Source organism: Microplitis mediator, chromosome 11, assembly GCF_029852145.1.
Source record: "Microplitis mediator isolate UGA2020A chromosome 11, iyMicMedi2.1, whole genome shotgun sequence".
Classification (NCBI taxonomy): Eukaryota; Metazoa; Arthropoda; class Insecta; order Hymenoptera; family Braconidae; genus Microplitis; species Microplitis mediator.
The window spans coordinates 806,222-867,614 of record NC_079979.1 but is presented as its reverse complement, the minus strand read 5'-3'; the positions used below and the strand labels follow the sequence as shown (position 1 = coordinate 867,614).

The 61,393-nt window shown below is 31.4% G+C and overlaps 2 protein-coding genes and 1 long non-coding RNA gene across 6 annotated transcripts; 2 read left to right on the top strand and 1 right to left on the bottom strand.

The window, feature by feature from the left end:
• The first annotated feature begins 3,446 nt into the window (after nt 1-3,446).
• Nucleotides 3,447-26,625, top strand: LOC130677593 (uncharacterized). Of its 2 annotated transcripts, none has more exons than XM_057484430.1 (24): nt 3,447-3,722; nt 3,803-4,070; nt 4,853-5,066; nt 7,091-7,321; nt 8,510-8,635; nt 8,692-8,894; nt 10,729-10,849; nt 10,914-11,022; nt 12,965-13,108; nt 13,189-13,456; nt 13,537-13,750; nt 13,817-14,047; nt 15,548-15,673; nt 15,741-15,943; nt 16,004-16,124; nt 17,470-17,572; nt 17,767-17,910; nt 19,932-20,181; nt 20,244-20,451; nt 22,448-22,678; nt 23,862-23,987; nt 24,054-24,259; nt 25,166-25,286; nt 26,405-26,625. In XM_057484430.1, exons 1-24 carry the CDS (start codon nt 3,527-3,529, stop codon nt 26,579-26,581), a joined length of 4,341 nt encoding a protein of 1,446 aa, XP_057340413.1. In that variant the 5' UTR covers nt 3,447-3,526; the 3' UTR covers nt 26,582-26,625. The 2 variants fall into 2 exon arrangements, with proteins under 2 accessions (XP_057340413.1, XP_057340412.1); XM_057484429.1 differs by having other exon boundaries at nt 19,911-20,181.
• A 3,644-nt stretch (nt 26,626-30,269) lies between these two features.
• LOC130677459 (myotubularin-related protein 2) lies at nt 30,270-34,317 on the bottom strand. 3 transcript variants are annotated; one of them, XM_057484228.1, is made up of 4 exons: nt 34,139-34,317; nt 33,881-34,076; nt 33,054-33,164; nt 30,270-32,005 (listed from the first exon to the last, which is right to left on the bottom strand). In XM_057484228.1, the coding sequence occupies exons 2-4, from the start codon at nt 33,992-33,994 to the stop codon at nt 30,308-30,310; spliced, it is 1,923 nt and encodes a 640-aa protein (XP_057340211.1). In that variant the 5' UTR covers nt 33,995-34,076; nt 34,139-34,317; the 3' UTR covers nt 30,270-30,307. The 3 variants fall into 3 exon arrangements, with proteins under 3 accessions (XP_057340211.1, XP_057340212.1, XP_057340213.1); XM_057484229.1 differs by having other exon boundaries at nt 33,054-33,161; XM_057484230.1 differs by lacking the exon at nt 33,054-33,164 and having other exon boundaries at nt 34,139-34,316.
• A 20,124-nt stretch (nt 34,318-54,441) lies between these two features.
• Nucleotides 54,442-57,760, top strand: LOC130677460 (uncharacterized). Its single transcript, XR_008991604.1, has 4 exons — nt 54,442-54,499; nt 54,906-55,007; nt 56,636-56,662; nt 57,599-57,760. It is a non-coding gene; the product is annotated as an uncharacterized LOC130677460 (long non-coding RNA).
• Nucleotides 57,761-61,393: the final 3,633 nt, after the last annotated feature.

Sequence of the window (61,393 nt, the reverse complement as noted above, 5' to 3'; positions counted from 1 at the left end):
TAGTACAAATAAATTTTTTTTCAAATAAAAATATGCATTAAACTTCCAAATCAAAAATTAGTATAAGTAACCATTGTAGTAATAATCTGATTAATAATTTTTAAAAATATATTTGTATATTTCTGAATCGAATAAAATAACATCCTGATTCAAAAAATGCGTCATACTCAAACTAAGTCGGTATCATCCTGAGTCAATATTATCGGCCTCAAACCAAGAGAAAAAAATTCTTGGGAGAAATAAATATATATCTCGTTTGAAAGCAAAAAATGCTTCTTTTAAGATTAAAATTTTTGAAAGAAAACTTTTTACTCTCCATTGAAGAGTAATAATTTATTTATTCAAGACTGAAATTTTTTTGAATTGAGAAGTTTAGATGTTTCGAAACAAGAATAATATTTTGAAGAAAATAATTTACTTGAACCAAGTTAATTTTTTTTTCTGTGTATAGTAGACGTACTATTTTTATGAAAGCGTTTGCGGATCTGATCATATGTAGACAATTATGCATGATCATATGTGATTAGACAAAATCTTTTTTCATCGGGTATTAATTAAATTACAATGGCCCTTATTTTATATTTAATAGAATTTCATAAAATCACGTAAGAAATTGAAACTTCATTCAGACAGAAAGTGAATAAGCAACAAGGCTGAGCACCATCATTACTATTCTGCTCCCTCCTTCGCCAAAGACGCGGCTCAAACCACAAAACAAGAAAACTCTGCGATTTACGACATTGTGTTAAATAAATACTGCATAAAAAAATATAAAATATTTGCAGTAATATTTTTTACCTTTTAATATAATGTATTTGCAGGTTATATGAAAAATATACGAATAAAAATAAATATCCGCACACATGTAATTCACAAAAGCGCACACACGTGAACACTTAGTAATACGACGAAGATTGGGCAAGTGCTGTTTCGAGGCTTCAATGCGATATATTCTTGGGCCAATGCTCAGTTTTCAAGGCTTCACAAGTGACGAATGGTCCGAGGCTTGGCCAATCGTCAGCCTTGGCAATTCCTACCTGGGCGAGCGCTGCTACCGGCTGCCCGGGAAAAAATGATCAGACCTGACCATGCCTGTTCATGTATGATTAGGCCTGAAATTAGACATGATCAGGCCTGATCATACCTGTTCATGCCTGGTCATGCCTGTTCATGCCTGGTCATGTCTGTTCATGGCTGTTCATGTCTATTCATGTCTGAAGCGTTAAATACGCTCATGCCTGATCATACCTGTCCATGCCTGGTCATGTCTGTTCATGTCTGAAGCGTTAAATACAGTCATGCCTGGTCATGTCTGTTCATGTCTGAAGCGTTAAATACAGTCATGCCTGATCATACCTGTCCATGCCTGGTCATGTCTGTTCATGCCTGTTCATGTCTGAAGCGTTAAATACGCTCAGGCCTGATCATACCTGTCCATGCCTGTTCATGCCTGGTCATGTATGTTCATGTCTGTTCATGGCTGTTCATGTCTGCTCATAGATCTAAAATTTTGTTGACCAAGAATCTATCACGTATAAGATTTTTATTACCTGAAGTTCATACGAAAATTACTTTTCAATTAAATCTCTTAGGTCAGTGGGTAGCGAGTTACACTTTCGAGCGCAAGGTTCACGGTTCAAATCCTGCACACGCCCGAATTTTTTATTTTTTTTATTTTTATAGCAATAATTATATACATGTATAATTGAATATAGTTATATATAATTATATATAATTATATAGGGCCATTTTTTATATATAATTTCTTTACCCGGATGGGCATGAACAGACATGAACATACCTGATCAGACCTGAACATGCCTGATCAGGCCTGGTCAGGCATGGTCATTTTTCATGTCTGATCAGGCCCGAAGACTCATGCCTGTTCATGTCTGATCAGGTCTGATCATTTTTTCCCGGGTGTCCAGGATCCTTAGAAAATTCGCATCCTTTTAAATATTACATAATTTTATGGAGAATACAGGCAGATATCGACACCGGATCGTAACGAAAATATTTAAAATCGCGAGAATTAAATAAAATCGATAATTTATAAAATAATCGACGACCTGACGCACCTGGGATCTATCAATACCCTAACGACGTCAACCTGGTAATTAAGAATTATTCTGTCCAATAAATAGAAAAGCCAGAATGTAACACAAGTCTTTTTTGTTTTTTTTGTTACTAATCAGTGATCTTTCGGTCTTCTTTGTATACTTGAGTTCGTACAAGAATGATCTTTCTTCCCACCATTTTTTTACAATTAAGTAATTACTCCGTGTGCGCGTGAGTGCAAATTCATGGACTTCATCATAGCCATCCTCGCGGTTTTGCGAATGCCGTAAAAATGCCGTAAATTTACAGTAATAATTTGGTAATAATATGGTTATATTGGCCAGTTTTTTTGCTGTACTTATACTGTAGAGTTACCAGATTATTATAGTAAAATTACTATAAAAATGCCGAACTTTTACCAAAAAAATACCGTAAAAAAACTATAAAAATGCCGAACTTTTACCGAAAAAATGCTATATAAACACCGCAATAATGCGATAATTTTATAATAATAAAATCGTATTTTTTTGGTAATTATACCGTAGATATACTGCGATTTTGCCAGATTTATCCTGATATAATGAAAAATTGTAAAAAATTTGGTTTTATTTTATATTTGCTTCTGCGGTTAAAATCATCGAAAATGTGCAAAGTGTAAAATTTTATATTTTATTCTATTAGTTTACACATTTCTTATTGAAACAAAAGAATGTAAGTGAAAATGAGAATCCGGGAAAATTGAAGTTTTCAATTTTCTTAAGTTTGTTTGTATAGATATGAATACAATTAGTACCAACTTTCGAATAAGCGATTTGGCATAATGGTTAACAGATCAGGCTTTAAATCATTAGGACTCAGGATCGAGCCCACGAGTTGGCGGGTTGTTTTTTTTTTTTTTTTTTCATGACAGTTATTGTACATATAACTTTATAATGTTATATATAATTATATATAATTAAATAAAATTTTATATAATTATATATAATTTTTATTCCGGGTAGAACGGTTTAATGCTGCAAAAATGCCGAAAATATGCTGTATAATTACGGTTTTAATGCTGTTAAAATACCGTATTTTTTCTGTTTTATTACCGTAAATATTCTGAATTTTTTTCGTAAATTTTTGGTAGTAATGCGGCAAAAAAACTGGCCAAAATAACTTGAATAATACCATATTTATGTCGTATTTATACCGTATAATTCCGGTATTATTTCGGTATTTCCAAAACCGCGAGGGCAAGTATTAGAAGAAAAGCCCATTCTATTGCAGACTTAACTATAAATAAATATTAATTTATGTTATCTGTACGATGACCTAATAAGCACGAAAAAAAATATGAACTGTGATGACATCGATAGAATAACATCAGCTTTCAAGTACATCATACATATATTGTGAAATAAGTCGTAGAGACAAAACACACTGCGTTCACAATACAATCATCTTTCGCTAATGACCGCATTTAACAATGAAATTATTAATTTTATTTTGCTTTATAAACTGTGTTTTGTCTTTGGAAGAAAAATCTCCACGGATCATAATTGTTGGTTCAGGCGCAGCAGGTATTGCAGCTGCTTCAAAACTTCTGCAGAATGGATTTAATAATATTACCATTCTTGAAGCAGAAAACCGGATAGGCGGAAGAGTTTATTCGGTTCAAATCGGTAAAATTTTATAGATTTTCTGAATTTCTAAATATTTTAATTATTTTTGAGCTTAATGTTGAGCTTACTTTATATTCTAGGTGAATATTTAGCTGACTTAGGAGGTCAGTGGGTCGTGGGCGAGGTCGGAAATGTTGCATTTGAATTAGCTTGGCCATTAGGACTTTTACAAAAATCTACTGATAATAAAGAATGGAATTCAACGTTAAAAATATTTGGATCATCAGGAGAAGTAATACCTGAAAGTGTAGCAACCCCATTAGCAGAATATCTCTTTAATATTGCAGGCATACATGATGATATCAATAATTTGAAATCTGGCTCGTTCGGAGAATATGCAGAAATGAAGTAAATTTTTTTTTTTTTATTATTCGATGTAGGGGAGGGTGGGGCAGAGCGGCCCCCCTAAGCCGATTTCGAACAAATTTATGGACATTTTGCCAAAATTCTGAAAAATTTTTTTTTTTTTTTTGTGGGGCAGAGCGGCCCCCCTTCAAAAAGTGATAAAAAAAATTTTTTTTTTCGTTTTTTTTTTTTTAAATTGTTTTCATCATTAAGAATGTATTTCTTTCTCTTGACAACTATTTTTGGTTTTATATTACTCGAAAAAAATTTTTTAAAGTGTAATAAATCATTCACTCTCGATTACCTTAATTACTAATTGTTATTTAATAAAAAAAAAAATCAATTCTATAATTTTACTTTATTTCAACAATTTATCAACTAAAAAAAAAAATTTAATTTTTATAAATTTTTAGTGACCAAATTTGCCTCTTACATAAAGAAACGGCTGAAAAATATGAAAAAATAATTTTTTCGGAAGTTTCGGCTGGTCCATTTTGCCCCAGGTGTTATGCGTAGAGCTAGAAATGTGGAATTATAATAATTTTTTTTTAATTTGACGATAAAAATATGAAAAAATCACTTTTTCAAAATCATGGGCTTGTCCATTTTGCCCCAAATGTCATGCGTAGGGGTAAAAATGCGCAAACATATCGGATTTATAGTAATTAGTCAAAAAAAAAAAAAATTTTTCTTTTGGTCGAAATTTCAGGGAAGCCGCTCTGCCCCACCCTCCCCTAATTCATCGATTGTTTGTTTCCAAATAATGAATTTCTTCTTCCTGTTAGACTGAATGAATATTTCGAAAATCATCCGGAAATAACTGCTGATAAACGGAAACCACTGCTTCACTTTTTGGATATGTGTCAAATGTCAGATCATGCTGCTGCAAGTTGGCATGATGTCTCAGCAAAAGGTACAAAGGAGTATGCTTCTTGTGAAGGAGACCAAGCAATCAATTGGAGAAGACGTACCTATTCTACTATTTTAGATATACTTATGGTTTGTTGTTATTTCGTATTCCATAATTAGTATTACTCATAAAATAAGGTATTAAACTTAGTATCGAATGAAAATGTCTGAAGTTATAGAAAGGCATGAATTTAACCCGTCAAAATTAAAAACCCGATGAAAAAAGATTTTATACAATTGTATGTAAAATTATATACAAAAAATGGCCCGATCCAATTGTATATAACTGTATAGAAATTGTATACGATTCTACACAAATTGTATACAAGTGTATATAATTATATACAATTTTATACAAATTATATAAAATTCTATATAATTATACACATTTCTATATAATTGCAATATATAGAATTGTATATAATTATATAGAATTGTATACAATTATATAGAATTGTATACAATTTCTATACAAGTCTATATAATTATATACATTTCTATATAATTGCAATATATAGAATTGTATATAATTATATAGAATTGTATACAATTTGTATAGAATTGTATACAATTGGATCGGGCCATTTTTTCTATCTAATTATATATAGTCTATATATAATTATATATAGTCCATATATAATTGATATATAATTCTATACAATTGTATAATATCTTTTTTCATCGGGAAGGTGATTTGAGCCTCCAAATCCTACACGAGGGTAAGGAGGTTCAAATCATATTTCTAGAATATGAAGATCCATGCATTGAAAAGGTGATTTGAACCTAAACGTGGTAAGTTTGTCCACTTTTACCAAGTTTAGGTTCAAATCATCTTTTTAAAAAAGTAAAATGAGCCTCCAGAGCCTAAATTTTTAGATCGAGTAAGACTCTCATCGGATCGCGGACAATTGGTAAAGAAACAGAAGGGAAAAAGGGGCCACTAATTGGAAATGGCCGCTATGATTGAAAAAAATTTGAAATTTAAAAATTCCAAAAATAATTTCTTAGTAATAAACGTTTGGTTGTAAGTTAAGAAATAATAAAATTAAAAATATTAATAATAATAGCGAAAGTTATACGAGTAGGCGTTCGAATAAAGTAGTACTAAGTCATTCGATATTCAAATTAAATAATTAGAGCCTTTGACTTATTAGTATATGATTAATTAATTATTTTATGTGAACAATAAATACAAACGATGTATTGGAAAACTGAAACTGCCACAGAATTTGAAAAAATCTGCTGAAAACTAATCTGCTGCCACCGGGATTCGAAACCACGACCTCACGAATATGAAGCACAACCACTGCCACGCTGCCACTCGGACGCTCACGATCACTTGGAAATATCTTTATGTATTCAGAACGCAGATATTGTTATAACAATAATATCATGCTAAAGAATTGAGCTCATTCGAAGTTACAGATTAAAAGTATGGTAGGTTTTGGAGGGTTAAAATACCATTTTAAAAAAGTGATTTATTCCTCCCCGGGTCACAATATTGAGCCTCAATCTAGCCTTATTGAACCCAAGTAAGCCTCAATCCAGCCTCACTGAGTAAAAAAAGCATTTTGAGCCTCAAATAATGCTCACAGAGCCTCAATGAGCCTTAATGAGCCTCAAATAATACTAATCGAATTTAAATTACATAGTCGAGAGTAGGTTCATTTGAGGTTTATCGAGGCTTATTGAGGATCTTTGAGCATCATTTGAGGCTCATTGAGGCTCTGTGAGCATTATTTGAGGTTCAAAATGTTTTTTTTACTCAGTGAGGCTGGATTGAGACTAACTTGGGTTCGATGAGGCTAGATTGAGGCTAGATATTGTGACCCGGGTCCATACTCTACTTTTAGGGTATCGAGGACTTAAATAACATATTACATTCAGCAGCAAGTCCAACATCAAAAGAACTGAGGCTTTGGAGGCTCGAACTACTTTTTTAATTTTGACTCGGGAAGTCAATATTTTTCTAACGGTACCAAAGTAAATCAGTGACATTAGTTTTATAATAGAAACAGAACTTGGAAAAAATTTTTCTCATTTTCTTAGTAGCATAAATAATAATCTAAAACATAAGCTAATGAATTTATGCGAGAATATTATATTTGTTATAGAAAAAATATCCGAATCCCGAAGATGAGCTTCCGGTGAAAAATATCACCAAACTAAATACCAAAGTATTTAATATACATTACGATGAAACTCCTATAAAAGTGACAACCACTGATGGAAGAGAACATTTGGCTGATCACGTTATATTTACCCCGTCATTGGGCGTACTTCAAAAAAATTATAACCGATTATTCAGTCCATCGCTGCCTACCAAAAAACTTAATGCAATTAGGGTAATTATTATTTTTATAAATACAGTGGTTTAATTATTTTTTATATACCCGATGAAAAAAGATTTTATACAATTGTATAAAATTATATACAAAAAATGGCCCGATCCAATTGTATACAACTATATAGAAATTGTATACAATTCTATACAAATTGTATACAAGCCTATATAATTATATACAATTCTATATAATTATATACAATTCTATATAATTGCAATGTATAGAATTTTATATAATTATATAGAATTGTAGGGGAGGGTGGGGCAGAGCGGCCCCCCTAAGCCAATTATTATTTTTTGTGGCTTTCAACCATAAGATCACTTTACTTTTGTCCTATTTCGAACAAATTTATGGACATTTTGCCAAAATTCTGAAAAATTTTTTTTTTTTTTGTGGGGCAGAGCGGCCCCCCTTCAAAAAGTGATAAAAAAATTTTTTTTTTTCGTTTTTTTTTTTTTAAATTGTTTTCATCATTAAGAATGTATTTCTTACTCTTGACAACTATTTTTGGTTTTATATTACTCGAAAAAAATTTTTTAAAGCGTAAAAAATCGTTCACTCTCGATTACCTTAATTACTAATTGTTATTTAATAAAAAAAAAAAATCAATTCTATAATTTTACTTTATTTCAAAAATTTATCAACTAATAAAAAAATTTAATTTTTATAAATTTTTAGTGACCAAATTTGCCTCTTACATAAAGAAACGGCTGAAAAATATGAAAAAATAATTTTTTCGGAAGTTTCGGCTGGTCCATTTTGCCCCAGGTGTTATGCGTAGGGCTAGAAATGTGGAATTATAATAATTTTTTTTTAATTTGACGATAAAAATATGAAAAAATCACTTTTTCAAAATTTTGGGCTTGTCCATTTTGCCCCAAATGTCATGCGTAGGGGTAAAAATGCGCAAACATATCGGATTTATAGTAATTAGTCGAAAAAAAAAAAATTTTTTTTTGGTCAAAATTTCAGGGGGGGTGCTCTGCCCCACCCTCCTCTATACAATTTGTGTAGAATTGTATACAATTTCTATACAAATTGTATACAATTGGATCGGGCCATTTTTTCTATCTAATTATTTATAGTCTATATATAATTATATATAGTCCATATATAATTGATATATAATTCTATACAATTGTATAAAATCTTTTTTTATCGGGTATCTATAACTATAATCATTTCCAGAATCTTTCTATGGGGCATGTGGCTAAAATAATTGTTTACTATACTAATCCTTGGTGGTTAAATGAACCAATTCTTGCAAGAGGTATTTACTGGACTGAAGAAGATAGAAAAGAAATTGAAAATGATGTATGATCGTTGCAAATTAAAAATTTTTTAAATTACTCATGAAATTTTTTCTATAGCCTCAGAAAAGATGGATGCTTGGAGTGTCTACAGTAAATCGAGTGGAACACAAACCAAAGTTAGTTATTTTTTGGGTAACTGGATCTTACGTTCATGAAATGGAAGCTCTTCCGGAAACCATATTTCAAGAACAAGTAAAACATCTCATCAGAAGATTTTTCGAAAAAACCTACAGTCTTACTGAGCCTACTTTAATTGTGAGGTACGCTTGATATAATTATGGAACTTCTATTATAAACTAATAAGAATGACCGGATCATGACGGCCCAAATAAGCCACTAAATATTTTTTGTGGCTTCCCAGACAGCATTCAAGTCGGAACGGCTGCTTTACGACGTCCTTTTGACGACGTCCTCAAGAAGTCTTATAATGACTTCTTAAAGCTATCATTTTTAAGAATTCCTAATTAAGAGTTCTTGAAGACTCCATAAATAAGACGTCCGTTTTGTGACGTCTGAATGTATTCTTTTTCAAACTTCTTTATAAATCAAAATTAGGAGCTCCTTCAAGACGTCATGGTAAATTCATACTGAAGTCTTATTTGCGAAGTCAGAAAAAATAAATCTTTTTAAAGACGTCTTAGTGAGTTCGATAGGTAGCTCATTCGACATCTTGAGAACTTCTTGAAGGCTTCTTTGAGATGTTGATGAGACGTCCAAATCATAAATACCCGAGCCAAAATTGAAAAGGTAATTTGAGCCTCCAAGTCCTACACGGGGGTAAGGAGGTTCAAATCATCTTTTTAGAATATGAAGATCCATGCATTAAAAAGGTGATTTGAACCTAAATGTGGTAACTTTGTCTGCTTTTAGCAAGATTAGGTTCAAATCATCTTTTTAAAAAAGTAAAATAAGCCTCCAGAGCATAAATTTATAGATCGAGAAAGACTCTCATCGGATCACGTACAATTGGCAAAAACCAGAAGGGAAAAGGGGGCCACTAATTAGAAATGGCCGCCATGATCGAAAAAAATTTGAAATTTAAAAATTCCAAAAATAATTTCTTAGTAATAAATGTTTTGTTGTAAGTTAAAAAACAATAAAATTTAAAAGTTAATAATAATAGCTAAAGTTATACGAGTAGGCGTTCGAATAGAATAGTACTAAGTCATTCGAAATTCGAATTGAATAATTAGAGCCTTTGACTTATTAGTATATGATTAATTAATTATTTTATGTGAACAATAAATACAAACGATGTATTGGAAAACTGAAACTGCCAAAGAATTTGAAAAAAACTGCTCAAAACTAATCTGCTGCCGCCGGGATTCGAAACCACGACCTTGCGAACATGAAGCACAACCACTGCCGCACTGCTACTCGGACGCTCACGATTAGTTGGAAATATCTTTATGTATTTAGAACGCAGATATTATTATAACAATAATATCATGCTAAAGAATTGAGCTCATTCGAAGTTACATATTAAAAGTATGGTAGGCCATGGAGGGTTAAAACATCTTTTCAAAAAGGTGATTAAGTTCTCCATACGCTACTTTTAGGGCATCGAGGACTTAAATAACAGATTACATTCAGCGGCAAGTCCAACATCAAAAGAACAGAGGCTTTGGAGGCTCAAACGACTGTTTTAATTTTGGCTCGGGTAGGAACTCATTCAGAAATCAAGATGTCATTTTGCTATCTGGGTTATCAGCATCGGGCACAAGCTCTCTTGATCTGTCAGGCAAATTCATCATAATTTTGCTATACTAAAAAAATAAACTTTCTCTCAGTGCCCATCGGCCTCCCCATCCAAATATCATTCATTGAAAATCTTTTAAAAATTTTATTTACTTTGAAAGTTTATTTTCTCAAATTATGATATTTTCTATACTAATTAAAGCGATTCAAACAATACTTAGGAAGTCGTATTCCCGAAATAGGATGGCATCGAGCCTGTATTATTTTCGTGGCAAATGCCGTGAAGACGCCGCATTATCGATTGTAGAGTGATTAATTATTATTATTTTTTTTTTTCAAAAATCTTTGGGTGAGTGTCGATTGTGCTTCAGTTTCCCATAATTAACTTTTTTTCAGAACTACTTGGAATACTAATGAAAACTTCCTTGGGACTTGGAGTTATCGTGGGGTACAAGCCGATGTTGCTAATGCTCAGATTGAAGATTACGAAGAACCAATCATGCAAAATGATAAACCTGTATGTATTTACTATTCATCGTATTTAGCACTTGAAATGAGTTTATCGACGATTTCTTTTTTAGGTACTGCTATTTGCTGGTGAAGGTACAAGTGTTCATTATGGAATGATCCATGGCGCAATCGAAACAGGATGGCGAGAAGCTGATCGTATAATTATGTATCACAGCAAAAGTAAATAATTTTTAAATTTATAAGTGATCTGTTGTTGAGTAAATAAAAAAAAATTTGTATGATTATTTCTGTGTATGAAAAATTGGGAAAACGGATGACCTGCGAGCTAGCCCTGAAACTTCTCGCTGATTTATAGTTCCTTGACTCTGAAAACATTATTGTCAAATTACCCGATCATATTGTACTGTAAGCTTTATTTTTAGCGATTGTAGGAATTAGAAAGTCGCTTCGAATCCTACCTCGATCTTAATCAGTTCATCTGTTCAAAAGTTATAGAATATTTACATACGCTCGGACAAATCAGATCTGGCCAGATCTTTAAATTGTCTCTATCTGACGAGATCTGGACAGATCTGATCAGATATAATAATATGTAGTCAGATCTAAACCTTTTTTCCCGGGGATCCTTATTAAAAAAAATATTGAATTGCAAAAAAAAAATAAGATAAGTTTTAATTCGATCCGAAATTTGATCTAATGTATTAGGAAGTTCCCTTATAGGAATTATACATAATTATGATTGATGAAAAAATTCCGGTGACTGCTGGGCTCGAACCTGCATCCTTCCCATTCAAAGTCTTTGATGCTATCCACTGCGCTGACCCACGTATGCGATCGCGTGAGTTTAAATAACCAGATATGAACAATTTTCAAAAAAATACAATGCATACATGGTTGTGTCTGAGCAGATGTAACAAGATCTGATTATGTTAATTGCTGTATTTAGTTCAGATATAGTTATCTGATCAGATCTTACAAGATATACGCAAATCTGACCAGATACAAACAATTTTCTATAAAAATAAGACGTATATATGATTATATCTGAACAGATTTAACAAGATCAGATTATGTTAAATGTTGTATTTAGTTCAGATATAGTTATATCTGGTCAGATCTTACGAGATATACGCCGATCTAACTAGATATAATCATGTCTGATAGTGTATCTAGCCTAGATCTAATTATATCTGATTAGATCTGACCAGATATAAACGGTGATTGGCCAGATATAATGAGATCTTATCATATCTAAATCCCTACCCTAGCGGATCCGAATTACGGTAAATACAGTGATTTACCGTAATTTACCGTAATTTACGGTGCCTAGCAGAATTACCATAAATTACGGTAATTTACCGTAAGTTACGGTAATCTACGGTAAATTACGGCGCCTAGCAGAATTACCGTAATTTATGGTAATTCTGCTAGGCACCGAAAATTACGGTAAATCACTGTATTTACCGTAATTTGGATCCGCTAGGGTAGCAGACCTGATTTACCGTAAAATTACGGTATTTTTACCGTGAACCTACAGTAAAATGCGGTAAACTACGGTGGGGTCACCGTAAACGACGGTATTTTTACCGTAAATTTACCACAGAACACGGTAAATCCACCGTAATTTGGGTCCGTTAGGGATATTAAATCCGATCAGATATAAATAGATCTGCCAAGATATAATTTTATCTGATCAGATATAATTATATTTGGTCAGATCTAAATTATTTTTCGGTAAAATAGTACAATAATATTTTATGTAGGAAAAAAAAATTTTTTGTTTATTTCGCTACGACGAATTTAGCTATAAATTAAGCAAAATTTCTATGGTAGATTTTTGTAGTCATAATTATTATCCATGTCTTTTTTTTTTTTTTTTTTTTTGGTACTAATCAGTGACGTTTCGGTCTTCTTTGTAAATAAATAATAATTTATGAAATCTACACAGATAACCAAATAAACACGAAATAAATAATATGAACTCTAATGACATTGATAAAATAACATCAGCTTTCAATTACATCATACATATATTGTGAAATAAGTCGTAGAGACAAATCACACTGCAATCACAATACAATCATCTTTCGCTAATGACCGCATTCAACAATGAAATTATTAATTTTATTTTGTTTTATAAACTGTGTTTTGTCTTTGGAAGAAAAATCTCCACGGATTATAGTTGTTGGTTCCGGCGCATCTGGTATCGCAGCCGCTTCAAGACTTCTTCAGAATGGATTTAATGATATTACCATTCTTGAAGCAGAAAACCGGATAGGCGGGAGAGTTTATTCGGTTCAAATCGGTAAAATTTTATAGATTTTCTGAATTTCTAGATATTTCAATTATTTTTGAGCTTAAAGTTGAGCTTTCTTTATATTCTAGGTGAATATTTAGCTGACCTAGGAGGTCAGTGGGTCACGGGCGAGGTCGGAAATGTTGTATTCGAATTAGCTTGGCCATTAGGACTTTTACAAAAATCTGATGATAATAAAGAATGGAATTCGACGCTAAAAATATTTGGATCATCGGGACAAGTAATACCTGAAAATGTGGCAACGTCATTAATTAAATATTTGGAGACCTTAACAAGTTCTATGGATGAAAGTATTCATTTAAAAACTGGCTCGCTGGGAGAATACGTCGAAATAAAGTGAAAATATATTAGATTCTTTTAAATTTTACGATAATTCATTGCTGACCAGATTGCCATTAATCAAATTTATTTTTCAGATTAAATGAGTATTTCAAAAGACATCCAGAAATAACTACTGAACAACAGCAGCCATTATTACGTTTATTAGATTTGATGGAAATGGTACAAGATGCTGGGAAAAGTTGGCATGAAGTTTCTGCTGAGGGTGCATTCAATTATAAGTTTTGTGAAGGTGATCAAGCAATTAATTGGAGGACACGTACATACTCTATGATTTTGGATATACTTACGGTTTGTTACAGTCATTATAATTTAAAACATGAATTTTTATAAGAATGTTATTTTTATAAAGTGTAGAAAAAATATCCAAATCCTGAAGACGAACTTCCAGTGAAAAAAATCACCAAACTAAATACCAAAGTATATAACATACATTATGATGAAACTCCTATAAAAGTTACAACAACTGATGGAAGAGAGCACTTGGCTGATCACGTAATATTTACACCGTCTCTAGGCGTGCTTAAAAAAAACTACAATCATCTATTTAGTCCATCACTCCCTGAGAGAAAACTTAATGCAATTAAAGTAAATATTATTCTAACGAAATAATGCGTTGAAATAATTACACTGGCCCACAAAAAAAATGGTCTGTACCCTAGCAGATCCAAACTACGGTAAATTACCGTAGCTTACCGTAAATTAGGTAAATTGCCGCAGGTTGCCGTAAATTACCGTAATTTACCGTAAATTAGGTAAATTACCATAGTTTGCCGTAAATTACCGCAATTTGCTGTAAATTAGGTAAATTACCATAGTTTGCCGTAAATTACCGCAATTTACCGTAAATTGGGTAAATTACCGTAGTTTGCCGTAAATTACCGTAATTTACGTCATTCGGTAGAATTATCGTAATCCCTAGCGGATCCGAATTACGGTAAATACAGTGATTTATCTTAATTTACCGTAATTTACGGTAATTTTGCTAGGCACCGTAAATTACGGTAATTTACCGTGAATTACGGTAATCTGCGGTAAGTTGCGGTAATCTGCGGTAAGTTGCGGTAATCTACGGCAAATTACCGCAATTTACGGTAATTCTGCTAGGCGCAGTAAATTACGGTAAATTACGGTAATTTGCCGTAGATTACCGTAATTTACTGTAGATTGCCGTAATTTACCGTAGATTATCGTAATTTACGGTAAATTGCCGTCATTTACGGTAAATTGCCGCCATTTACGGTAAATTGCCGTCATTTACGGTAATTCTGCTAGGCACCGTAAATTACGGTAAATCACTGTATTTACCGTAATTCGGATCCGCTAGGGATTGACTTAGCTTACCGTGATTTAGGAAAACTACGGTAAAATACCTATTTTGCGGTAAAGTTGCGGCATTTCACCAGAAAATCTACGGCAATACTGCGGTATTTTTACGTCAAGAGTGCGGCAAAATACCGTAATTTACGGTATTCAGCAGAATTACCGTAAATTACGGTAATCTACCGCAATTTACGGCAATAGACCGTAAATTGCGGCAAATTTGCAGTAAATTATGGTATTTTACGGTAAATTACCGTAACTTACCGTAAAATATGGTAATTTACCGTCTTTTAGATCTACTAGGGTACTTTTGACCGGACCTACGTATCTTTATGGATTTCGACGCGCTGAATCCGAATCGAAGTGAGTTTTGCCCATACACCCTCAAAATTTTAAGTAAATTGCAAAAAATTATAAAAATTGCCAATAATTAACAGTCTAGTAAGAAAAAAATTTATGGACCTATAGACCAAGTACGATTTTTATGTATTTTGGTCCGCTAAATCCAAATCTGAAGTTTATTAAATGATAAGCCTTTTAAAATTTAAGTAAATTTTTCCTTACCAAAACTGCTAATTTTTGGCGATTTTTATGGTTTTTTGCAATTTAGTCAAAATTTTGAGGGTGTACGGCAAAACTGACTTCAGATTCGGATTCTGCGCGTCGAAATACATAAAGATAGATAGGTCCGGTCAAAAGTACAGACCACTTTTTTTTTTGTGTGCTCGTGTTATAAACGTAATTTCAAAAATAAAATTGTTTTAGAATCTTTCTTTCGGAGGTGTCGCTAAAATAATTCTCTATTATGAAAATCCTTGGTGGTTAAACGATCCAATTTATTTACGGTCTATATATTGGACTGAAGAAGATAGAAAAGAACTAGAAAATAATGTATGAATTTCATTATTTTTTATAAAGATATCTTGTTTTTGTGAGATTTAAAAAAATAAACATTTAGCGTCACAGAAAATGGATGCTTGGTGTATCTACAGCGATGAGGGTTGAACATAAACCGAAGTTACTGCTTATTTGGGTGAGTGGACCCTACGTACGTGAAATGGAATTAACTCCAGAAGAATTATTTAAAACACAAGTAAACTATCTCATATGGAGATTTTTTGACAAGGCTTACAACATAACTGCGCCTACTGTAATAAAAAGGTGTGTTTACTATTATTACAATCCTGAAATAATATGTCGATAATTAATTCAACTTTTTAGGACTACTTGGAACACTAATGAAAACTTCCTCGGAACTTATAGTTTTCGCGGGGTACAGGATTATATTGCTGGTGCTCGTATCGAAGATTACGCTGCACCAATCCAATTGGAAGATAAGCCTGTATGTATTTAACATACGTTCACGAGTCAAAATTATAAAGTGATTTGAGCCTCCATATCCTACACGAGGGTAAGGAGGCTCAAATCATCTTTCTAGAACATGAAGATCCATGCATTGAAAAGGTGATTTGAACCTAAACCTGGTAACTTTGTCCGCTTTACCGAGTTTAGGTTAAAGTCATCTTTTCAAAAAGGTAATATAAGCCTCCAGAGCCTAAATTTATAGATCGAGAAAGACTCTCATCGAATTGCGTACAATTGGTAAAGAAACAGAAGGGAAAAGGGGGCCACTAATTGGAAATGGCCGCCATGATTGAAAAAAATTTGAAATTTAAAAATTCAAAAAATAATTTCTTAGTAATAAACGTTTTGTTGTAAGTTAAAAAATTATAAAATTTAAAATATTAATAATAATAGCGAAAGTTATACGAGTAGGCGTTCGAATAGAATAGTTCAAACCCTAGCGGATCCGAATTACGGTAAATACAGTGATTTACCGTAATTTACCGTAATTTACGGCGCCTATCAGAATTACCGTAAATTACGGTAATTTACCGTAATTTACGGTAATTTACCGTAAATTGCGGCAATTTACCTAAATTACGGTAATCTGCGGCAAATTACCGTAATTTACCGTAATTTTACGGCGCCTAGCAGAATTACCGTAAATTACGGCAATTTTCCGTAATTTGCCGTAGATTACCGTAATTTACCGTAGACTACCGTAATTTACGGTAATTCTGCTAGGCACCGTAAATTACGGTAAATCACTGTATTTACCGTAATTCGGATCCTCTAGGGAAGTCATTCGAAATTCGAATTGAATAATTAGAGCCTTTGACTTATTAGTATATGATTAATTAATTATTTTATGTGAACAATAAATACAAACGACGTATTTGAAAACTGAAACTGCCGAAGAATTTACAAAAAAATGCTGAAAACTAATCTGCTGCCGCCGGGATTCGAAACCACGACCTTACGAATATGGAGCACAACCACTGCCACTCTACTACTCGAACGCCCACGATCAAGTGGAAATATCTTTATGTATTTAGAACGCAGATATTATTATAACAATACTATCATGCTAAAGAATTGAGTTCATTCGAAGTTACAGATTAAAAATATGGTAGGCCTTGGAGGGTTAAAACATCTTCTTAAAAAGGTGATTAAGTTCTCCATACGCTACTTTTGAGTCGTCGGGGACTTAAATAACATATTACATTCAGCGGCAAGTCCAACATCAAAAGAACTGAGGCTTTGGAGGCTTAAACTACTGTTTTAATTTTGACTCGGGTTGTATTTACCAGATGGAGTGGGTTGATTGGTGATTTTTATTATAGGTACTACTATTCGCTGGTGAAGGCACGAGTGATCATTACGGTATGGTCAATGGTGCAATTGAGGCAGGATGGCGAGAAGCTGACCGTTTGATTAATTACTACAGTAAATAAAAATAATTATAAATCAATTTGTAAGCTATAAATAATATGTAAATGAACAAGTTAAAAAACAAAAATTTTGATTATTTCGTTTCGATGAAATCAAAGTATGCGTAAATCAACTACTCCAATAGACTTATGTCATAATGAGATTTTTAATTTTATTCTGTTTCATAAACTTTTCATCGTTTTATGCAGATCCATCTCCACGGATTATAATTGTCGGTTCAGGTGCATCTGGTATTGCAGCAGCTTCTAGGCTCCTTGAAAATGGATTTAATAATATCGCTATACTTGAAGCTGAAAACCGAATGGGAGGAAGAGTTTATTCGGTTGAAATCGGTAAAATTGAATTGATGCTACTTTATCTTACCCGGAGAAAAATAGGCTTAAGAAATTTACGAATTTTATTATGCTGTCGACTAAACTTGAAACAAGAAGTTTAGTGGTCAAGTAGTATATTGTGTGACAAGGGATCAAACAAAACGATTTCAGACCAGGTTGAAGTTGGCTGCCCGAGCCGTAGGCGAGAGTTGACATCAACCACAGCCTGAAATTGTTTTTTATCCTGAGTCACACCCTATATTTTTCATGATACCAGCATCGATTCTTGAAGTTCCAGTGTCTCTACAGCCCGTCGAAACAAGCTAATTTCAAGCCGATGCTGAAAACAACTGCTAGCGAATTCGTTATTCAAAAATACCTCCTTACAGCGGGCAGAAACATGCATGTTTCTTCTCAAGGGAAGAAACACAATTGTTTCTGCCTGGTGTCAGTTATATTCAATGTTCATTTGCAGCCTTATTACTCTCATTTGTTTACTTGTCACTTCAGTTTACTCATTTCATTTTTTAAGTGACAGTTTTAATTAACCAAATTAAATTAATAAAAAATAAGTGAAAATAATATTTTTGTCTTATTTACTATTTAATAAGCGACTGTAAATCACATATTTCTCATTCTCTAACAGTTTTCCTTATAATCGGCTTGAAATTTACTTGTTTCTTACTGGCTGCTGACACTGAATCTTCAAGTTCCAATGCAGGTAATCATGAAAAATATAGTGTGTGACTCAGGATAAAACACGATTTCAGATTGCGGGTAATGTCAGCCCTCGCCTGCGGCTCGGGCAGCCAACCTCACCGTAGTCTGAAATCGTCTAGTTTCATCCCTTGTCACACAATATACTATTTTAGTGTAGCATAATATTTTTTTGACGACTCAACTTCCTGATTCTACCCTAGCGGATCCGAATTACGGTAAATACAGTGATTTAGCGTAATTTACTACGTCTAGCAGAATTACGGTAAATTACGGCAATTTACCGTAAATTACGGTAATCTACGGCAAATTACGGTAAATTGCCGTAATTTACGGCGAAATGCCGCAAATTTACGGCAAATTTGCGGTGAAGCTGCGGTAAATTTGCGGCAATGTTGCGGTGAAAGTACGGTAGTTTACGGTAAAAATGCCGCATTTTCGCCGTAAAGTTGTGGTAGCAGTGCAGTACTTTACCGTAGAAGTTTCGTTAAATTGCGGTATTTCACCATATAATTGCGGTAAATTTGCTGTATTTTACTGTAATGTGAAGCTTTTCACTGGAATGTCTGTTGATAATCGGATATTTGACTGTAAACAACTGTCTTTACTTGACATTTCGGTACCGTGACTTTAAGATTTGGTATTGTGGAGTGCTGGATATTATTCAAATCGTAAAGAAATCTGTTCTCATCAGTGTTGACCGAACTTTCAAATTGTAGATCTACATTGATATCATTACAAGTATTCAGATAACTTAGATTTTCTCACATTAAAAGTATATATTAGAATCTATACAATTTAATAATTTTTTAATTTTTCGATCTACTTTGATTTTTTCTAATAAATGTAAAAAATTAATAATTTGATTTACATTCATCAATATAGAATGCCGTATTTTTATTCCAGTATATTAACGCTATTTTTCCCGAAGTAATCTTATTTTGCGGTGTTAGATATTACCCTAGCAGATCCGAATTACGGTAAATTACAGCAATTTACCGTAAATTACTGCAACTTACCGCAATTTCGCCGAAAATCTACGGTAATTTACCGTAAATTACCGTAAGGTACGGTAATTTGCCGCAATTTACGGTAAATTGCGGTAAATCACGGTAATCTACGGTAAATTACCGTAGATTTTCGGCGAAATTACGGTAAATTGCTGTAATTTACTTAATTCGGATCTGCTAGGGTAGTTTGGTCGACAGTATAATAAAAATTTGTAAATTTCTTAAGCCTATTTTTCTCCATGAAAGTATTAGATATTGTGGACTTTACTGTTAATTAATTATATATTAAAGGTGAATATCTAATGGACATAGGAGCCGAATGGGTGCACGGAGAAAAAGATAACGTTGCATTTGAATTAGCCTGGCCGTTAGGACTCCTTGAAAGATTTAGTGAAAATACTGAGTTTAAGTTTGGATTAAAAATTTTTGGATCATCGGGACAAATAATACCTGAAAAAATAGCAAATCCGTTACAAATGCAACTTGATACCTTGAGTGAATCGATTGGTGATAATATTAATTCGTTAAAAACTGGTTCGCTTGGTGAATATGCAGAAAGAAAGTGAGAATAGTATAATTGTTTAAATGTATTGTATACTAATTTATTTTTCTTAATTTGTTTAGATTCAATACATACTTTATGAATCATCCGGAAATAACAACTGATCAACACAAACCATTATTACATCTATTGAATTTGATGGAAATGGTAATGGAAGCAGCAGAAAGTTGGAATGAAGTTTCGGCAACAGGAGAATACGAAGAATGTGAGGGAGACCAAGTTAACAATTGGAAGGAACGTACTTATTGGACAATTTTAGATATACTTATGGTAAATGTTTATTATGTTAAATTTAACCCTTAACGGCCACACGGGGTGATTAGTAACCCCAGACTTAAGGTAATTTGGTAGCCGCATTCCGGAGTCAAAACAATGTCGAAATTTTTTTTTTTTTCTTTGACTTTAATCATTCAATAAAGTCCATAATAATTTACAATAATTAGAAACTATATTTTATAAGCTATAATTAATATGTAGAAAAAAATACTAATAATTTTTTTTCAAATTATATAAATTATTTTGACTGCAACTAGACAGTACCAATAGTTGTTATTTGATGAAAGTTGGTACTTCTGTTTACACTAGTTTCTTTGACAGTTTAATGTGTGTCACATGTATGTGTAATAAATATAACCTTATAATCCCGGTAAATTTTTGAGAGTTCATAATAATACGATAAATGTAACAGACACACACAATTTAAAAAAAAATTATTTATAAATGTAAATAATGTACTAATCTTCGCATCTAATAATTTTTTTATTTATAAAAAACGTTAATTATTTTTTGTTTAATTTTAATAATGGAAATATAAACTCTCACGTAATTTTTAGATATCTTATTAATGATAAGTATTAATTATTATTATTTATTCAACTCTTTAGTTTGTATTTGTTACCAGTCCAGTATTTAACGAACATCATAGAAATATATGTTTATACTTTGAATGTAAACAATAACTTAAATTTCGCGCGTACAGCAGAGCCGCCATTTTTTCCCTAGTATAAATAAGAGGGGCGCAAAATGGGTTACAAAACAAAGACAGAAATCTTTCTGTCACACAAAAAAATTAATTAAAAAAAAACCATGTGGTAAATTGTTTCGAAATTTGGTAGGTAGATATTTTAGATATTATATCATAGACTGAATAGTTTTTTCGCCTAGGTTAACTGTGCCACTTTTTTTACAAATTATTAACTTCCTGTTAAGTTGAATAAAGACAGCCATAAGAGCCCATGTATTTTTACGAAAGTTTAATTGATTATATTTTTTAAACGGTGTGGTAAAAAATTCTGGTTTTTTGTTTTCAAGGGCTTAAAAATATAATCTTTGAAATTATCATAATTAAAGTAAGGGTTAACTGTTGGAGGTTTGACTACCAAATTACCTTAAAAAAAGTGGGATTAGAGGTCATAAACCTTTCAAATAAATACAATAAACGCCATCTGCCGGTGACAGACATGTGTGAGATGTGACTTCACTACATAGAAAGCCAAAGAAATGCACAGTGGCGTTGTGAGCGTTCGTTTTATCGGCCTGGGGTAACTAGTTACCCTAGTGTGGCCGTAACCGCAGTTCAGTCACAATATTTATTTTATTTTTATCTACTGGTAGAGCACTCGGCGCGATACCGAATTGGTCTGGGTTCGATTCCCAGTTCGGGCTATCTATATTTTTCTCAATTTATCTATAAATTGTCTTATTGTGAGGTTTGCATGTTTAGGTTTCCACTATATTTAAATGGTGCTCTACCAAAATACATATTTATTATTCATAAATATGTATTTTTAAGACAATAAAACGCAAAAGAAGTCAATTTCATGATTTGTAATTTTTTTCATTTTTCCTTCCAGTAATTTTGCAAAATAACTATACTTTTTGAAGAATTGGTGGATACTGTTATTTTTTTGTGGTAGTGGTATATATTGTGCGGACAACCCTAAAGTTTTAGTCGTTAATATTGCAAAATGGCGGAGAAGTGAATTTTTTTGCAAAAAAAAAGCCATTTTTTCAGAATTTTGACCTATATGACCAGTTTTTAGAACGCCATCTATAAATTAACCAAGTTAAACCATTAGAAATATTGAAGAACTCGTCAACGAACATGACCCAATTAGTTAAAAGTCTCAAAAACATTTACACATCTTGTCTGGCCGGGTTTTTCAGCGTGGGGTTATGAGTTACCCCATGTGGCCGTTATGAGGCCTAAGGGAGGTGTGGCCATTAAGGGTTAAATTAAAGAAAATTATTAATATTATTTTTACAGAAAAAATATCCAAATCCAGAAGAAGAACTTCCAGTGAAAAGTATGACTCAATTGAATACCAAAGTATATAACATACATTATGATGAAACTCCTATAAAAGTGACAACTACTGATGGTCGGACACATTTGGCCGATCACGTAATCTTCACGCCATCTTTAGGCGTACTTCAAAAAAATTACAATACGTTTTTCAGTCCACCGTTACCTGAGAAAAAACTAAATGCAATTAAAGTAATTATTCTTCTACACGGAAAGAAAATTATGGCAGCGGTTCCCATAATTTTGTGAAATTTTTTCCTATACCATCATAGGAATTACGACCATAAATTATGGGAGCGGTTCCTATAATTATAGGAATGTTTCCCATAATTATAGGAATAGTTCCTATAATTATGGGAATGATACCCATAACACTATAGGAATGGTTCCTATAATTTATAGGAATACTTTCTATAATATTATGGGAATCATTCCTATAATTTATGGGAATGGTTCCTATAATTTATAGGAACCATTCCCATAAATTATAGGAACCATTCCCATAATATTATGGGAATGGTTCCTATAATAGTATGGGAACTATTCCCATAATATTATGAGAATGATTCCCATAATGCAATTGGAATGGTTCGTATACCATTATGGGAATCATTCCCATAATATTATGGGAATAGTTCCCATACTATTATAGGAACCATTCCTATAATAGTATAGGAATGGTTCCCATATTATCATGAAAAAATTAATTTAAAGAATTGTGGTAATCACTTCTACAATACACAAAAATATTATTAAACATAAAAACAAAAATTCAAACATTGAAAAAAAAAAACGAATTTGGCAAAAAAACATTAAAATTTTTAACAAGAATTTTTTGTCAGCACAAAACATTCAAGAAAATTCAAATTTTGGGAAATTTCTACACTATTGTGCAAAAAATAATTTTATGATATTATAGGGATGGTTCCCATAACATTATGGGAATAGTTCCCATAATATTATAGGAATAGTTCCTATACCAATATGGGAACCATTCCTATAATAGTATGGGAATGATTCCCATACCATTATGGGAATGGTTCCCATAATGATATGGGAATGGTTCCCATAATGATATGGGAATGGTTCTCATAATGATATGGGAATGGTTCCCATAATGATATGGGAATGGTTCCCATAATGATATGGGAATGGTTCCCATAATGATATGGGAACTATTCTCATACTATTATGGGGATGGTTCCCATAATATATGGAAACCATTCCTATAGTAGTATAGGTACTATTCCCATACCATTATGGGAACCATTCCCATAATGCATAGGAAAACTTCCCATAATTTTCTTTCCGTGTAGCAATTACAGATTGTGATAGAACTAATTTTTTTAATAATTATAGCAATAAATTTCTTTAGAATCTCTCATTCGGGCGTGTGGCTAAAATAATTGTTTACTACGAAAATCCTTGGTGGTTAGACGACCCAATTTATATGAGGGCTATTTATTGGACTGAAGAAGACAGAAAAGAAATTGAAAATGACGTATGAGCTTTAAAAATTTATCATAATTTAAATATTTATTTTGTTTATTTTATTTTATCTTCTTAGCCCCCTAAAAAATGGATGCTTGGAGTGTCACTAGGAATGCGAGTGGAACATAGACCAAAGCTTCTTCTTTTTTGGGTGACCGGACGTTATGTACGTCATATGGAGCTGACTCCCGAAGTTTTCTTTCAAGAACAAGTGAAAGAACTTATAACTAAATTTTTCGGAAAAGCTTACAATCTTACAGAAGAACCTACTATAATAAAACGGTACGTTTGTTGTAGTAATTAAAATTTTTAATTGAACCCGAGCCAAAATTAAAAAAGTGATTTGAGCCTCCAAGTCATACACGAGGGTAAGGAGGTTCAAATCATCTTTTGAAATAGGTAAAATAAGCCTCCAGAGCCTAAATTTATAGATCGAGAAAGACTCTCATCCGATCGCGTACAATTGGCAAAGAAACAGAAGGGAAAAGGGGGTCACTAATTAGAAATGGTCGCCATGATCGAAATAAATTTGAAAGTTAAAATTCCAAAAATAATTTCTTAGTAATAAACGTTTTGTTGTGAGTTAAAAAATAATAAAATTTGAAATATTAATAACAATAGCGAAAGTTATACGAGTAGACGTTCGAATAGAATAGTACTAAGTCATTCGATATTCTAATTGAATAATTAGAGCCTTTGACTTATTAGTATATGATTAATTAATTATTTTATGTGAACACTAAATATAAACGATGTATTAAAAAACTGAAACTACCGAAGAATTTGAAAAAATCTGCTGAAAACTAATCTGCTGCCGCCGGGATTCGAAACCACGACCTTACGAATATGAAGCAGAACCACTGCCGCGCTGCCACTCGGACGCTCACGATCACTTGGAAATATCTTTATGTATTTAGAACGCAGATATTGTTATATCAATAATATCATGCTTAAGAATTGAGCTCATTCACAGATTTAAAGTATGGTAGGCCTTGGAGGGTTAAAACATCTTTTTAAAAAGGTGATTAAGTCCTCCATGCGCTTCGTTTAGGACATCGAGGACTTAAATAACATATTACGTTCAGCGGCAAGTCCAACATCAAAAGAACTGAGGCTTTGGAGGCTCAAACTACTGTTTCACTTTTGACTCGGGAAGTTCATAACTATTTTTTTTTTCTTTTCTATTAGGAGTCTTTGGGCGACCAATGAAAACTTTCTCGGGACTTACAGTTATCGCGGAGTACAAGCTAATATAGCTGATGCTCACATTGAAGATTATGCAGAACCAATCATTCAAGACAATAAACCTGTATATATCCTAATAATATATATAGGGCATTCCACGTCGAATCCCCAAGATTTTTACGCGAACCTTTTTGATTTCGCTCATTTTTTTATGTGTTCTAATACATATTGAAAGCTGCTTGTACAACAATTTTTAGCCTTTTATTCCTAACCGTTTTTTTTTGTTTCAGTTAACGATATTTTCTCACTCTTTTTTATGAAAAAACAACAAATTTTGTAAGAAATTAAAAAAAAATTAAAGGGATCGAACTTTTTGATAATTTTGATTTTGATCTTCAAGCGTTAATAGCTAATTGATAACTACTTCAAATAATTAAAAATAAAATTCTTTTACTGAAAATACATGTCAAAACGAAAAAAATAATGTCCGACATTTTATGAATATCGATATTTATCATTATTCTATCATTAATTGAAAATCTTTTGCCTTTAAATTTAAAATATCAATAGTTCAGTGAAGGTTTGGAATAAAAGGCTAAAATTTGGCGTACAAGCAGCTTTCAATATGTATTAGAACACATAAAAAAATGAGCGAAATCAAAAAGGTTCACGTATAAAACTCGGTGATTCGACGTATATATGGGGCATTCCACGCCAAATCGACCACTTTTGAACCCGATTCCAATTGAAAAAAAAAAACATAAATCGAAAAAACATCACTCTGAAAAAATTTGAGGATCTGCAGAAAATGTCAAATTTTTATAAAAAAAAAAAAATCAAAAATCAAAAATGGTAAACATCGAAAAATTTTCGATTTTTTCTAAAAATCTACAAAAAAACAATGAAGATAAGTTGCAATAATTTTTTTGTATTTTTTTTTCAAAAAGTACATTTAAAAACAAAAATTTTTAAAAAAAAAAACGTCCCAATCAGTCCAATTTTGAAAAAGTAATAGCCACTTAAAATAAAAAAAGCCATTTTTTTCAAAAATTTATAACTTTTTTTCAGTTGGGTGAAAAAATTTGAAAAAATTATGAGAAACGTTTTTGATGGGGTAGAAAACGAGAAAAAATTTTCAGCCAAATTAAAGGGGTCGGGTTCAAAAGTGGTCGATTTGGCGTGGAATGCCCCATATATATATGAGGTATCAATAGAAAGTTTCTTGTTGATTTTCTTCTATAGGTACTGCAGTTTGCGGGTGAAGCTACAACTGCACACCATTCTACAGTTCATGGAGCAATCGATTCAGGGTGGCGTGAAGCTGATCGTCTAATCAATTATTATAATAAACAAAGTATTGTAAAAAAAAAGAAAATAACTGATCCACAAATTTCAATTATGTATCCCAGAAAAAATTAAAAAAGAACTATGTATTTTTAATATTTAAAAAAAAATAAACACGATAATTGAAAAATTCTACGCAGGCAGTACCGAAATTTATTATAATCCTGGACTACTTTTTCCGCTGTTCAGATTTTTAATTTGTTGGATACAATTAAGATTTATAATTGAATAACATATGCCGGTTCACGGTGTCAAGGAAGAGAGACAGGGCGATTTCAGTTTTGATAAAAATATTAAAGTGCACAAGCTAGAGAGGTCAGATAAGAGATAATAGTATATATTCACTCACTATCAATCGTGAAGAAATCAAATTGTATTCGAGTACTTAGTTTTGAAAAGATAAGACGTTAATTTTAAAACAATTATCAAACAATGTCGAAAATAATTTTCTTATTATCAATTTTTTTATTAATTGGGCTCTATGCTAGTGCAGTAGAAGGATGTAAAGGACAATGGGTCAGTAATACTTTTCATTAATTTAAAAAAAAAATTTTCGATTTCTAACTTTGAACCGAAACTCGACTTAAATAAATAGTTTTTAAAAATGAAAAAATATTTTTTATGAGAAAAGATATTTAAGACTAGAAAAAGTCTTACGAGAGTCTAAATCATTAATATGATATCCAAAGACGTATCATTTTTTTTAAAAACCGCGAAATTGAAATTTTCGTACTTTTAAGTCTCGTAACTTTTAAAATTTTGAATTTATCAATTCGCGGATAAGGACCTTTTTTGTAGAGAACTAAATTTCCTACAAAAAATTCTTATACCGCGAGTTCGTAGCTGTAATATTTTAAAAGTTACGGTTAAAAAAAGTTATGAATATTAATAAATTTAAGTTAAGAAGGAAGAGTTTGTAAATTAGTTTCATTAGTGAACAAGAAAAAGCGCCTTAATTGGAAATTGAAAAAAAATTTATTTTTTCAGTGTCATCCCTATGCGGGATACGGGTGTTGCGCCGATCATAAGTGTAATTCACACTTTTCCCAGGGTAGCTGCCAAAGGAAAGTGAGTTTTGGTGGTGGAAAATAAAAAATCACCTTGTTCGTTTTTTGAACATGAGTTAAAGTTATAAATGTATATCAAAGAAAACGAATAAAGAATAATAATAATAATAATAATAATAATAATAATAATAATAATAATAATAATAATAATAATAATAATAATAATAATAATAACAATAATAATAAAAGTTATTCGAAAAAAAAAATTTTTCAAAAAATTTTTATCAGTAAATAATCAGAATATCAATTAAACCAATAAAATAATATTATAATAAAAAGAATTATAAAATAAATTCATTACATCATTCCCCCTATCCTGTAATCAAACTGCGTACTCAGTCATACTAGGTATTTCAGAAGCCAGTGCTCGAGATTACCCGAGTTACTGATGGAGGATTGCTCGAACTTCCTAGTACGAGAAAGCTAGGGCAAACCCTTACAACCATTACACAGTAAAAAAAAAAAAAATTTTAAGTAAACATTAAAATTTTCAAAAACTCTAAACTTTAATCAATACGTTTAAACTAACACACTGTGATCACCCTATCAAAAATGAAAACTTGTTTAATAACTATAAATTGATAGTTGTTTAGTGGTTACAATGTGCGCTTACTAAATGGTTTTATAACGGTTTTCCAACTTATATCAAGTAAACTGTAAATAAACTTTAAAAAAATTGTCATTAGAACTATAAGAATACCATCACTTTCATCGATAGAAAAAGGTATTGATCTGTTACCTATTTATTTTTTTTAAGACTCAGTTTAAAGTACAGTGAAAGCTGTAGGGGAGGGTGGGGCAAAGCGGCCCCCATGGGGCAGAGCGGCCCCCCTGAAATTTTGACCAAAAAAAAAATTTTTTTTTTTTCGACTAATTACTATAAATCCGATATGTTTGCGCATTTTTACCCCTACGCATGACATTTGGGGCAAAATGGACAAGCCCAAAATTTTGAAAAAGTGATTTTTTCATATTTTTATCGTCAAATTAAAAAAAAAATGATTATAATTCCACATTTCTAGCCCTACGCATAACACCTGGGGCAAAATGGACCAGCCGAAACTTCCGAAAAAATTATTTTTTCATATTTTTCGGCCGTTTCTTTATGTAAAAGGCAAATTTGGTCACTAAAAATTTATAAAAATTAAATTTTTTTTTTTAGTTGATAAATTTTTGAAATAAAGTAAAATTATAGAATTGATTTTTTTTTTTATTAAATAGCAATTAGTAATTAAGGTAATCGAGAATGAACGATTTTTCACGCTTTAAAAAATTTTTTTCGAGTAATATAAAACCAAAAATAGTTGTCAAGAGTAAGAAATACATTCTTAATGATGAAAACAATTTAAAAAAAAAAAAACGAAAAAAAAAATTTTTTTTATCACTTTTTGAAGGGGGGCCGCTCTGCCCCACAAAAAAAAAAAAAAATTTTTCAGAATTTTTGCAAAATGTCCATAAATTTGTTCGAAATAGGACAAAAGTAAAGTGATCATATGGTTGAAAGCCACAAAAATTAATAATTGGCTTAGGGGGGCCGCTCTGCCCCACCCTCCCCTATAATGTTACGCAGGATTTCTTTTTGGCTCTTATTAGCGGTTTATGAGAAAAATGAGACAAAACTACGATAATTTTATATAGTTTTTACTTGCTGAATTTGCTAATTAAAAAAAATATGATAAAAGCATTTGTTGCAAGAAAATAATATTTAGTTTTTTTTTCTAATTTTATTGATACTTACGTATAGTGAAAAAATTGAATTTGCTTCTCTATGAAAATTTTTTAGTGTTATATTTATATATTATGTTTTTCAAAACGATTTCATGTTAATTATATATAAAGGAATAATAAAAATGAATAATTGTTATTAATATAAAATCTTTGATTAAAATTAAATTTAATTAAGATAATTTGATCAAAAATTCTGTCTTACTGAAAAATAATCAAAAAATTATTTTTTGATAATCATTTAAAAAAAATTATCGAATTTTCGATTTTACTGAGTTCAAGCTATCAAATATCAGTTTGTCGGCCATTTTTTTATGGTTTTAACTTGGTTGGTAAGATCAGAACTTGAGCTGTATTACCATAGACATATGATTCTAAGGTAGTTGTATGACAGTTTATAAATAGTTCACTCAAGGAGTATTTAGTTATAAGTTTTGGTATTTTTATATGTCTTTTTACAGTCAAAATTTCAGATAATGACTGAAAAATCTCTGCAAACTAACAGCTTTTAGTGGGTATAAGATAAGTTTGTTTTGCGCACATTGTAACCATAAAATTGTAATTATTTTACTGTTGAAAAACTGAAAATGAACAGTAAAACACTTAAACTGAAAAAAAACCGTTCATAAACAGTATTTTTATTTTGATAGGGCATCATTTTTATTATTTTTATAAATAAAATTACTTCAAAATATAAAACGTAAATTTTCAAAAAAATTTCCTTATCTATATAGATCTATATTTCAAAATCTATCAGTCCAAACTTGATCAACAAAAAATGAAAATTGATCCTTGAACCCGGACCTTCAATTCAAGCCTGATCTCGTCCCTTAATCCCAATTTTCCTAGAAGTTATAAATTTTATGTCTTACCTGCAAATTTCCTAAAAATCTCCTCATACGTCCTTACCTCAAATCCCTTTTTTCCATTAACTCCCCAGCACATCCAGGATTTAAAAAATAAAACGACTATTACTGAACCTCAAATCTTTATTAAAACATTAATTACATCACGTATGAACCTGAATCCTCTGGTTCCTCGTCGCCCTTACATTCAACTCTTTCCTACACTCCTCGACTTGTTTTTCCAACTGTTCCTTCTGTACCAACAACTCCCTCGTCCTCTGATAAATCGGGTCCTGCTGCCTCATACTCGGGTTCCACCTGCAGTACAGTCCCTTCCAAAGCTTCACGTACCTCATGCTCGCCACCGGAAGCAGGACCGTCTGATAACCTGGCGCCCAATACAAAGGATTCATGTAAGTCGCCAGTTGCGAATTGATCATCGACCACAGGGAAACCGTTCTCTGCTTTACTCCTTCCGCAACTCTTTCCCTCTCGCTGCTGAACAAAAACGTCCCGAACCTGCAGCTGTACAAGTGGTCCAAGATAGTGATCAAAAAGTATTCATTGAACTGAAACGCGTTAGGGAACTGCTGGGTTATTTGCCAGACGCAGTCGATAAACTGGAGGAAAACCGGGCTCCTGTCCGCGTCACTGTGATGCTCATCCCCGTGGCCGATTCTCTGTGAAAACTTGTGGCCAAATGACAGCCATTCCTTTTCAATCAACACCTCGAAGCCCTTTATCGTTCGGTAGTAAGGATCCAGCAACAACATGGCCAGCGCAGTGAGTTGGACTGTGCGGTCCCAACCATCGGAACAGTGAACTAGAACAGAGGTCTTGTGGCTCTCTACCTTATCAACGATCCTCACTGCGCCGGTAAGGATGCACTTGATGTGCTTTAGCCACATGGTCGACTCGATTCCCGAGAGCCAACGGGCCTCGTCAATTGTAGGGAAGCACAATTCCGTTAGCTTCCGCATGCTCTCGCGCATTACGTGGATGTTGTGGATATCCAGGAAGACCAATTCCGCATTCTGATAGGCGTCTTCTGCTTCGTAGCCTCCGCCCTTGGCCTTGTTCGCGATGGCATTGGCCATTGGTCGTGCGTCCATTATAAACAATTTGTGGGACTGGGCATTGGCGTCCATTATCAGTTGGACGTAGCGTTCGTCTTCGCGGCTGCGCTTCCCGGCAACTCCGACCAGGGGTTGGGCACAACGAGTTATCGTCGCCTGGGACTCGGGGTGGATCCAGGAAAGAACGGGGAGTCGACCCCGGGAACGAAATGCCGCGGATGCTTGGAGGTCTTCGTCGGTTGCTGCTGTCGGGACTGCCCAGATTGCGGGGTACGAGTCACAGATGGCGTAACTGTCGTTTATTTTAGTTATTTTCCACATGTCGTTGTTTACTCCCATGCGCTTTAGTTCCGCGATTGGTTCGTAGACAGACCAACCGTTCTCGGGGAAGTTTTCCGAGTACTCGAAGGCAAAGAGGGGAAGCTTGTGGGAGAGGGGAAATGAGTATTGGTGGAGTTTTTCGAAGACGTCTCGCCGGGAATGGTTCTCCTGTTTGTGGGCAAATCGAAGGTTACGCATGTCTTTGCAGAATACTTCGATCCCGTATGAATTTTCCCCGCGGGAAGAGGCGCCGCCCACTTTTTCGATCCGGGAAATCACGCCGAGGGGAACTTCGACGATGTAAGGGGTTTCGCGGTCACTAGAACGGAAGTGGAGTTTATAATTGGTTACACTGAGGACACCTCGAGAGGGCCCGGAGTAGGGGCAGAGGTAAGTTACTTCCCGGGCGACTCCTTGTCGGCGCTCGCCGTTGAGAAGAGGTGGCCCGGTGTCGGTTGAAAGATTCTGTAATAAATTTATTCATTTAAATAAGGAAATTTTTGATGGTCGTCGGGGAAAGAGGAGTTAATTTCCGGTGGAAAGAGTACCCACAAGGTCAATTTATTTAAAAAATTTTAAAAACTGGGTAATATGGGCAGTTTTTGAAAAATTGGTTTGCAAATTTTTCTGAGGTTAGTTGAGAATAGAAAATGAAATTTCCGGTCGAAAGAGTACCAACAAGCTAGATTTATTCCTAATAATTACGAAATCGGGTAAGATGGTCGTTTTTGTAATTAAAGTGAAATTTGAAAATTTTTTCGTGAATATTTGTGTAGAGCAGTCAATTTCTAGTAAAATGAGTACCCACAAGCTATACTTATTTTTAATAAACACTAAGTCGGGAAAAATGGACACCGTTTTTTAAAAATTGATTGGAAAATTTTTTTTTTGATTTTCAAAATTATCAGCGGGTAGAGACTTAAATTTCCGTTGGGAAGAGTACCCACAAGGTCAATTTATTTTAAAAATTTAAAAAACTGGGTAATATGGGCAATTTTTGAAAAATTAGTTTGCAAATTTTTTTGAGGTTAGTTAAGAATAAAAAATGAAATTTCTGGTCGAAAGAGTACCAACAAGCTATATTTATTCCTAATAATTACGAATTCGGGTAAGATGGTCGTTTTTGTAATTAAAGTGAAATTTGAAAATTTTTTCGTGGATATTTGTGTAAAGCAGTAAATTCCTAGTAAAATGAGTACCCACAAGCTATACTTATTTTTAATAAACACTAAGTCGGGTAAAATGGACACCGTTTTTTAAAAATTGATTGGAAATTTTTTTTTTTGATTTTAAAAATTATCAGCGGGTAGAGAATTGAATTTCCGGTGGAAAGAGTACCCACAAGCCATATTTATTTGAAATATTTAAAAAGTTTACCAGTAGGACACAATTATGAGAATTTTAATTTTTCAATTAATAAAAATCCTGTTCTAAAATAAATTTACAGGATTTTCAAAATAATTTCAGGGCAGAAAAAGGCGGGAATGGTTTTAAAATAAAATTAAAAAATTACCGGACTGACTCTGTCGTCTTTTTTAGTTTCAAGAGCAGAGACAATATTGTTATCAGTAGAAGTTGAGCTTGTAGAGAAGCTTTTAGAGTGCGAAGCTTTTTCCCAACTCTCCTTAGTAAGCGTTTACAAAAATTAGTACAAGCATTGAAAGATTAGTTGCATTAAAAATAAAATAAAAAAAAAAAAAAATTCTAGTATTTGACAAAATTTCATTAAATTAATTCTTATGAGTTAAATATCAACTTTACGGAAAAAATCAATCAGACCTTTTTTTTAGAGAATTTGATTCTCTATAAAATTGTTTTTGTGCATTTTTATCGTAGCTTTGATATTTAAGCCGCAATTTGAATTATAAAGTTTGAAAATTTTTTTTAAGAGATTTTTTTAATAAATTTTTGGACCCGATATTTTATATTGCAAATTCTGACTCAACTATCAAAGATACGATAAAAATGTACTGACATAACTTTGTAGAGAATTAAATTCCCTACAAAAATGATTCCCATCAGTTTTTCTATATCTTTAATATTTAACCCGTAAATCTAAAATTAATAAAATAATATCGGAATTTTGAAGTAAAAATTAAAATTCCCGACTTTAAAAATTAAAATAATAATTTTTGGGCTAAATATCAAAGATACAAAAAAAATGTATTCTTACAAAATTATAGAGAATTTAATTTCCTAAAAAAAAGTTCTGTATCATTTTTTTGCAAATTCATTCCTTCAAAAGTTATCACCCGATCGTTAATTTATTAATTTTAAAAAATTTTCTGTCAGATTAAAATTTTTTTTTTTAATGATTAATTAATTACATTAATTACTTACAGATTCATGGCCCATTTTAGAATTAAGTGAACTGCTTTTACTGGAATTTAATGAATCAGAGCTCGCATGTTTCGAATTATCAGCCAACAACTCAGCGCTTCCTCTTTTTTCCATTTTAATTTTGAATTAATAAATTAAATAAATTATGAAATAATTATTTATTGATCGAGATCTCCAATCATCTTGACAGATTCGTCTGTAACAAAATATAATAATTAACCTACAAACAGAAAATAAATAATAAATTAACAAACTTACCACGCCCAGGAAATTTTCATTTTTTTTTTAATTTTTAATTTTCGCGGGAAATATTTTGGATTAATTTTATTTAAATAATCGAGGAAATTTCTTAATTTATTTCAAGTGATTGTTTGTTTAATAAACAAACCTGAGAAGGTCGATTGTCGATTGTCAATTCACTGACAGACTGAACAGAGACAGAGATGCCATTTTGTTTTTTTTTTGCCGAAAAATTCTGACGCAGGAAGCGCTCGAGGCGGGAGATTTGAAATATTTCGAGCGGGAGAATTTGAAATTTTTAAATCTTATCATTTTTTTATAATTGAACTTTTACTTTGTTGCCTCATTTGGGGCTAGTTGAGCATGAACATATTAAAAATACATACCAAACATAGTTATGAATATATAAAAAAAACGTATATAAAAAATACATTTTTTATATAAATTTTATATATTTTTTTTTCTAAGTTGTTGTTTACAGTAAAAATATAATTTTTATATATATTTTTTATATTTCCATAATTGTATTTTTTATATATTTGAAATATATTGTTTATATAATTTTTTTATATTTTTATATATGTATTTTTTTATATATTCTAAGATATATTTTTAACACATTCAAAATACATTTAAAACATATAAAAAATATATGAAAATCAGCTAAAGGTTAGCAATTTAAAATATATTTTTTATACATTTTTTATATATATTTGTATATTTTTTATGTATTTTTAATACATTTTTTTTATATGAAAAATATATTTTTGTAATATTTTAACATATATTTTTTTTATAAATTTTTTTCATGGGAGTATAACCTATTTTTTGAATCAAATAAACTTTGGTAATACTACAATATTAGCATAAGTAATTTGACAATATTGAATAGCGTTATCTACCAGAAGCATTGTGGATACCGCCAAGCAGTATGGGCTTGACGGCCATACTGACATAGGCTCATCCGCCATGACTATCGTGAATGTTACCATTCCCGTGATGGTCAAATCATCTATACTCACAATTTTTAAACGAATGAAAAAATCTTTGCTACCATACAGTATAGTAGACTCGACCATACAACATAGTGGTATCCGCGAAAAATTTCTTTCCGTGTGTCAACTGATATAGAACGATGTAAACTATGGTTTTTTTTTATTATAATATAAATATTAGGGTGCTTAAAAAAAACATTTTTTTTTTCGCTCTTACCCCCTAAAACGTTAGTGGTTGCCGAGACAAAAATCCTCCCAAAAGATGGACTCTCTAGCTGAACTCTAAGAGGTCGTTATTTTAATTTTAATTTCCCATCTGATTAACATGTAAAAATTTATGTGTTCGTTCAAAGTGTAATTACTCGTACGCTGCTCAATATTTTTCAAATTTATACATATACCTTTAAAGCTGAGTCCTCAAGCTTTCCGAAACCCTATGACAAGTCATAATTACTATCATTCAAATGTCAATTGAAGCTATCTGAAAAGTATCAATTTTGTATTTTAAAATGAAATTGTTAATTTTCGATTTTTTTTTGTGCTAGCTTCAATTGGGGATAATTATGACTTGTCATAGGGTTTTGGAAAGCTTGAGGACTCAGCTTTAAAGGTCAATGTATAAATTTGAAAAATATTGAGCAGCGTACGAGTAATTACACTTTGAACGAACACATAAATTTTTACATGTTAATCAGATGGGAAATTAAAATTAAAATAGCGACCTCTTAGAGTTGAGCTAGAGAGCCCATCTTTTGGGAGAATTTTTTTCACCGTAACCACTACACACAAAAAAAAATTCTCGACTGAAGGTAAATATTCTTGATTCAAGAAAATTTTTTTGGAGACCTAAATTTTCTCAGATAAAGTAGAAATCTTCTCCAACCAAGACGAATTCTCTTGGCTCAAGAAAATCTTGACTTGGTTCCCGAAAACGTTTGTCTTCAAAAATATTTTCTTGACTCAAGATATCTGTTTTTTCTGTGTAACGTTTCAGGAGGTAAGAGCGAAAAAAAAAAAATAAAGTTTTTTTTTGAAGCACCCTAATAAATATACTGTAAAACTATATTGGGAAGGAGTCCGTATGTTTATATTATAAATTTATTTAGAACGATTATGATAAAAAAAAATTTCACTTGTCACATCACTATCTCTTTCCATCATTGATTTATCATTTGAAAATTACTATATCGTCAACAAAGAATAAGAACGACGGTCGGTACTTATCCGACAGATGAACACAAAGGAGGCTCCAGATACCTACACACTTCCGTTCTACGTTCTACCCACCCTGATAGCCAAGTTGGCGAGAAATTGACGGCAATCTAACAGCCGCAACTAGACGTCAAGTTGGCCGCAAAAATTGGTATTTTCAAAGTTGATGGACACTTTCTGAGAAAGCTGGTGGCGAAAGTTGTAATTAAGGTAATCGAGGGTAAACGATTTATTACACGTAAAAAAATTTTTTTTGAATAATATAAAACCAAAAAATAGTTGTCAGCACAGAAAAAAAAAATCTGTCTATCGGTTGACCCTGCGGGCCAGCCCTAAAACTTCCCGCTGGTTTCGAGCTCCTTGAGCTCGAAAATTTAGTCGTAGATACATTTTCGAGCTCTTCGAAATATAGAATTATCGCCAGTACAATTCTCTGGAAATCCCAGAGAAATCCCATAGAAATCCCATAGAAAATGTAGACCCAGCACTCAGTGTTGTAAGAAAAAAATAGAATCATTGCCAATAAAATTCTCTGGAAATCCCAGAGAAATCCCACCCGTGTAAAAAAAACTCGTTCTAAAGAGATTCCAAAAAAGTTCCGCATATGGAACTTCTAAACATGAGACAGATTAGAACTTCGAATGGAACTTTTTTGGAACGTTAGTAATTTTGATGGTAAAAAAAAAGTTGTTATGAGCAAATTTAGAGTCAAAAAAGGACGTTCTTGGAACTTTTTTGGAATTTTTTATGGACGTTTTTTTTTAGTTCTATAAAAAATTCAAAAGTAGTGATTTTTGAACTATTTTGGCATGTTTCTGGAACGTCTTTATTCTACAAAAGATGCAAAAGAAGTGATTTTTGAAAGTTTTTGGAACGCCTTTTTTAGTCCATAAAAAGTCAAAAGTGGTGATTCTGGAACTTTTTTGGAATGTTTTTGGAACATCTACTTTAGTTCTATAATAGGTTGTAAAGTAACGATTTTTGAACCATTTTTGAATGTTTTTGGAACGTCTTTTTTAGCTTTCGAAAAAGGCCAAAAGTGGTGATTATGGAACTTTTTTTGAATGTCCATTTAAAATTCCAAAAATTTCTAAGAACGTTCTTTTTTGACTCTAAATTCACTCATAAAAACTTTTTATTTACCATCAAAATGACTAACGTTCCAAAAAAGTTCCATTCGAAGTTCTAATCTGTCTCATGTTTAGAAGTTCCACATGCAGAACTTTTTTGGAATCTTTTTGGAACAAATTTTTTTTACACGGGGCCTTTTGACTTAAATTGTTTAGTTTCCTTTCATTTAACTTTTTTTGGCTTAAATTATTTCATTGACTTAAATTTGACTTATTTTGTCTCAAAAAAACAACTGGTTATCGATTCAAAATCTAGTTCTATATTTGACTTAATCTTAACTTACAAATTAAGTCAAATCGAATGTGGTTTTTATACTTATTTATTAATTAAACTAATCTACAATTAAAACTCAATTTTAATTATAGCAAATTTTTTAAAAATTATTTCTGATTAAATTAAAATTACTATTAAAAAAATTTTTATTGCAATGATTTTTTTTTATTCTGTTCCTGAAGAATTTGTATAAGTTCTTGTTTACAATATCATTCATTTTCATATTGATTAACCAATTCTGCAATGAACGTTTTATTAACTGTATTAATATAAAAACATACCGATAGTAAATTTTCGACGGGAATCGCAAATACATTTTCAGTTACAATGAATTCATATAAGTGTGATAGTTGGAGAAGTTTGACAGGCTCTTTGAAAAGTTTTGTTTGCAGAAGAGTTATTATTGCAAAATAATGGCCGAGGCACTTACAATTACTAGTTTTTTGACAATCGCATATTTTATCAATAATTTTTATAAAAGAATGAAGAAGACCAAAACGTTTTTCATTCAAGTATTTAAATGCTACATAAGAAGAATTATTTTTAATGTTTCTTTATAATTTTTTGATGTAAACATTATACCATTGAATAATAATCGAAAATATTCTAAACCATAAACAGCTTGAATAATTATTGATATCCCGGGAAAAAATGATCAGACCTGATCAGACATGAACAGACATGAGTCTTCAGGCCTGATCAGACATGAAAAATGACCATGCCTGACCAGGCCTGATCAGGCATGTTCAGGTCTGATCAGGTATGTTCATGTCTGTTCATGCCCATCCGGGTAAAAAAATTATATATAAAAAATGGCCCCATATAATTATATATAATTATGTATAACTATATTCAATTATACATGTATATAATTATTGCTATAAAAATAAAAAAAATAAAAAATTCGGGCGTGTGCAGGATTTGAACCGTGGACCTTGCGCCCGAAAGTGTAACTCGCTACCCACTGACCTAAGAGATTTTTATAATCTAGTGTCTAAGTTTTTATAGTTAATTTTATACCTTTATAATTGTATTTTGATTTGAGCAAAAATAAAAATAACTTTTCAAAAAAAAAAAAAAAAAAAAAATCAAAAAAAAAAAAAAAAAAAAAAAGACCTAAGAGATTTAGTTGGAAAGTAAGTTTCGTATAAACTTCAAGTAATAAAAATCTTATACGTGATAGATTCTTGGTCAACAAAATTTTAGATCTATGAGCAGACATGAACAGCCATGAACAGACATGACCAGGCATGGACAGGCATGATCAGGCATGAGCGTATTTAACGCTTCAGACATGACCAGGCATGGACAGGTATGAACAGGCATGATCAGGCCTGAGTGTATTTAACGCTTCAGACATGAACAGGCATGATCAGGTATGATCAGGCCTGATCATGTCTAATTTCAGGCCTAATCATACATGAACAGGCATGATCAGGTCTAATTTTAGGCCTGATCATACATGAACAGGCATGGTCAGGTCTGATCATTTTTTCCCGAGATCATTAATTATATGTTACTAATTCTAAGTATTTTTTAAATTTGCGTTGTAACTGTTTAATTTTGTTTTATTCTGACTTTAATGGAACTTTTTTTGTCTTAAATCTGAATAAAATATATTTCAATTGAATCAATTTTGACCTAAATGAAACTTTTGTTAACTTAAATCTAAGTAAAATGTATTTAAATCGACGCAATTCTGCCTTAATAAATGTGACTTTTTTTGTCTTTAATCTAAAGGAAATAGAGTCAAACTGAACCAGTTTTGACCTAAACGTGAATTATTTTGTCTTAAATCGATCCTAACTAAACCACAAAAAGTCAAATTTAAGTCAAATGTTATGGAAATTTTACACTGACTAAAAAAATTAACTTAGTTGAAATTTGAAGGATTTTGACTTAAATTTTAAGTCATAATTAAGATTTTTTTTGACCCGGGTGCCTACAAAATTTTCCTGTTGCAGCAACAGTTCTTTTTTTTCTGTAGGAAGGGCTCGAATGAAAGCTCAGGGTTCGAAGGACAAACTTCACTTACATTTCATCAACTTTTACTCAATAGTTTCACAAAAATTTAAATTATGACATTCAAATTTCCCATTTCTATTCCAGATGTTTACAATCTGTTACGACATATCCGACGCATTCAAAAAAATTAATCTGAAATATTTTAATTTCATAAAAATTTCCACTGCCCCTCCCCCGCTCTTGCGATGTACGGGTCAGTACCCCAATTTCTATTGATCATAAGTAAATTTCATTGGCGGTCTCGAAATCGAAAATATATTTTTTTTCTTAAACCACACATGTGTGTCTCAATCGCCTTACAATTCATTTAAATATTTATATAAAATTCATATATTTATTTAAATGAATGCACAATGATCACTGAAGTGAACCGTCCAGTTGGCAAATTTCGCACATGTTGATTTTTTATTTTTTTAGATCATTTAATTCCAATCATTGAATGAAAAATTATGCATTTGAGTTTATTGACCCTCTGATCAAATATTTTTTACCTCATTCATTTACTGATAAAACTGGATGTATATATATATAGGGTATTTCAGTTCCTTCGACACATCACGAAATTTTTGAAACGATCTTCAGCAATTTGATTAATACCTCACGTAATCACGTAAGTAATTATTTTGTTTATTCAATTTTTAATTCCTCAATATTTTAACAATTCATATGAAAATCCAGCATAGATTTCTATGTATGAATTCTCATATAATTTATACTCTGAAAGTTTTCGAAGTATTTGTAGATTTTTTAACTACCCGGGAGAAAATGATCAGACCTGACCATGCCTGTTCATGTATGATCAGGCCTGAAATTAGACCTGATCATGCCTGATCATACCTGTCCATGCCTGTTCATGTCTGTTCATGTCTGAAGCGTTGAATACACTCAGGCCTGATCATGCCTGTTCATGTCTAAAGCGTTAAATACAGTCAGGTCTGATCATGCCTGTTCATACCTGCCCATACCTGTCCATACCTGTTCATGCCTGGTCATGTCTGAAGCGTTAAATACGCGCATGCCTGATCATACCTGTCCATGCTTGGTCATGTCTGTTCATGCCTGTTCATGTCTGAAGCGTTAAATACGCTCAGGCCTGATCATACGTGTCCATGCCTGTTCATGTCTGGTCATATATGTTCATGTCTGTTCATGGCTGTTCATGTCTGCTCATAGATCTAAAATTTTGTTGACCAAGAATCTATCACGTATAAGATTTTTATTACTTGAAGTTCATACGAAACTTACTTTTCAACTTAATCTCTTAGGTCAGTGGGTAGCGAGTTACACTTTCGAGCGCAAGGTCCACGGTTCAAATCCTGCACACGCCCGAATTTTTTATTTTTTTTATTTTTATAGCAATAATTATTTACATGTATAATTGAATATAGTTGTACATAATTACATATAATTATATAGGGCCATTTTTTATATATAATTTTTTTACCCGGATGGGCATGAACAGACATGAACATACCTGATCAGACCTGAACATGCCTGATCAGGCCTGGTTAGACATGGTCATTTTACATGTCTGATCAGGCCTGAAGGCTCATGTCTGTTCATGCCTGATCAGGTCTGATCATTTTTTCCCGGGTATTTGTCAGTTTTGAAATAATTTGAATCGTAGGTTCGAATTTTGGGTAAAATTTTGATTGAACTTGTGATTTATTATAAGAATTTTTTAATTACTATTTACTAATTATTCGAAAACTTATTTTCAATTTGAGCTCAATCAGAGATCTTAACAATCATTAGTTTTTTCAATTATTAATCGAGAAAGTTCCCAGTTAATGCTTCAGAACTTAAATTTTTCAAGAACGTTATCTCTTATATATGAATCGATATCTTTGAATTTATTGATCAAAACTAGATCAAACATGGATGAAAATTGTTTCTAGAACGCTTATTTTTAATTTGAGCCGAATCCCGAGCCTTACTGTCATTTTTCCTAGAAGTCATGAATTTTGAAAGTTTCCACTTCCAGCTTCAAAAATTCAATTTCCCAAAAATTTCCATATATCTATACGGATCTATATAGATCGATATCTCGGAAACTATTGATCGAAACTCCATCAAACATAAATAAAAATTATTCCTTAAAGCCTCCTCTTTAACTTGAGCCTAATCGCGACACTAAATCTCAATTTTCCTGAAAGTTGTGAACTTTCAAAGCTCCTAATTCTAGATCCAAAATTTTAATTTCAAAAAAATCAAACCTATTTACAGAGATCGATATCTCGAAAATTATTAATCGAAAGTGTATCAACGAATGTGAATGCCACATGATTTTCTCATGTTACCGCAACATGATTATCATGTAGCCGAAACATGACAAATCATGTGAATGCAACATGATTTCATCATGTTTATTTACCAAGACTGCATCATGTTGCATTCACGATTAATTTTTTTCCGTGTGATTGAAAAAAAAATTTTTCGTCAAAGTTCTTCCTTTTGTGAGCCCAAGCGCGTTCCTCGATTTCAATTAGTTTTCAAATTATTAATTTTTCAAACTAATTATAAATGTCTCTTGATAAATCATTAATCTCAATAACTTTTAATTTCAGTTAATCGCCAATTACTTCTTCAAAAATGAACTCAAAACTTTTGGTCCTAGTTTTCTTAGTCGGGACATTATCAATTGTCGCTCATGTCGATGCTTGTGTATGTCCGTTCGGAATGGTGAGACATTTTTTTTAAAACTTTCTATATGGTAAATCGCGAGCGTTGTATTTATTTATTTTATTACTTTTACAGGTTAAGGGTGTGATGGATCAAATGGTAAGTTGGAAAAATTATTAAATTTTTGTAATTTTTTTTTTTATCATGAATTTGAAATCATTTAATTGTTTTGATCATTTTTACAGACAGGCGGAGGCCAAAAATGCGTGAGTCAAAAAAATTATTATAAATTTTCTTTGTTTCTTTTTTCCACAATGATTTGAAATTTTTTATTTATTTTATTTCTTTTACAGAATTGCGGTAGCCAACAACAATCATGCACTCAAGCAGTAAGTCAAAAAAATTATTTATAATAATTTTAGTTTCTTTATTTTTTTTTCCACCATAAACATTAAATTTTTTATTCGATTTATTTCTATTATAGCCTAACAATCCACCCCCTGCTCAAACAGTAAGTCAAAAAAATTATTTATAATAATTTTAGTTTCTTTATTTTTTTTTCTACCATAAATATTAAATTTTTTATTTTATTTATTTCTATTATAGACTACCTGTGCAACCCCTACTCAAAAAGTAAGTCAAAAAAATTATTTATAATAATTTTAGTTTCTTTATTTTTTTTTCCACCATAAATATTAAATTTTTTATTTTATTTATTTCTATTACAGCCTACCAGTCCACCCACTACTCAAAAAGTAAGTCAAAACAATGATTAATAATAATTCCTTTCTTTACTTTTTTTCCACACGGAAAAAAAATTATGGGAAGTTTTGCTATGCAATATGGGAATGGGTCCCATAATGGTATGGGAATAGTACCTATACTACTATAGGGATGGTTCCCATATATTATGGGAACCATTCCCATAATAGTATGAGAATAGTTCCCATACCATTATAGGAATGGTTCCCATAATGATATGGGAATGGTTCCCATAATGGTATGGGAATAGTACCTATACTACTATAGGGATGGTTCCCATATATTATGGGAACCATTCCCATAATAGTATGAGAATAGTTCCCATACCATTATAGGAATGGTTCCCATAATGATATGGGAATGGTTCCCATAATGGTATGGGAATAGTACCTATACTACTATAGGGATGGTTCCCATATATTATGGGAATGGTTCCCATAATAGCATGAGAATAGTTCCCATACCATTATAGGAATGGTTCCCATACCATTATGGGAATGGTTCCCATAATGGTATGGGAATAGTACCTATACTACTATAGGGATGGTTCCTATAATAGTATGGGAACTATTCCCATAATATTATGGGAATGATTCCCATAATTTATAGGAACCATTCCCATAATTTATAGGAACCATTCCCATAAATTATAGGAACCATTCCCATAATATTATAGGAATGGTTCCCATAATATTATAGAAAGTAGTCCTATAAATTAGAGGAACTATTCTCATAAATTATAGGAACCATTCCCATAATATTATAGGAATGGTTCCTATAATAGTATGGGAACTATTCCCATAATATTATGGGAATGATTCCCATAATGGTATAGGAACTTTTCCAATGGCATTATGGGAATCATTCCCATAATATTATGGGAATAGTTTCCATACTATTATAGGAACCATTCCCATAATATTATAGAAAGTATTCCTATAAATTAGAGGAACCATTCCTATAATTATAGGAACCATTCCTATAGTGTTATGGGTATCATTCCCATAATTATAGGAACTATTCCTATAATTATGGAAAACATTCCTATAATAATAGGAACCGCTCCCATAATTTATGGTCGTAATTCCTATGATGGTATAGGAAAAAATTTCACAAAATTATGGGAACCGCTGCCATAATTTTCTTTCCGTGCACCATAAATATTAAACTTTTTATTTTATTTATTTCTATTATAGCCTACCAATCGACCATGTTGTCAAGTAAGTCAAACAATCATCAACACTTTTTTTTATCATTGCCAATAAATTCAAAACCACTTATTGTTTTATTTATACAACAGTGTGGCCATTGCAGCTGATGTTGAGGAAAAAAAAATAATAACCACAAGTATCCCGTAAGTAAAAATAAATAAATAATAATAAAATTGTTTTCCCTCAAATAAATTTTACATTTATCACTCTATTTTTTTTCACCCCAAGGATCAGGCGAAGGTGGAGGAACTTGGTCTCTCTTCTTCCCTATCCAAAAATTCCCATAGAATCCACACAAATGCGACAAAAATCACATAGAATTCTACAGACTGTATTGGTTTCTATGCGGTCTTTGTCGCATTCGAGTAGATTCTATGGAAATTTTCGGATAGGGTTGTTTCCATTTCTTTTCATCAATGGAGCCCGCCGCTGTTTCAACAAATCGACCCCTGAACTGGATCAGAAAAAAACTATTACCCGATGACGAAATATTAATTCTTATTTGTAACGCATATTGGAATAATCACATAATAAACTTTATAAGCATTTAATTTTAATGGGTATATTCTTTTCCTTTTCATTTATTTTTAAAATAAATTATTGTTAGTTACACAAATTTCCCTATCAAAAATATCCATGTAGGGTTGCACGGAAACCCATAGGAATCCATATAGAAAAGTATGAATTTATGTAAGACTCCATAGGAATTAATATAGAAGTATGAATTTATATAAGAATCCGTGTAAGAAACCATGGGTCTTTAAATTCCCATATGGGAAATTAACACAGCAAACTGTGGGTACCCGTGTAGGAACCGCCAGGCATACAACAATGCCGATGACTGGCCTATTAATGGCTTGCAATCATTGGCCGATGATGTATTGGGCCATTAATGGTTGATGAGTGGCCTATGGATCTTGTATCGAAATCGCCAGTGATACACTTGGCCAGTCATTCAGCCAATGGTTGGCCGATGATCGAATTACATTAATGGGCCAGTAATATTCGATAACCGGCCCATGGATTTTGTATCAGCCCAGGAAAAAATGATCATACCTGTCCATGCCTGTTCATGTCTGAAGCGTTAAATACAGTCAGGTCTGATCATGCCTGTTCATACCTGTCCATGCCTGTCCATGCCTGTTCATGCCTGGTCATGTCTGAAGCGTTAAATACGCTCATGCCTGATCATACCTGTCCATGCCTGTTCATGCCTGTTCATGTCTGAAGCGTTAAATACAGTCAGGTCTGATCATGCCTGTTCATACCTGTCCATGCCTGTCCATGCCTGTTCATGCCTGGTCATGTCTGAAGCGTTAAATACGCTCATGCCTGATCATACCTGTCCATGCCTTCTCATGCCTGGTCATATATGTTCTTGTCTGTTCATGGCTGTTCATGTCTGCTCATAGATCTAAAATGTTGTTGACCAAGAATCTATCACGTATAAGATTTTTATTACTTGAAGTTCATACGAAACTTACTTTTCAACTAAATCTCTTAGGTCAGTGGGTAGTGAGTTACACTTTCGAGCGCAAGGTCCACGGTTCAAATCCTGCACACGCCCGAATTTTTTATTTTTTTTATTTTTATAGCAATAATTATATACATGTATAATTGATTATAGTTATACATAATTATATATAATTATATAGGGCCATTTTTTATATATAATTTTTTTACCCGGATGGGCATGAACAGACATGAACATACCTGATCAGATCTGAACATGCCTGTCCATGCCTGGTCATGTCTGTTCATGCCTGTTCATGTCTGAAGCGTCAAATACGCTCATGCCTGATCATACCTGCACATGCCTGGTCATGTCTGTTCATGCCTGTTCATGTCTGAAGCGTTAAATACGCTCAGGCCTGATCATACCTGTCCATGCCTGTTCATGCCTGGTCATATATGTTCATGTCTGTTCGTGGCTGTTCATTTCTGCTCATAGATCTAAAATTTTGTTGACCAAGAATCTATCACGTATAAGATTTTTATTACTTGAAGTTCATACGAAACTTACTTTTCAACTAAATCTCTTGGGTCAGTGGGTAGCGAGTTACACTTTCGAGCGCAAGGTCCACGGTTCAAATCCTGCACACGCCCGAATTTTTTATTTTTTTTATTTTTATAGCAATAATTATATACATGTATAATTGAATATAGTTATACATAATTATATATAATTATATAGGGCCATTTTTTATATATAATTTTTTTACCCGGATGGGCATGAACAGACATGAACATACCTGATCAGACCTGAACATGCCTGGTCAGGCTTGGTCATTTTTCATGTCTGATCAGGCCTGAAGACTCATGCCTGTTCATGTCTGATCAGGTCTGATCATTTTTTCCCGGGTCTAGATTCCCATAGGAACTCATGGAAGAATCTATATCGGGATCTATGCTGGATTTTTATAGGAAAACACATGGAAATCCACCCAAAAACGCCGTGTGGGAACTCTTATAGGAATTAAGGCTGGATTCGCATAAAGATTTCTTGACAGGGTGATATCTTTATTTATTTTATTGGTATGTTAATTTCCTGGGTGGCCTCAGAATCGGAAAAAGTCTTATCGATAATTTATGCGCACTTGTTTTTATCGGTAACATAATCTCTCTTAATCGTGTGAAGTTTCATTAAATATTTGTATTAACAATTAACGCATGTGGATAAATAATGAATTTTAATGAAAGCAGAATGTATAATTTTGACAAATAAAAGTGACTTTGATTCATTACATTTATCAGATAATAAAGTGTTAAGTTATTTATAATAATAATAATTTGAGTTTTATTGGCAGACTGATTAAATATTTAGATGACTTAATTATTCATTCACGCTTTAAAAATTTTAATGTGGATTTTTACTGTTACAATGCATATTTACTATTTTTACCAGCTACATCATCCCTAGATCTACCTAGTAGCATCGTCTGAAGCAAGTTACCTGACGAATGTCATTCATCAAGTTTTCTACGGAAGATTTAAATAAGACTTGAACAAGATGGATTTCTTAAGTATACTCGCCAAAGATGTCATCAATTTTTGTTTAAGATTCTCCTTAAAGATGTACAGAAATCCGTAGAAACAGTCTGCAGCAATGCTTAACTACCCGACTAGAAATTTTAGTTAGGCAGTGATTAGGCCCGAACAAGGCATGCCAAATTACAGACTTGCGCCAAATAAGGCAACCAAACTAGGCTGAGAGTTTATTTATGCTATTTAAATATTATTCGGTGTCTGCCAGGAATTCCAAAGATATACCTAACTTAGAATGACGAAGATTTTCCAAATAACAACCAAATTTGACGTACCTAGCTTTGGCAAGCCTTCCCGCATGGAAAAGCTATATATTGTTAAAAGTATGTAAAAAAATATATGGTGAATATGTGATAAATATATAGCGGCAAAAATATCTATATTGAAAAATATATGTTTTTTACATATATTGGATTATATATTTATCATAATATATTTACTTGTGTATAATGTTTTGTATTTTTCTATATATATTATCTCATATAATGCTCAATATATTCTTATCATATATGGATAGTATATATATAATTTATAAGTATAATATAATAAACTTGATATATATATCCATATATTTTGACTCATATAATTAGTGGTATATGGTCTCTATATAATTGATTATATATGAAAGAATTTATATGATTAAATATATGGTTCGCGGTATATTGGAATTATATTTTCCAGTATATTAAAACTTATATTTTTCGCAATATATTGAAAATTTTATTTTTTAATATACTTTTTCAATTTCTACACAATTCCACAAAAAAAAGTCAAATTTATTATTTTTTCTCCTTCTTTTCATTGACCTTATATTTACTGGCAATAACCTAAGAAAAGTAAAAAAAGTGTCATATATTTTACAATATATTGGAAACCATATATTTTGCAATATATTGGAAAACATATATAAAAAATATAAAAAATACTATATATTAATTAATATACTACTTTCAATATAATATATCAATATAAAAAAGATATATTAAAATATATATGTAAAACATACATAAAAAGTCATATATTGATAAATATATTGATAATATATTCTAGCAATATATTTTTTTTCAATATATTATCATATATTAATACGGCAAAAATATAAATATTATTTTATATATTGTACAATATATCACATTATAATATTCATATATTCTATCATATATGTTTTCACATATAAAGTTTTTTCATGCGGGTTTAGTCATCCTCATTGCGTTTTGGTCAGGAATTCCAAAGATACACTGAACTTACGCCCAACCGAAAACTCCTAATAACAACCAAATTTGGATAAGTGTTGGTATACTGAGTTTAAACGTTCCTCATAAGGACCAGAAAACGTTCAAATTAGACTTGCCGTATTTCGTCCCGAATCAGTATTTCGGTATGCCGCACTGGAATTCCAGTCGGGATATATATAGGATAGTTACTAGGGTGATCCAAAAAATAACAAACTTTTTTTTTTTTCTTCCAAACAGGTTCAAAAGTTTCATTTAGATAAAAAAAGACGCCTGTGAAAATTAGAACTCTTAATATTAACATTAAGAGGTTCCTCATCGCACTTTTCTATTTCCCATAAGAATAACATGGGAAAAATTTTTTTTACGTCTTCTGATTTTTATAAGTAGCTAACGATGCGTCATAGGAATAAATGACAGGCATATTTTTGTAGGGAATTGAATGCTCTACAAAAAAAGATTCCTATCATTTTTTGAGGAATCTATTTGTTCAAAAGTTATTTGAGGTTGAAGTCGAATTCATATTAAATTTTGAGATTTTCTACTTTTCCGGTGAAACTATCAGACTTATTACAAAATATCATCAGACCTTTTTTGTAGACAATTTTATTCCCTAAAAGTTATTTCTAATAAAGTTTTTTTGAATTCCGCATTGCGTTCTAGTTATTTTTATTTTAATGTCAAGCTCTTAAAATCGATCAGAAGACTAGTTTTTTATGAGCATCACATTAAAATAAAAATAACTAGAAAACAATGCGGAATTCGAAAAAACTTTATTCGAAATAACTTTTAGGGAATAAAATTGTCTACAAAAAAGGTCCAATAGTATTTTGTAATAAGTCTGATAGTTTCGCCGGAAAAGTAGAAAATATAAAAATTTAATATGAATTCGTCTTCAACCTCAAATAACTTTTAAACAAATAGATTCCTCAAAAAATGATAGGAATCTTTTTTTGTAGAGCATTCAATTCCCTACAAAAATATGCCTGCCAATTATTCCTATGACGCATCGTTAGCTACTTATAAAAATCAGAAGACGTAAAAAAAATTTTTCCCATGTTATTCTTATGGGAAATAGAAAAGTGCGATGAGGAACCTCTTAATGTTAATATTAAGAGCTCTAATTTTCACAGGCGTCTTTTTTTATCTAAATGAAACTTTTGAACCTGTTTGGAAGAAAAAAAAAAAAGTTTGTTATTTTTTGGATCACCCTAATAGTTACCATTGCTACCTACCAGTCAGGAATTCCAATGATAGGCCTAAGTCCAGCCTTACCACAGAGTGTCCTAGTTTCATCTAACTTTGGCATACCAAACTTCGGCAATCCTTAGGTTACCATTGCTACCTACCAGTCAGGAATTCCAATAGTATGCCGTACTTCGGCAATGCCACAGAGTTTCGTGATCACAATCGAATCTGGAATTTTTTCGGCATGCCAATGTTTTTTTTGCCGCATGAAAATCTAATAAGATACGAATCAGGCTTGCCTGAGTTAGGCAAGCCTAGTTCGGGCCAAACTGATTTTTCGCCAAGCCTCACCAAAATTTCTAGTCGGGATATATAATCCTGCATAGATTTTTTTGATAAGTTAACTTTGTATTCCACCTGAATCTAACCCTACCTGACCGCGAATGATTGTAAGCTTCCTATATGTAAGATTTCATAGGAAACCTTATAAGGTCTTGCACGTTTTCAAAGATTAATGTAAGAATTTTACAAGAATAAAACATCGATCTTGTAAGATCTTGTAAGAGACAAATATGATGATTTAAGATTCTTGTACGTTTCTTCCTGAGTAGAATTAAAACTCATAGGTGGCCGGCCCGTAGCTAACAGATTTGAGTCATACCTCATCACTGCCTAATAGAATTGGCCAGCCATAACCTCAATATGTAACGCCTGCTAGCTAGTATAACGCTGAGCTAGTCATATCAATTCATCAATCTCATGGGTGTTTTAGAAATCTATAAAAGTCTTATCTCTGCTCTGAGCATCTGTGCATTTCTCAACCTTACACGGAGAAAAATGAAGGTGAATATTCCAAGAAATTTTATATGAAAATCCATAAATTTTTATTATGCTAGCGGACTAAACTTGAAACCGTATGATATTCCAATATTTTAAGTTATGCGTGTTGTTACTAATTGTATTGAAGCATAATAAAATTTCGATTCGGCCGACAAAAATTTCTTTCTTGAACATAATACATTTCGTATTGAGCATAATAAAAATTATTAAGTATTTTATAGTTATAATAACTGACACGACAAAAATTGAGTCGCTAGGATGCAATATTCACCGTCTTATGATAACAAAATGTACCACTAGCATAATAAAAATTGTTTTAATTATTTTGCTTATACGATCAAAATTATTTAAAAAATTATTGAAAAAAATGATAATTTTCATTTTTGTTCTTTTACTCTTTAAATTAACTTTTATAAAAATTATATTACTAATCTAAAAAATGTATATAGACTCTTTGTAGAATTTATGATACTAACATAATAAATTTAACGAGACTTTTCTTTACTTTGTAAATTCAATATTGCATGAATCTTGAAATTAGTTTTTGAAATATATTGTCAACTAATTACCAATACCAATGCTGCTAAAAAAATATAAAATTAATATAACATAAAAAATACAGTGTTTTGTGTTGATATTCTTATATGTTTCTATCAATTATCTTTAATAGTCTTATATGTATATACAAAAACGTATAGTATAAATATTAAATGAAATTGATAGAAACATATGAGAATATCAACACAAAACACTGTATTTTTTATTTTATATTAATTTTATATTTTTTTAGCAGCATTGGTATTGGTAGTTAGTTGACAATATATTTCAAAAATTAATTTTACGATTCGTACAATATTGAATTTACAGAGCAAAGAAAAGTCTCGTTAAAATTATTATATTATTATTATAAATTTTACAAAAAGTCTTATAACTACTCATCTAACTTAATGAACATTTATAAGGATGATATAAAATAAATAAAAATACATCTAATTTTCCATAAAATTAAAATCCATGCGGTTTACATTTATTACACACAATAATACATCAAATAGTTTTTTATTTAGCATAATAATATTAAAATCAATAAGAATAAAGATTTTCACAATCACACAACCCTATAAAACTCAACTGAATAATTGACACTTGCTAAATAAAATGGATGCTTCTTGAATGAATTCCCGCGGAGTACTGATCAGAAAAATAACAAAATAAATCCGAACATTCAGAACAAAAGATTATTTTGTTTAAACACCGTTGTAAAAATTACTCAAAGACAAACAAAAATTATTGTCAAAAAATTATAAATAACTGTATTTCAATGAAATTTTATTAAATGGGTGTAAAGACTGTTATTAATTTTTTAAACTTTAATGATTTTCTATAAGTGTTGTTCCTCAACTGAGTAAATATCAGTTTAAATTTCACAAATTTTATTATGCTGGCACGAGAAATTTTGCATTACTGATAAAGTAGAATTTCTACTGATCATATAATGAAACTTATCAACTGACAAAACTAAAAGTTTTGAAATTTTAAGAATTTTTATTATGCTAGCTTTAGAATTTTCAATTGAATCAATGTTCGAGAATTTATACCCAGTAAATAATAACAAAAATTGGAGTAAATATAAATATCATGACAAAATCTGTAAATTTTGTTATTCTATTGTGGCAATTATTATTTTTAGTTCTTATTAATTCTTGTGTGATCAAAAATTATAAAATTTATATAATATAAAACAAAAAAACCTTTTTTTCATAGAAAAAATTTTACACGGGAGTTTAAAATGTAACGAATTTATTTCGAATTTAATACTGTTTGAAATAATTATTTTTATGCTGAATATAATTTTTGATACAAAATTATAAAAAATTTACAAATCCATAATTTAAAAACTATAATATATAAGACATAATAATTTTTATTTACATTTTAATTAATAGCAAACTCTTATCAAAACTTTTCTCTCAATTTATAAAATTTCAAGATTTATTTTGATACTACCTTCATAGCATAACTTATTTTATATTTGTTGGTTATTAAAAATCAAAGAGTTCAAAAATCATTAGGCTGCTCTATAATTTTTTTTGCGTACCTATTACTTTCTACTAATTTTTCATAAAAATTATCATAATTTATGATTTTCTAAACAGATCTAGTAGAAATCGAAAATCAGACAGTATTTTTTCGTTTATATTGAGCTTCATTCCTCTCCGTGTATTTACTGAGAGTAATCAATTATAAAAGTTGAAAAACGTGATAATTAGGTGCGATCCCTTGTAATACATGGATCGTTATCTTAAGTAATTACACGGAAAAAAATGTATGGTACTTATTACCATACTCTTATTACAGTATTGCAGCAAGTACCATAAGTATGGCGTTATTCACCATACTGTATAGTACAGAAAATTTTGTGTAGCTTACATGTCTGTATAGCAGAATTGACCAGATAAGTATGGGCTTGAGGCCCATACTACATTGAAGAAACGGCAATGCCACTAGGGCATTCCGCAATAGATCTTTGTGCGGTAGTCAATACACTATCGGATTACTACCAATACCGCATAGATGTAGCTGCAGTACTTCGTCGATAAATAGATAAAAATATATTCATGTAAACAAGTGATCACAGGTTATATTAGGAAATAATTCTTATTTGAAAAAATTTATACTTTGATTTTTAATTAATTTTTTTAATTTAAAAAAAAAATGTTCCCTCATACCTGAAACGTTAAATTTACTATAAAAAAAAGGGCATGTTAAAATATAAAAAATATTTATTCTTCATATAAAAGAAAATTCATATAAAAAATACATACCAAATATAGTTATGAATATATAAAAAAAACGTATATAAAAAATACATTTTTTATATAAATTTTATATATTTTTTTTTTTAAGTTGTTGGTTACAGTAAAAATATAATTTTTATATATATTTTTTATATTTCCATAATTGTATTTTTTATATATTTGAAATATATTGTTTATATATTTTTTTTATATTTTTATATATGTATTTTTTTATATATTCTAAGATATATTTTTCACACATTCAAAATACATTTAAAACATATAAAAAATATATGAAAATCAGCTAAAGGTTAACAATTTAAAATATGTTTTTTATACATCTTTTATATATATTTGTATATTTTTTATGTATTTTTAATACATTTTTTTTATATGAAAAATATATTTTTGTAATATTTTAACATATATTTTTTTTATAAATTTTTTTCATGGGAGTATAACCTATTTTTTGAATCAAATAAACTTTGGTAATACTACAATATTAGCATAAGTAATTTGACAATATTGAATAGGGTTATCTGCCAGAAGCATTGTGGATACCGCCAAGCAGTATGGGCTCGACGGCCATACTGACATAGGCTCATCCGCCATGACTATCGTGAATGTTACCATTCCCGTGATGGTCAAATCATCTATACTCACAATTTTTAAACGAATGAAAAAATCTTTGCTACCATACAGTATGGTAGAATCGACCATACAACATAGTGGTACCGCGAAAAATTTCTTTCCGTGTAATATGTCGCAATAATCATTAACGCAAGTGACTGAATGCACAATAATTACTGGAGTGAAAAATCTGTGGACTCGTAAATAAAGATGGACTCAATATGTCATTTCGACCAAATGATTAAATGTCAATAGATTTTTAGCAATAAATCATTTGAGTACAATGACCGCCTGATCAAACATCTTGTTTTCGTGACGAATTCCCTGATTGAACTGGATATATAAACCCGAAATTTTTATGCTAGTGACACTTAGTACCAAGCTGAGATCCTCAGTATATCGATTTCACTCTCACGTAAGTAATTATTTATTTACTTCCTGCTAGTAGCTTTTAAATTAAATAGATTGAACACAATCGATCGGAACTTGATCAAACGCTAATGTAAAATATTCCTTGAACTTATGCCTCTATTTTGAGCCCTCTCGTCCTTGAATCCTATTTTCCTAGAAGTAATGAATTTTTCAAGTTCCCGCCTCCTAAACAAAGAATTGAATTCCCCAAAAATCTCCCATCATCTATACAGATCAATATAGATCGATATCTCGAAAACTATTGATCGGAACTCTGTCAACCAAAAATAGAAATTATTCCTTAAAGGTCCCCCCTGTATTTAAGCCCGATTCCGTTCCTTAATCTCAATCAGTTTCCAAGTTATAGATTTTCTAAAGTAATAAATACTATTAATAACTTTTGATTTCAGTTAATTATCTATCATTTCGCAACAATGAACTTCAAATGGATGTTCCTGGTTTTATTATTTTCACTGCTGTCAATTATTACGAATAACCAAGTTATGGCCATAGTAAGTCTCAATATATTTTTTAACTTTGTTTATTATCCTAGTGAATTTGTAATTATTTATCTATTGTTTAGGACGATTTTCTTTTTTTTTTATTATTTAAAGTCGCCCTAACTGCTAGAGTCATCAGCGACTAATTAACTGTTGGGAGTGGAACAGGGGGACAGTGGGATATTTTTGATTTCGGGATTGGGACAAACTCAGGGCAAATAGACCTCACGTTTTTGTGGAAAATTCATATTTGCACTCACTGAGGTTCGAACCCAGTACACGGAAAGAAAATTACACTAAAATTAACGATGTTAACATCGTACACGGAAAGAAAATTATGGCAGCGGTTCCATTAATTTTGTGAAATTTTTTCCTATACCATCATAGGAATTACGACCATAAATTATGGGAGCGGTTCCTATAATTATAGGAATGATTCCCATAATTATAGGAATAGTTCCTATAATTATGGGAATGATACCCATAACACTATAGGAATGATTCCTATAATTATAGGAATGGTTCCTATAATTTATAGGAACCATTCCCATAAATTATAGGAACCATTCCCATAATATTATGGGAATGGTTCCTATAATATTATAGGAATAGTTCCTATACCAATATGGGAACCATTCCCATAATAGTATAGAAATTATTCCCATACCATTATGGGAATGGTTCCCATAATCATATGGGAATAGTTCCCATAATATTATAAGAACCATTCCCATAATGGTATGGGAACCATTCCCATATCATTATGGGAACCATTCCCATATCATTATGAGAATAGTTCCCATAATATTATAGGAATAGTTCCTATACCAATATGGGAACCATTCCCATAATAGTATGGGAATGATTTCCATACCATTATGGGAATGGTTCCCATAATAGTATGGGAATGATTTCCATACCATTATGGGAATGGTTCCCATAATGATATGGGAATGGTTCCCATAATATTATAAGAACCATTCCCATATCATTATGGGAACCATTCCCATATCATTATGGGAACCATTCCCATATCATTATGGGAACCATTCCCATATCATTATGGGAACCATTCCCATATCGTTATGGGAACCATTCCCATATCATTATGGGAACCATTCCCATATTATTATGGGAACTATTCTCATACTATTATGGAAATGGTTCCCAAGATATATGGGAACCATCCCTATAGTAGTATAGGTACTATTCCCATACCATTATGGGAACCATTACCATATTGCATAGCAAAACTTCCCATAATTTTCTTTCCGTGTAATCGTGGGCTATACTTTCATTAGCGTCAATGTTAAAATGTCTTATTTTGAAATTTACTATGGAGGTTACATTTTTTACTATTTAACATCGTAACTCTAACAAAGACTTTCAGGATCAAAAATTATTTCAAAGCTTACAATTTTAAAGGTATGGCCCACCACTAAAATACTCAATGGGACAAATTACGATGTTAACATCGTAAATTTTAGTGGAATTTTCATTTTGCGTACCTGGCCGATCGAACTTTTCCGAACGATTTAGAGTCATACGCCTCAGACCACCCGGCTAAGAGCCCGATCAAACCAGAATATTGAAAACATACCTTCATTTAAAATAAACTTGTCATTTTTTTTTTACTTTAGGCAGGCGTTGACGTGCCACCAGCAGTAGTAAGTTGAAAAATATTTTATTCTATCCACTCAGATCTTATTTATTTATCTCTGTAAATTCATCAGTTATTAAGTTTTGAGAAATGGAAAATGATTTTATGATAGGGGAGGGTGGGGCAGAGCAGCCCCCCTAAGCCAATTATTATTTTTTGTGGCTTTCAATCATAAGATCACTTTACTTTTGTCCTATTTCGAACAAATTTATGGACATTTTGCCAAAATTCTGAAAAAAAAATTTTTTTTTTGTGGGGCAAAGCGGTCCCCCTTCAGAAAGTGATAAAAAAATTTTTTTTTTTGTTTTTTTTTTTTTAAATTGTTTTTATCATTAAGAATGTATTTCTTTCTCTTGACAACTATTTTTGGTTTTATATTACTCGAAAAAAATTTTTTAAAGTGTAATAAATCGTTCACTCTCGATTAACTTAATTACTAATTGTTATTTAATAAAAAAAAAATCAATTCTATAATTTTACTTTATTTCAAAAATTTATCAACTAAAAAAAAAAATTTAATTTTTATAAATTTTTAGTGACCAAATTTGCCTCTTACATAAAGAAACGGCCGAAAAATATGAAAAAATAATTTTTTCGGAAGTTTCGGCTGGTCCATTTTGCCCCAGGTGTTATGCGTAGGGCTAGAAATGTGGAATTATAATAATTTTTTTTTAATTTGACGATAAAAATATGAAAAAATTACTTTTTCAAAATTTTGGGCTTGTCCATTTTGCCCCAAATGTCATGCGTAGGGGTAAAAATACGCAAACATATCGGATTTATAGTAATTAGTCGAAAAAAAAAAAATTTTTTTTTTGATCAAAATTTCAGGGGGGCCGCTCTGCCCCACCCTCCCCTATATTAAAAAAATTAATAAAAGTTCCATAATCAAGTTTCTTATCTAGAAAATTTTGAACTTTATTTTCATTTATTTTTGTCACAGTCAACCATGATCCCGCCCCTCTCAAAGTAGCCAACTAACACCGGAAACCTAAGAGGAAATCCTGAATTGGTTATGAAACACAATACTAGAAGAAAAATAATGAAAAAATTGTCAATTGTAATCCGCATTGGTATAAACAATAAATATATTCGATGACCATAAGATTTAATGGATTTTTCATTTCTTCCGTTTTATTTATTTTTATAATTTATTTAAGACTTGAATTTAATAACTTTAGAAATCCTTTGACTAGAATACATATAGATTTAAGAAATGGGTGGGATTCAAGTAATCGATAGTTTTTGAGATATCGATTTATGTAGTCATCCTGCCCACTAATTCGTGTGAGAAAATTTTTTAAATGCATCATGTAAGAGGTTCTGTAATAAAATGTAAACCTATTTAATAGAATATTTTTATGATCCTAAAAGAAATCATGTAAGATCCTTACAGGAATCCTACACGGAAATAAAATTACATGGATCGGCTTCGCCTCGGCCAGCAAACATGTGATCTGAGGCTTTCTTGTTTACTGCCTAGATAACTTTTTTTATTAGAGTCGAAAAATGTTAATAGTTAGTTCCTATGAATTTTTTTTTTAACAATTCCTGAGCAGTAGCAAGATGATATAAAAACCAAATTTCCCAAAAAGTTCTTATAAGAGTCAAAAAATTTTCATAATTGGTTCTACACGAAAAGAAAATTATGGAAACGGTTCCCATAATTTTATAAAATTTTTTCCTATGCCAACATAGGAACTATGACCATAAATTATGGTAGCAGTTCCTATAATTATAGGAATGTTTCCCATAACTATAGGAACAGTTCCTATAATTATGGGAATGCTACCTATAACATTATAGGAATGGTTCCTATAATTTATATGAATGGTTCCTATAGTAGTATGGGAATTATTCCCATATTATTATGGTAATGGTTCCCATAATGTTATGGTAATGGTTCCCATATTATTATGGTAATGGTTCCCATGATGCTATTGAAATAGTTCCTACAATTTTATATGAATAGTTCCCATACAATTATGGGAATGGTTCCCATAATGCTATTGAAATAGTTCCTACAATATTATAGGAATAGTTCCCATACAATTATGGGAATGGTTCCCATAATGATATAGGAATAGTTCCCATAATATTATAGGAATGGGTCCCATATTAGTATAGAAACTATTCCCATACCATTATAAATATGGTTCCGATAATGGTATGGAATTATTCCCATACTATTATGGGAACTATTCCCATATATTAGGGAACCATTCTTATAACAGTATAGGTACCATTCCTATACCCTTATGGGAACTATTCCCATAATGCATAGCAAAAGTTCCCATAATTTTCTTTCTATGTAAAAACTTTTTCCTGAACAAGTAGCAAGATAATGCAAAACCCTAAAGTTCCCAAAAAGTTCTAATAAGAGTAAAAAAATGTTCATAATTGGTTCTACACGAAAAGAAAATTATGGAAACGGTTCCTATAATTCTATAAAATTGTTTCCTATGCGAACATAGGAACTATGACCATAAATTATGGTAGCAGTTCCTATAATTATAGGAATGTTTCCCATAACTATAGGAACAGTTCCTATATTTATGGGAATGATACCCATAACACTATAGGAATGGTTCCTATAATTATAGGAATGGTTCCTATAGTAGTATGGGAATTATTCCCATATTATTATGGTAATGGTTCCCATATTATTATGGTAATGGTTCCCATAATGCTATTGAAATAGTTCCTACAATATTATAGGAATAGTTCCCATACAATTATGGGAATGGTTCCCATAATGATATAGGAATAGTTCCCATAATATTATAGGAATGGGTCCCATATTAGTATAGGAACTATTCCCATACCATTATAAATATGGTTCCGATAATGGTATGGAATTATTCCCATACTATTATGGGAACTATTCCCATATATTAGGGAACCATCCTTATAACAGTATAGGTACCATTCCTATACCCTTATGGGAACTATTCCCATAATGCATAGCAAAAGTTCCCATAATTTTCTTTCTATGTAAAAACTTTTTCCTGAACAAGTAGCGAGATAATGCAAAACCCTAAAGTTCCCAAAAAGTTCTAATAAGAGTAAAAAAATGTTCATAATTAGTTCCAATCACTAATTTTTTGAACTATTTTCCAACAAGACAGAATATCTCAAACGGATTTTATTCTGATAAAATTCCGTTCATAGTAACTCTCAAATCTTTCATTTTAAACCAACTAAAAAAATACAAAAACCAAAATTTTTCAGCCTCAGACCTAAAAAATTCTGGTATGAGTCGATATACTGACATTATAATTTTTATAATCTTCAAGTAAGTATATTTTTTAAAAGTTCTTCAAAACTATGAAATTGTCAATCTAAATTATTTTCGCTCTAAAAATATAAGAATCTTGCAAATAAAATACGCCGTTGTTCAAAATTTTTTACACTTCTAATTTTTTCAATGTTCCAAAAATGTTCATTTTGAAGTTCCCAATTTTGGAATGTTCACAGTCATGAACGTTTTTGGAACGAATTTTTTTCACATGGGAGAATCCGGATAAATATACTCGGATAATTTTCAGTACACGGAAAGAAAATTATGGCAGCGGTTCCCATAATTTTGTGAAATTTTTTCCTATACCATCATCGGAATTATGACCATAAATCATGGGAGCGGTTCCTATAATTATAGGAATGTTTCCCATAATTATACGAATAGTTCCTATAATTATGGGAATGATACCCATAACACTATAGGAATGGTTCCTATAATTATAGGAATGTTTCCCATAATCATAGGAATAGTTCCTATAATTATGGGAATGATACCCATAACACTATAGGAATGGTTCCTATAATTATAGGAATGGTTCCTATAATTTATAGGAATACTTTCTATAATATTATAGGAACCATTTCCATAATATTATGGGAATGGTTCCTATAATAGTATGGGAACTATTCCTATAATATTATGGGAATGGTTCCCATATAATCATGAAAAAATTATTTTAAAAAAGTGTGGTAATCACTTCTACAATACACAGAAATATTATTAAACATAAAAACAAAAATTCAAACATTGAAAAAAAAAATCGTATTTGGCAAAAAAACATTAAAATTTTTAACAAGAATTTTTTGTCAGCACAAATATTCAAGAAAATTTAAATTTTGGGAAATTTCTACACTATTGTGCAAAAAAAAAATTTATGATATTATAGGAATGGTTCCCATACCATTATGGGAATAGTTTCCATAATATTATAGGAATAGTTCCTGTACCAATATGGGAACCATTCCCATAATAGTATGGGAATGATTCCCATACCATTATGGGTATGGTTCCCATAATGATATGGGAATGGTTCCCATAATATTATGGGAATGGTTCCCATAATATTATGGGAATCATTCCCATAATGGTATAGGAACCATTCCCATAATGGTATGGGAACTATCCTCATACTATTATGGGAATGGTTCCCATAATATATGGGAACCATCCCTTTAGTAGTACAGGTACTATTCCCATACCATTATGGGAACCATTCCCATAATGCATAGCAAAACTTCCCATAATTTTCTTTCCGTGTAGCATATTTTAACATATGAGAAGAGCACTAATCGGCGATTGTCGGTATCTAAATTTATGTGGGAAAAATCCACTCAGGAAGTGCGATCGTGAAAAAATATCAGATAAAAGATTATAAATGTCTATTGATACGAGCTCATGCAGGAGCTGCCAGAGTTAAACGACGGGGCCCTACTTGGC

Coding starts and splice junctions, on each gene's coding strand:
- LOC130677593 (XM_057484429.1), top strand. CDS start 3,527: ATGAAATTATTAATTTTATTTTGCTTTATAAACTGTGTTTTGTCTTTG. Junction 17,573..17,766: donor CCGTTTGATTAATTACTACA/GTAAATAAAAAT, acceptor CGTTTTATGCAG/ATCCATCTCCACGGATTATA. Junction 20,182..20,243: donor GGTGAATATGCAGAAAGAAA/GTGAGAATAGTA, acceptor TAATTTGTTTAG/ATTCAATACATACTTTATGA.
- LOC130677459 (XM_057484228.1), bottom strand. CDS start 33,994: ATGGAAAAAAGAGGAAGCGCTGAGTTGTTGGCTGATAATTCGAAACAT. Junction 33,165..33,880: donor CTAAAATGGGCCATGAATCT/GTAAGTAATTAA, acceptor ACGCTTACTAAG/GAGAGTTGGGAAAAAGCTTC. Junction 32,006..33,053: donor AAGACGACAGAGTCAGTCCG/GTAATTTTTTAA, acceptor AATTTATTACAG/AATCTTTCAACCGACACCGG.